This window comes from Capra hircus (genome assembly GCF_001704415.2).
Source record: "Capra hircus breed San Clemente chromosome X unlocalized genomic scaffold, ASM170441v1, whole genome shotgun sequence".
Classification (NCBI taxonomy): domain Eukaryota; kingdom Metazoa; phylum Chordata; class Mammalia; order Artiodactyla; family Bovidae; genus Capra; species Capra hircus.
The window spans coordinates 31,459,639-31,531,727 of NW_017189516.1; the positions used below are offsets into that span (position 1 = coordinate 31,459,639).

General features: G+C 40.8%; 1 protein-coding gene and 1 pseudogene across 2 annotated transcripts; one reads left to right on the forward strand and one right to left on the reverse strand.

The window, feature by feature from the left end:
* Positions 1–2,286: 2,286 nt before the first annotated feature.
* LOC102175938 (cytochrome b-245 heavy chain) lies at positions 2,287–35,834 on the forward strand. Its single transcript, XM_005700924.3, has 13 exons — positions 2,287–2,515; positions 4,558–4,653; positions 6,057–6,167; positions 12,704–12,788; positions 13,577–13,722; positions 16,147–16,337; positions 20,229–20,358; positions 22,742–22,834; positions 25,510–25,763; positions 27,049–27,211; positions 29,111–29,257; positions 31,729–31,853; positions 33,291–35,834. Exons 1-13 carry the CDS (start codon positions 2,471–2,473, stop codon positions 33,415–33,417), a joined length of 1,713 nt encoding a protein of 570 aa, XP_005700981.1. The 5' UTR covers positions 2,287–2,470; the 3' UTR covers positions 33,418–35,834.
* Positions 35,835–38,309: 2,475 nt separating this feature from the next.
* On the reverse strand, positions 38,310–38,696 carry LOC102175662 (annotated as a pseudogene). Its single transcript, XR_001297532.2, has one exon. The product of XR_001297532.2 is annotated as an ATP synthase subunit epsilon, mitochondrial pseudogene (transcript).
* Between the last annotated feature and the right edge of the window lie 33,393 nt (positions 38,697–72,089).

Here is a 72,089-nt window from a genome sequence, read left to right on the forward strand (position 1 = left end):
CTGGTGGGCTACAGTCCATAGGGTCACAAAGAGTCGGACACAACTGAGCAACTAAGCACAGCACAATATTCCATTGTATTTATGTAGCACATCTTCTTCATCCTTTCATCTGTCGATGGACTACTTTGGTAAGTTTCAAAGACCCTGATGGAGCAGGAATCATCCCTGTGGAAGAGTTTGAGAGTGGCAGGAAGAGAGAGCTCAGATTTTAAGGTATTTTATTCCTCTTTAGGCATACATGCCTCACTTCTTTAATTCCATGAGAAAATGAGTACAGGTCTGAATTACTTTCTGTATCAGGCAAAGTCCAGTCAGAAAAACAGAAACCACCCTGTTTCAACAGAGGGAATTTCACACCAGGGATTTGTTACATGGATGACGTGAAAGTGGAGAATCCCAATGTGGGTGCAGAGGCAACAAAAAGATTAACAGCTACAGGAAGTGGTGACTGCCCTCCGGGTTGGAGGGAACCTGGGAGGAGTTGGTGTAACTCAAGCCCAGAAGCAAGGGCCATCTGGTAGGAGCTGGACCTATAGTGATGATGGCCGGCAGGAGCTCAGGCCACAGGGAGAAAGGCTGACTGGTGGGAGCTGTAGTTTCTGGTTAAAGGCAAGCACTTGTGAGACCCCTCTTGAAGCTGAAAGCCAGGGGAAGAAGCACTCTGACTCCTCGCCTGCTCCTCATCCTCCAGTTTGACTGAACATCCCAGAAGCCAGTGGGCCAAGGAGCCTGGCCAATACAACTCTCTCTAAAACAGAACAGAACAAGGAAAGGGTGAGGAATAGATCCCAGAGCAGAGAAGCAAATTACTGACACATAACTTGATTGTCTGTGTTTCTTTGAATTCATCTCTGTGTGTAACTGAACCATGAAGCTGACTGTCCTTGATGTGGGTTACGCATGATTCAAGAGCCACACAGAAAGTCACAGTTGAGTACCTTTCCTTAAATATTAAAAGATGAAAAATAATTACTTTACTCATGGTCACAATTCTGCAGGTTGATTCAAGTGCTTCAGTAGACACCAACCCAAATAGTTCAGGCCTCAGTCTTTTTTCTTCTCTTTTTCCCTTTTGCTCCTCCAGTTTCTTCTTTTACCTCTCTACTCTAGCTGTTCTACAACCACCTTGTTGCAATTAGTCAACTTTGAACTCATAGTGGCGTTACCACCCTACCCTTGTCTCTTTCATGTCCTGAAGACTGGGTGGGAGTCGGGCGGGGGTGGGGGGGATGCTAAATCTGACTTTTGACATCCACCACCTAGAACATACCCTTGTTCTGACCCTGTTTATCTACCCTGCCTAGAAAAATGACCTGTGAACCTGGGACTACTACAGCCATCCAAACATTTTGGCCTGTTTGTTGTTTTCTTTTCCCATAGTTGTATTGTAAGTGATTTGGGATGGGGTTGCCACTGTCAGGCTTTCTTATTTTGGTATCATGGTCAAAGTATGGCCAAATTACTTGGCTTTCAAATCCCAACTCCACAGTTTCCTAATTGTATGACCTTGGCCAAGTAACTTAACTGCTCTGGGTCTCAGTTTCCTCATCTGTAAATGTAATCATAATAATAGAAACTGCTTTATAAGGTAGAACATTAGATCAAATTAATTTATTTACATACTGCTTCCCTGGTGGCTCAGAGGTTAAAGCGTCTGCCTGCAATGTGGGAGACCTGGGTTTGATCCCTGGGTCAGGAAGATTCCCCTGGAGAAGGAAATGGCAACCCACTCCAGTATTCTTGCCTGGAGAATCCCATGGACGGAGGAGCCTGGAGGGCTACAGTCCACGGGGTCGCAAAAAGTCGGACACGACTGAGCGACTTCACTTTCACTTTCACTGAATTTATATGTGTGTATATGGGTGTCTTTGTGTGTAGACACACACATAGATGTGTATCGACTTATATATATATGTGTGTGTGTGTATATATGTACATACACATACACACATATGTATCTTAGAAAATTGGCATAATGTAAGCATGGTATAAATATCAGCCATCACTATTGTTATTATTTTTCTCAGTAAGATTATAAATGCTTCTCCAGCCTATCAAAAAAGATCACATCTATCTAATTTTTTTTTTTTACCTAACACGAAGTCATGGCTAGTTGGGTGACTTTTTAAAAATTGCCATTTGCTAACCAGTCAGTCCAAAAATTAATTCACTGTGTAATTCACTATGAATTACACTGTTATTTGCCTCTCAGTTGTAGAAATTAGTTTCATTTCTCACTATGTTTAATTGTGATTGGATCATTGTAGACTTTTTTTCTGTCTTTTTTTTTTGTGGTTTAAAAATTTAAATTTGTTATGAAAATAAGCTTTTCAGTTGACCAATGATTAGCTAATTTCTGATAATAGAAAAGGAAACATATTGCCCCAAGGCTGCTATTTTCATTTCCTCATGGGAAGAAGAAGTATAGCAGAGAAGAAAGGCAAACTCAAGGCATTGAACCTCTGCTACCATGGGGAACTGGGCTGTGAATGAGGGCATCTCCATCTTTGTCATTGTAAGTACCAATAAGAAAGAAATTACAAATTCCTTAACTTGTCTAAGTCTCTAGAAAATGAAAATAGAGCAAAGCTTTATTTCATTCGTTTGAGAAATTGTGTTGAAACTTATTTATGTGAACATGCATCCATCTGATGGATACAGAATGAGTCCATTCTTCCAAATTTACTAATGGAAGGAATGCATCTAGTGGCTCACTTCACCTAGTTTGTTTCTGGAATTTTTTAGAAGTATTAAATTAGCCAGCATTTCACAGTGGGAGTAGAAGACATTTCATGATAACAATCCCTGAATATGAAGTGGTTACAATGTTTACTTAGAAGCAAATTTTTCTATTTTTTATGTACTTATACCACCTAAAAATGGGCAATTGAAGCTTTATACAGTTTTCCAAATAACAAATACAAGATTGGCTGATGTACGGGAAATTGGCCTGTATTTTCAGTAATTATACCAAAAATAATTGAATTTCTCAATTTTCTCTTTTTAAGAAGTATCTTCTTTCTTCTGAGGTAAATTGTAGTTATTTATGAAGTTTTTTTTTAAGTCAAGGAAAAGGAATTGAAGTAAACTATCTAGAAATATGTGTATAATATATGTATGAGATATATTACACATAGCTATATATAAATTAATATAATCTATCATGAGAAACAAGTTTTAAATAAAGATATGGTGATTTTCTAATAGACATGTTGATTTCTTTAGTTTTTAGCATAACAAATATTAACTATTATTTTAAGGTGGTGATCTCAGCAAAGCAATCACAGATGGTTGGGAAGATAGAAATATGATTTAGAAGTAGCTTTTCCAGTAGCCAATGAAAGTGTTATCCTGATTTTTTAAAAGGACACCTATGAATGAAATTTTTGAAAGAATTTGTCATGTAGTAAATATGACTTCTCATTTCTGTTTTAAGAACAGATCACTCCTATAGAAACTAAGTTCAAATTATACTTTTAGCCCTTACCACAGTTTAATGACCTCTATCTAAATTATGCATTCATATACTTGAAAGTGAAGACACAGCTTGGAAATCAAGAGTAAACATGACAAAGTTAGGAAATGGAGAAGTGGCTTTAGCACCTTCTTCTTTGTAAAGAGAGACTATTTTCCAGCATTGAAGGACATTAAATAAACTGAAAGCTCAATTAAGAAAAGATAGCCACTGGGGACCTGAAGGTGGAGCACTGGGCAGAGTCATTGTTGGATACAGTCAGTGCTTGAGATGAAATCAACATGCAGTCTAGAAGAATCTCCTTTTAATAATAATAATAATAATAAATCCCATGCTTCTCATCCCCTTGGGCTTCCCAAGTGGCTCTATTGGAAAAGAACCTGCATTGCATGCCAATGAAGGAGACACAAGAGATGCAGGTTCATTCCCTGGGCTGGGAAGATCTCCTGAACGAGGACATAGCAACCCACTCCATTATTCTTGCCTGGAGAATCCCATGGACAGAAGAGCCTGGCAGGCTACAGTCCATAGGGTCACAAAGAGTCAGCTACGACTGAAGCAACTTAGCATGCAGTCATCCCCTCATCGATGCTCACTTGAAGCAAAATTCATCAAGTAGAATTAAAGACTTGCCATTTTAGCTGAGGAGACTCCCACTAACTAGGGCAAGATGCTGTGTGATGGAGGGAGATCTTCCACCTGTGAGAACTGAGAATCGAACAGAGTCTTCCTGGTGTGAGAGACAGCATAGTAACAGATTCCTTTCCCTTCAAGTCACTTGCTATCATCTATCAACTTAAGAGAAGGAGAAAGAAACAAGAAGAGATAGACAGATAATAACGGCATAGTGGCCAAGTAGTAGAACAATCACAGGGGACAAGACAGAGTGGAAAGGTTACTACCAAAGTGCAGAGACACCTTTGCAGGAAAGAGCTGGTTCGAAGCTGGTTCCACCCAGCTTTGTAACCAGCTTTATTGAGGGCTGTCCATGGGGAAGTCTTGACCCTGGTCTGACTCCAACCTGGTGTGAAATTTGCCTGTTGAAACTTGAAAACTTCATGCAACCATTTCTATTTGTGCAGCTGGTATGGCTGGGGATGAACGTCTTCCTCTTTGTCTGGTACTACCGGGTTTATGATATCCCAGATAAGTTCTTTTATACTCGAAAACTTCTTGGGGTAAGTATAAGTTCCATATCCCATGGTATTGACTGGCTCCCGTGTTTAATCAGAGATTCTTGTTCCTATTCCTCTTAACATTTTAAAGAAATACTCTGACCAACCCAACGGTACTATCGGCCTCAGTCCCTCCATTGCAGCCCCCTGATCAAGAGTCTTTAGGTCTTCCAGTGTGGGACAAACAGAAGGGTGGCAGAAGGTCCCAGCAGCAACCTTCCCCTCCCAAGAACTACTGTGCACCTGTTCAGCTTAAAGGAGAAATCTAATACTGACTCTGGAATAGATGGCCAGGTTGAAGAGATCCATCCAGGGTGACACAGGTAGCACAAGTGAGACTTTCTATATTCTCTAAATCATCTGATTCCTACTACATTTTTGCATGAAAAGCCCTAGTGACATGTTATGAAATAATCTACAGGAAATAAGCCTCTCCCTGCATATGGAGCCTTTGAGGAACTTGCCCAAAGGTCACATCCGTTAACTAGACTGGCGGAGCAAAGGCCCCTGCCTTTCCTTGGGTCCATAAGCATTCTCAGTTTCCTTGAACTGCCAGAGTTCTTCTTCATCATAAATGAAATAATTACAATTAGGGCTGCCTCAGAGGATGTCATTTGTTACATCATGCTGAAACCACAAATTGATTACTTAATGATACTAATTATAATATGTATTATGCATCATATGCATACATATTATAGCATATAATTATACTCTGTTATTATAATTGTTAATTTATTCAGGTTGATGCTGAAAAGGATGATTTCCTTTTGCATTTTCCTTCCCCCATATTTAATTACATATATGCAATTTCTTTAGGCATTACAAGGAACAGTTTTAATGCCAAAGCATTACACCATACCAACTTAGTTACTGTTGAGATTAGTCTAAGTGCTAAGAAAATCTTCTTTACAAACTCCCAGTTTCTATATTGGACTCTAATTAATGATATGCATACTGAGCTATTTAGGAGGAAGTGAACTGATGTCTGCAACTTGGAAATGCATCAAAAATAAGATGCATTGATGGATACAGAGGTAGGCAGATGCATTGATGGATACAGAGGTAGGCAGATGAATGGATAGATTAATAGACATGTGCTAAAGCAAGCTTCATAAAATGTAAAAGGTAGAATCTGGGAGATGAATAAGCAGGTATTCATTGTGAAATTATTTCAGATTCTCTTTGTGTTTGAAAATGTTCATAAAAAAATGTTGGGGTGGGGAGCAAAGCCTTAAAAATAAATCTTTGGTTCTGAAGAACCTTTGTTCCCAGATTAACTTGATGTCTCTGGAGTGTGGTCCTCATGCTTGCTGGGAAGCCTGGGGGTTGGGGGGCCGGAATGAGATGGGGGAGGGTGTTCTGGGCTCACAGGAGTCACCTGCTTTTCATCCTGCCCTTTCCAGTCAGCGCTGGCCCTGGCCAGAGCCCCTGCAGCCTGCCTGAATTTCAACTGCATGCTGATTCTGCTGCCTGTCTGTCGAAATCTGCTCTCCTTCCTCAGGGGTTCCAGTGCGGTAAGAACCAAATTTACAAAGTTTGAGTTCCTCAAAATTTCGAAGGCCATCAAGCTCAACACCCTTTTATAGGAAAAGCAAACCAAGGGTTTATGAGAATTCCAACCACTGTACAATATTCATTATACAATCAAGCCATGCTTGATTCTCTAGTTTATTTTTGTATTATCTGTCGATGGAGCTCCCTGAGACAACCTTTTAACCTGGAACAGACATTGAAAACAAAACAAAACCCCCCAAAAAACAAAACAACCAATCTACCTATACCTCTACAATAGCAATAAAGTACATGTACACACACACAGATATATATAATATGACATTATATATATATGTATATATATATATACATATAGAAATTTATGAGACTGATGTGAAATTTGGGGATTAATCTCATAGTGTCATGTTTTTCAAAATTTTTAAGTGAGAGAAAATCTCTTTGGTGGATAATATCCCAAGAAGATGGAAACAATGAGCCATGAGTCACTATGCAATGAATGTGACAGGTGTTTGGTCCATGGAATTGAGGAGTTCAAAGCTTTCTAAATGCCCCAGGCTCTTTCACCCTCACTTCAACAGTCTACTGAACCCCTAATATACTATGCTGGAAGAAAAAAAGATTATGTAGGAAGAACTTTTGTAATCTATAAAATGGTATACAAATTTCTTATTATTATACAAAGATGAGAAGCAAGGAACTTGGAATCTACATACATACTCAAATATGATACAAAGCAAAATGTGATGGGTCCCACAAAATGTTACAAAGAAGGAGCTACAGGGAATCAAGCAAAGGCAAAGGAAATTATATCAGGTAGTGTGGGGGATGAAAAAAGAATTCTTAGAGAAGGTGGCATCAGATATGGGCATAAAGGATAAAAATAAGCTTGTAGAAGATATAAAGCACAGGAAATGGTGAAGAAATCATATTGAAAGTCCTGTGTGATCATGACTTGTGGCTTCTTTTTGGCTGTGTTGGCCATTCCTGACCACACCACAGAGGGTAGCTCTTCCAAACTTAGGGACTAATGCCTGGGAGGACCTATTCCATTGCTCATTAGTGACTAGTTGCCTCTGTTTGGGGGCTTCCCTGCCAGCTCAGTGGTAAAGAACCTGCCTGCAATGCAGGAGACCCAGGTTTGACCCCTGAGTCAGGAAGATTCCCTGGATTAGGAAATGGCAACCCACTGCAGTATTCTTGCCTGGAAAATCCCACCGACGGAGGAGCCTGGTGAGCTACTGTTCATGGGGTTGCAAAGAGTTGGACATGACTTAGCATGCATGCAGCCTCTGTTTTTCCTTTTAATAAAATGTTTCTTTTATATTAACTAGCTTTTTTAAGAATGACCTATTGAATAGAAGTCATTTATAGTGGAGAGAAGCAAGCAATCTACTTTGATGAGAGTGTAAGGATTTTAAATGGTAGATACCTGAGGTCAAGTTGGAGCTTTGCTAGTAAACTTGGATCTGAAATGTATAGCTTAGGTGTTAATCTTAATTGGTAATCAGTGACTCTGTGGGGGAAGGAAAGTGATCTAAACTATCAATAACAATTAGAACTTGCCTTGAACTCTATCTCGCTTTTCCCTAGTCTTACTAAATTCACATTGATCCTAAGGAGATTTTTTTTTTCTTTAAGAATGATACAACACTTGATTTACAAATATAGGGTTAACAAGCCATAACTAACACATTAATCACAAGGATTTCCAAAATAATCTTCTCAACCTAAGAAACCACGGAGGTAGAACTCCATTTGATGGAAAAGTTTTATTTTTTATTGAAGTATAATTGATTTACAGTGTTGTGTTAATCTACACTATATACCAAAGTGACTAAGTTATACATATACATACATTCTCCTTTATATTCTCTTCCATTATAGTTTGTCACAGGACATTGACTATAGTTCCCACTTGCTACCTAGGTCCTATACAGTAGGACCTTGTTGTTCATCCATTCTAAATGTAATGGTTTACATCTGCTAGTACCGAACTCCATTCCTCCCCAACACTCCCCTCTTTTGGCAACTGCATGTCTGTTCTCTATTTCTATGATTCCATTTCTGTTTTGTAGATAGGTTCATTTGTGTCATATTTTAGATTCCACATATATGGGATTTTCTTTTTCTTTCTGACTTTTTTCACTTAGTATGATGGTCTCTAGGTGCATCTATGTTGCTGTAAAGGGCAATATTTCATTCTTTTTTATGACTGAATAATATTTCATTGTATATGTGTACCACATCTTCTTTATGCATTCATCTGCTGATGAACACTTACTTAGGTTGTTTCCATGTCTCAGCTACTATAAACAGTGCTGCTATGAACATAGGTGTGCATATCTTTTTTAATCATAGTTTTGTCTGGATATATGCCAAGGAGTGGAATTGCTGGATCATATGGCAATTGAAAAGTTTTCTTGAAGGGCGACTTGTAAAGTACATCTGGACATTTTCTAAATGAAGTTCAGGGACTGTAACTGTTTTATTCTCCCCCAATACCTCCTGTTCAAATAGTTTCTATTTAGAGGAAGTAAACCCTGATAAACAGGCAGTGTTTTCACCAGGACAGCCTGTTAAGAAATCCTTGTTACTCCACAGGCTCAAATTGCGCTGCCGTTTTGTGGCTATGATCAGCACATGTTGTAATGGCCACTTTTAGGGTTCCTGTGACCTTAAGGGAGTAAAGATTCTAATGAGGGTTTCTAGAGACAAGGGTGAAATGAGGCTTTTCTTCAAATTGCAGAGAAGTTCAGCTCTCTAAGTAGAGAGACCTGTACATCAAAGAATGCATTTTTCAAAAATGAGGAGCAAGTAACATTCTTTTATAGATGGTGTGTGTCCTTCCTTCCAGATTTCCCAACCTGAAATGGGAACTTGGCAAAGAATCTTCTTTTCTGATTGGGATTAAAATGAGTAGACATACTGTGACTCATTGGACACGGTAACAGCTGCCGCTTACTGAGTCTTCATAAACCTAACCTCCATGAAATCTGCATGGCAGACCAGTGAGATGGGGATGAAATTCAGTGAGAGTGTTGAGGTTCCAACCCAGGTGTTTGTGCCTCCAGAGCCTGTTCACTTTCCCACTTGCTACCTAAACTCAAACTCTTGTGGTGCCGTTATAGTCTTAGGAAGTCCATCAAATATATGCATGTTTGGGCAGGCTGAATAACGTAACCTAGAAGTGGCAAGGATGTTGTAGACTCAAGGATTTATTAGTTGGCCTTTATGAAAACTAAACAGTCACAGAACTTCAGTGTCTAATGGTCTTAATCCTTTAGAGCTGGTTTTATAATCCTTCTGGTTAGCTGGAGAAAGAAAACCCCAGGGTTGGCCTTTCCCAGGGAAGATAGGGGTAAACACTCAGAGCCTGCTCTGTTGAGGGAAATGGGGAATGGTGGGATTCAGCAGACAGACGTCCCTAAAGAAACATTAACAACCTCAGCTTGGATGGAAGTTCTAGTCTGAAGATCAGAAAGAAACAGAAACATGAGAGAGTGAGCTCTTTTCTGTAACCTTATATCACCTGAGAGCCAGAGGCTCTCAACATAGCCCTGTATCTAACACGTCCAGGGCAAGGCTCTTAGACTTCCTGTCTTGTAGTTTTTTTTTTTTCTCTGTTGTTTTTAGCTAAACAGCAAATGAAATAATGCAAATGTAAGAACAGATATGAATGATATTTTAAAATTGTATTAATTGACTAAGTCTGCCAACTAGTGAGTTGTCAGTGAACAAATATTTGTTGAGTGCTAACTATGTGCTAGGCACGGGGACACATAGTGAGTAGAGGGTAAGACATCGATGAGCCATGAGCTCAGAGAGCTTAGAGTTTTATGAAAGAGATAGAAGATAAATATGGATTTTAAAATTATAGACAGTGCTATACGAATCCAGTGGTGATCTTCATATTTATCGCATATTCTAATGCTTCCAGGTTTCTGTCAGCTTCTTTGCCTGAGTTCTGTAGAGTCAAGGCTGGCTTTGCAATTTCTCTCAAATTGCATATAGATATCTAATTGAGATTCATTTATGGCATTTGTGGTGAAACCAGGTGTACATAAAATAGAACTTTAAAGTTTCCGTAACACTCATGTTACAGAAGCTAATGGTATGCTCCATTAAATATGCACTTCTTTGTAGTTCTGTTTCTCAACTTTTTATAATTTTTTTACTCTTGCAGTTTGAATCAAGCGTAGAAATCTGGCAAGGTGACTCAGTAATCTCCCTAGCACTTGAATGTTAGCTTATTGAGATTGAGCAAGGCTTTAGCTGACAGTAATAGAGGACCTCTCCATTATAAGTCAATGGAGTGGAAGTTCCCTGATGGTCCTGTGGCTAAGGCTCCATGCTCCCAATATAGGGGCCCAGGGTTCAATCCCTGTTAGGGAACAAGATCCTGCGTGTCTCTACTGAGGATCCCTCATGCCACAACTAAGACCTAGCACAGCCAAATAGATAAATATTTTTCTAAAAAAAAAAAGAAGTCACTGGTTATTCAGTGAAGAAGCTATGGTGCATGATGGCAGCTTGGGTCATTAGTAGGTGGCTGGTGGTAATTCACAAGTGACTCAAAAGCATAAAAATGGTATCTGCATGGTAGCAAGGAAGAATAAAGCCCTGGTCAGTCACAGGCAGCAAAGCCCTCCCTTCCCAACCAACCGTCTCACCACCACCCCTCCTTGTCAGGAAACAATGAGGAAATTGTATCTGGAAGCCTGGTATAATCATGATATATGGCTTCTCTTTGGATGTGTTTACCATTCCTGACCACATTATAGAGGGTGGCTGGGAAAAAAATGAGGGATTGGTGCCCTAGTAGGACCTTATTTTACTAACTCATTAGTGACTACAATCTCTGTTTTTCCTTTAATGAAATGTGTATGGTGGTGGTTTAGTTACTAAGTCATGTCTGACTCTTACAACCCCATGTCTCCTCTGTCCATGGGGATTCTCCAGGCAAGAATACTGGAGTGGGTTCCCATTCCCTTCTCCAGGGGATCTTCCCTACCCAGAGGTCAAACCTGGGTCTCCTGCTTGGCAGGCAGATTTTTTACCACTGAGCCATCTGGGAAGCTTCAGTTTTGTTATCTGTAAAATGAAAATAGTAGTATTTATCTGGTTATATTAAATGGTGTAGTGATTATGGATAAGCTGCTTGGCTCATAGAAGGCACTCAACAAAGCCTAATTGTCTTTTTTCCCCCCTTTTTCTGGAATCATGCGTCTTCCTTACTAGTATTTCTGCAGTTTCAGGAATCTGCTTTCATGATCCAAACAGCCTGCCCTTCCTAAATGTAACTAACTCCAAGATAGTGGAGTAAGCACAATTTTCCATGTAATTTTATTTTTTCTATAAAACCAGAATATTTGATTAAAAATAAGTAAGTCAAATATTTAATACCCCTGTATTGAAATTAAACATGTTTAGAACCAGTTATTTATAATACCTAAGTTTTTTGTTTTGTTTTGGGGTTTTTTCACTTTGGTCTCCTTAAAAGATTTCTGAATCTATATGCCAGTACATCTACCCTTGGAAACAAAGCAGCCAGAGTGAGCACTTGACCCCTTTTCAGGAAAACAAAGTTCTGATTCAAACAAAAAGCAGGGCTTTTTCTCTATTTCGGGCGATGACCTGAATCCAGATTGAAACATTGAAACCCACCACCTCTAACATATGTTCGTAAGAAAATTACACTAATCAATTGGCCATAATTCCATTGTAATGCCAAAGTAATCATAAAAGGTATGAAATATCAGATTGTTGATATCTCTAGCATCAGGGAACTGGAGTTTAGACCCCAGCCAACTCTGTCACTTATTAACTATGAAACCTAGGGGAAGGTAACCTCTCTATGCCTGTCATGTGGTGAAAATAATGGTACCTCCCACATAGAATTAATGTAAGAATGAAATGAGTCAATGCATGTAAAACACTTCTGTACAAGCTCTTTGTAAATACCCTTGGCTATTATTATTTTTGCTGTGATTGTTTTAATGATTTCCCTTGCTTTGTTGTCTATCAACATGTGCAGGTGAACACTTTTCTACCTCTCATAGTGTGTATTTCCTGGAAGGGTGCTATTCTAAAACTGTTCACTTGTTGTAGAACTGTTCGTTTGTCTGTGCCCCCACTGGACCTTCAGATCTTTGAGGGCATCCCTGTCCTTATAAAATTTCTATATCCTCTCTTTATTGAATAAATTAATCTGAACTAGAAGCTACATAGATGCTTTCTGTCCAAATTCATGTTTTATACAATTAAGCAATGAATTCCATGAGAGGCTTTTTATGTTAATAGTATGAGAACCTAAAACATTACTTAAGCCAACCATACTACTCATTGGCTGTTTGACCTATATGAGCCTCAGTTTTCTTATCTGTCAAATGGGTAGTATGATATAGGTTTTTTGTTTGTTTGTTTGTTTGTTTTTAGAGAATTGGTTGTAACAACTAACTGAGAAAAGATGTGTCTAATATCTGACACAGAGAAAACTTTCTTGTTAACAATTATTATTTTTCCCTTTAATCCAAAGTGCTGCTCAACAAGAATTCGGAGACAACTGGACAGGAACCTCACCTTTCATAAAATGGTGGCATGGATGATTGCACTTCACACTGGTAAGTTCATTCAGATATTTGAGACTGCAAAGAAAACTTGGAACCAGAGAATTCCCTCTAAGATACTTTTAAAATAAGATATCAGCCTTTGCAGGTAGATTGAGATTTTTTTTGATTGAGTTCTGTTAGAAAAATATTCAACACTCTTTCTGCCATCCCAACATTAGGATTTATTCCTTCAGGTCTTAAAACGTTATTCCCTAAGGCTCTTCTGATAAAATCCCAGTGCACTCCCCCTTTTGCACACTTTTTAATGTGAAAATTGTTTGTTAGTTCACATGTAAGAGCTTTTGTTCATTCATTTTTTTAAAAAAATACTTGGTTGAACATATAGATTCATGGATTTCTTGCAGTAACTCTACAAGGACCATAGCCCATAAATTGAGAATCTAAGATAGACATTATGAGCTAAACATTTTATTTTTAGTATTTTTATATATGTATATATAATAGTATTCATGTATTTATATGTGTTAAATATTTTGTTTTATTATTATAATTATTAAGAAAGTGGTGTTGGTGTAAGAAGGGATCCTTATCAAATCTCCACTACTTTATCATAGAGTCAGGAAATGGCAACCCACTCCAGTATTCTTCCTGGAAAATTCCATGGACAGAGAAGCCTGGCAGGCTACAGTCCATGGGATCACAATGAGTCAGACATGACTGAGTGACTGAGCACCACACACACACACACACACACACAGGGACTCTAGCCAGAAACTCAGCTCCAAATAAAATTATGTACACCACTCACCCTCTTTATTTCTCTTCTCTGCCCTCTTTAGCAATTCACACCATTGCACATCTATTTAATGTGGAGTGGTGTGTGAATGCCCGAGTCAACAATTCTGATCCTTATTCAATAGCACTCTCTGACATTGGAGATAAGCCCGGTGAAACTTACCTCAATTTTGTTCGACAAAGAATCAAGGTAAGCCTCTAATTTCCTAATTCAGATGTTCTCTAGACTATTAAAAATGAGGATTAGATTTCAGTGAGTGAACAATTTCACTTGATCAGAACAGCAACAATGACAAAAGTAGACTAACTATATCAGAGGGCCAGGTCTGGAGGTTCTAAGAATGTGGGCACAGAAAAAAATGCCTCCCATACTCCTGAGCTAAATGTGGAAGGTCACGATATGTTTTCCAGTTTCTTAAACTCACCTGTAAGAACGAGTATACATGAAGCCTGGAGCAACTCAGGCTTATCCTTGACAAGGCCCAGCAGTCAAAGAAAGCCAGGAACATCGTCTAGTCAAACGAACTTGGGTTTATTACTTACTGCAGCAAAGAAACCTCACACTCTGAGGAAATCTGGGGTTTCTCAGGAGGATGTTGAGAAAGGCTTGTTGTGGGATTTGTGTCAGATGATTTGGGAGGGGTTTCAGAAAACAAGCATTTGCTCTGGGTCAGATTCAGTCCAAAATTGGGGATAGTTCCAGCATTAGGTATCTTAATTTTTTTTTTTTTCTAGGAGGCAGAAGAATGGGGCTAAGTCTGTAATAGTCTAAGAAGCAGCAGTCACGCATGTGTTTGTCTTGACTGGTCTTGAATGACAAGGTCACAGAATGACCTTGTCTGATGTTGGTGTTCTATGAAACTGTTTATGTGAAATAGGGAAGCTTCTGGCTGAGGTGTTAATACCAGCTCAGCCACCAGCTGACACCCATCAGCAATGCTTTTCCTCTTCCTTGCTTACAACATCTGAGAGGTGGCCTCTGTCTGCTAATTGCTCTAGCAGCAGCCATATGGGCAATCCATAGGCAAGGACTTCTTCCCTTCCAGTAGTTGCTAGAGCCTTCTACACTCAGAGGGAGAAGGTCAAAATCATTTTCATGTGCCCAGTGATTGGGTAGGATATCTGAATCAAATCACTCACTATACACTGAATTCTAAACACATTTTGTTGTCTGTTTAGATTACAAAAAAGTCCTTTAATTTTGCAGAAATCGTTATCCTCAGGCCGATATTAAAAAATGTGATCTATTTAGGGACAGAATTAAACAGCATCAAATAAAATAGGAATTCTCTTTGCATGGTGTCTTGGATGACTTTTCTTTTATTTATACCATGATACATAGAGATGGCACTGCAAACATATCAAGTGAGCTGACACTGCAGTGCTGGGCCCAGATCACGCTTCTGTTGTCTGTGCTCCCCTGCCCTTCTGTGTGCTTCCATTTTCAATTGCCTGTATTTGTGTTTCTTCCTCAGAGGATTGCCCTGGGGCTACTGGAGGCCCTTTCCCCACAAGCTCCAAGACCTGAAAGGGCCTAGATAGCTATCTCGCTGAGCTGGTCTTAACCAATAACTGATGGGTTTGGGCCATAAAAACCCAGCTTCTTTGCCTCTAGTCAGGATAAACACTGAGCTGTGTTTGACCCTCTGCAGTTTCCCTGCAGCATCAGGCTGAAGATTTGGCCCAAAATCACCCTCTCGGAAAGGACCCTGATGCAGGGAAAGATTGAAGGCAAAGGAAAAGGGGGCAGCAGAGGATGAGATGGTTAGATAGCATCACTGACTCAATGGATATGAATTTGAGCAAACTCCAGTACATAGTGGAGGACAGGGGAGCCTGGTGGTCTGCAGTCCATGGGATACAACTAAGCCACTGAACAACACCCTCTTATTTGACTTGACATGTTCCTCTTTCCTGTCCTGTTAACCATTCTCTTACCAGTTTCTTCAGGAGCACATTCTTTCAAAATCACTTACCCATGAATCCTCATCTCAGGATCTGCTTTGGAGGAACATAGCCTAAGATGTGGCATGCCCAGAATACTTTTACAAGCTAAGCATTATGACACTTTCCAAATCAAAGCAGGAAAAGAGCTTCTGACCCTTTTAGGACATAGCATTGACAAATGTCCTTTTTTCTGATACTGAGAACTACTTCTGTATATCAGTTGATATTTCCTATGACACCTCAACCATGTAAGACTTTTAGTTTGGAACTATCCATTCTAAGTCTATATGGGCTTCCCTGATGGCTCAGTGGTAAAGAATCCTCCTGACAGTGTAGGAGACATGGGTTTGATCCCTGGGTCACACAGATCCCCTGGAGAAGGAAATGGCAACCCACTCCAGTATTCTCGTCTGGAGAATTCCATGGACAGAGGAGCCTAGTGGGCTACAGTCAATGGAGTCGCAAGAGAGTCAGCCATAGCTGAGAAACTAGACAACAACAATTCAAAGTCTATACCACCCTATTGAGGGATGGTTAGGATTACCTAAAGAAGGAAAGAACATACCTATTTCCCTGTTCATTGGACACTCTATAGATAGGGAGTCCTGTATCTGAGAGCATACAAATAATGTGTGTGTATTTGTGTCTGTGTCTGTGTATTTTACAGAATCCTGAAGGAGGCCTGTATGTGGCTGTGACTCGGGTGGCAGGCATCACCGGAGTAGTCATTACACTGTGCCTGATATTAATTATCACGTCCTCCACCAAAACCATCAGGAGGTCTTATTTTGAAGTGTTTTGGTACACACACCATCTCTTTGTGATCTTCTTCATTGGTCTCGCCATCCATGGAGTTCAGTGAGTATTTAAACTCCAAGCCAAGTACTTTATGCCCCTCAGTTCCCAGACATGATGTTCTGTTAGAGGCACAGTGACCTTGTCTTGGTGTGATCAGCCTGTCTGTTGAGAGAATAAGAGGTGAAAACAGAAGTCACTTTGATAAAAACCACTCAGTACCACTTTGGTTTCTGGTATGCGACTCATAACTATTCATAGTGCAGTTATTTATAGCAAACTTGAAAAATACACCAAAGTTTTGAACATCTTTGCAAGCATATACAAAGCATGCTGAGAATGCTGGTAGTCTTGGATGTCCGCAATGATGTTTCCCATGGCTTAAGCCCTCGTAAATTAGACAAACTCCCAAACCAGGGAGGGTAATGATTCATCAGGTGAAAGGGTCTGCTGTAGTTCAATGAGTTTTGATTCAAGCCAATCATTCACTGATTACCTACTGTATATGAGGGCCAATCTCAGACACAGTGGGGAATACTAGAATGAGAAACACATGGTTATTGCCTTCAAGCATCCTAACATAAGAAAGGGAAGACCTAGCTTCTATTGAGCATCTGTGACAGGCATGTTTCTTTTAACCTGTAAAAGGAAGACATGCTCTTACTGTCCTCATTTACTGGGGAAATGATAGACAAGGAAACAGACTAAAAACGTTTAAGTACAGGGTTGGCCAGAAAGTTAATTTGGCTTTTTCTGTACCATCCTATGGACAAACCCAAATGAACTTTTTGGCCAACCCAGTATGTAGCCAAGCCATCACCAGTTTATCAGTGGTTTAGATGGGATTGGAACTCAGAGGGGCTAAGGCAGGCAGCGATGAATCTGTCCTAGAGACACTCAGTGCGTGGATGTGCGGTTGAGAGAGTTTGCCTTATTGGGACCCCTGTTTCATACCAGGCTTCCTTTTTCTACTCTTTCACACTAGCTGATTCTCCCACCTGCATGCAAAAGCAGGCCTGGGAAGTTCCCCAGTGGGTACGGGGCTGCATATAACTAAGAGTAGAGGAAGTAGGTGCTCAAGGCTCAGTGACTCTGCTCTGAGTCAAGTCAGCCTAGAAGTGGCTGAGACTTGAGTATGAAAAGGGGAAGGGTGGGGAGAAGCAGCCTGTGGCAACCCCTCATGTGCATTCTTTTTTAAAAATGTTTTATTGAAATATAGTTGAGGTACCATGTCATGTTAGTTTCAGGTATATGGCAAAATAACTCACTTATACATTCTTTTTCATCTTCTTTTCCATTATGGTTTATTACCAAATATTGAATATAGTTCCCTCTCCTCATGTGCATTCTTGATCAACTTGCAGACCCTGACCCCTGGTCATCCCTTTCTAAGCACTGAAAAATCAGTATAGACAAAGACTCTTTCAATTCAGTTCAGTCGCTCTGTCATGTCCTACTCTTTGTGATCCCGTGGACTGCAGCATGCCAGGCTTCTCTATCCATCACCAACTCCCTGAGCTTACTCACACTCATGTCCATAGAGTTGATGATGCCATCCAACCATCTCATCCTCTGTCGTCCCCTTCTCCTCCCGCCTTTCTTTATAGTGCAACTCTCACATCCATCCATGACTACTGGAAAACCCTCTTAAACCAATGAGTATCTTTAAACGGAACTCGGTCATCATCCAGTTGTTTCAGAGAATCCTAGAGAAAAAAAATTAATCTCTTCCCCTCTCTAGCTGAGTAATTCCACCACTTTACATTTGTATAGATTCATAGATTTGTATCTTTTTTTTTTTTTTTTAGCCATGGATCATGTGGTATATTAGTTCCCAACCAGGGATTGAAACTGTGCCCCCTACATTTGTAGTGCAGAGACTTAATCACTGGACTGCCAAGGAAGTCCCTCACAGATAATTATCTTACTGTGGAGCAGGCAGAGGACAGATATGTTCCCTGTTCTCCACCTGAGGAAAATCTGCCACTTACACTGGTTGACTGATTCTTAGTCTCATAGCTAGGTAGCAGCTGAACTGGGATTAAAATGCAGGTTTTCTGACTTCCAGTCTTGGCACTGAGAAGAGAAGAAAGTCAGTTTTTTTTTTTTTCCTATCACTCCCCATGTGATCTTGAGCATTAAGAACTCTAATAGTTATCATTTGTTGGATCATTACTTTGTGCGGGAGTCTTATATGCATCATGCCAGTGATTCCTAAAATAAACTTTTAATGAGGTACTTATGCCTATCTTATGGGCTTCCCAGGTGGCATTAGGGGTGAAGAACCTACCTTTCAATGCAGGCAACATAAGAGATGCAGGTTCAATCCCTGGTCGGGAAGATCCCCTGGAGGCGGGCATGGAACCCACTCCAGTATTCTTGCCTGGAGAATCCCATGGACAGAGGAGCCTGGCGGGCTACAGTCCACAGGCTCACAAAGAGTCGGGCATGACTGACGAGACTTAGCACGCACACACATGCCTATCCTACAGCTGAAGAAACTGAGGCTCAAAACAAGTAAAATAACTTGCCCAATTTGCCACTAAATTAGCAAGGGGTGGATGTGGGATGTGAAATCAAGGCTGTCTGGCTTGGATCCAGAATTGCTTTCACCAAATCATTCTGCTTCTAGTTACCTGGTCTCTCTAAGCCTCAGGGTCCACATACGTAAAATGAAGGTGCTTACATTCCAGGCCTGTTATGAAAACCAACTGAAATAATTTGTGTACAGTGCCTTTCCCATACCTGGCACATGACAGATGCTCAACACATGGTAATTCTCTTCCCTAGGACCTAGGGATAGAAAGTGATGGTTAATGACCTTGAAGTAAAACATCCTCTGAATATACCAAGTGGCCCAAACTTTTACAAAGGGCCTTCTATGTGTCATCTTATATATTTTGAAGTGTTAGTGTTAGTCACTCAGTCATGCCCGACTCTTTGTGACCCCATGGACTACAGCCCGCTGGGCTCCTCTGTCTATAGGATTTTCCAGGCAAGGATTCTGAAGACCTTGCCATTTATGTTTCTAGAGACCAGAGACCTGACTCTTTCAACTTTGTGCCTCCCTCCACCAGTTCCTACTCAACCTGCATTGTCTTATGTTATAGTAGTTGCTCAGTTAATACTTATTGAAGTGAATGGGCTCTGAGCATTTCAGGGAACATACTATCAGTGTTGATGTCTGTGAGAATGGCATATCTCCACAAAGTCATCTCAAGTGAATTTCAGCCTTTTGATTTAATTTAGACAATTTTGAAAAAACAAATAAAGGATCTATACCAAGCCTCAGGGCTACTGTAGATGGTTGTATGGGTTGTCAACTACACAAGCGTACCTGGCCAGTGGGAATGAAATTAGTCCATGCTCTGCTGGCCAAACTCTTTGCCTCTAGGGCTGTCCTCAAAGAGGCGGGGCATCTTGTTCTAATTTTCAGAAAGACCCTGTACCCCTCAGCAGTTGCTCTCATAGATTTGCAGTTTTTCTGTTTTTGTTTCTAAATGAGAATATTTGAAACAGAAGCACAAATGTTGCACTTCAGAAAACATGTATGGATGATCCAAAACTAATGTTACATATAAATATCCTTTGTGCCATCATACATGTTTTTCCTTTTTATTCTTTTTCTCTTTTTTTTTGGCTATGCTGTGCAGCATGTGGGATGTGGGATCTTAGTTCCCAGACCAGGGATCAAACCCACATCCCCTGCAGTAGAAGCTTGGACTCTCAGCCACTGGCCTGGCAGGGAAGTCCCCATATAATTTTTTTCTTCTATTGCTAAAGATCATGCATTTTTTCCTTCCTCTAATCTATTTGGAGGAGGCAATAAGATATTGCTTGTAAATCAGAAGTATAAGACCCATATTAGAATACTAAAAACATGTCCAGAATCTCAAAAAATTAAGAACTTAATGTCTCATTTCTAAATGGTCAACACTTACATTTCCTCCTCAGGCAGATTGTACGTGGGCAGACTGCAGAGAGTTTGTTGAAACACCAACCAAGAAACTGTTATCAAAACATCTCAGAGTGGGGAAAAATAAAGAACTGTCCAATCCCAGAGTTCTCTGGGAACCCTCCTATGGTACGTACAACCCATTGTTGCTATTATAGTTTCATTACCAATAATCTTCAAACTATATCTAAGAAATACATACAAATGTCATAGAGTTGTCCATTATGAATGTCATGGAACTGCTAGGATAAGTATCCAGTGTTTTTCTGCTATGCTAATTGTCTAGAATTAGTTCTTGAAAAGTAACCTTTACATTAGTCTGATATGAGCATCCTCATATAAAACTTGGAAAAGTATTGTTTTTTTAAAGTGCATTTGGATTCAAGAACTTCTATCTCTTCTGGATATGATGGCCATGATAATATCAGTTAATGATTTTCAGAGGGATTCCATCCTGAGCTGAATTGGAAAGCTCAGATAATGATTTATAATATAAGGAGCCAGGAACCTCCTCAGATACCAGGAAATAAGATTTTCTATCCAGCTTTCAGAGCTGAGTGGAAATTTGTGAGATGGTACATAGGGCTGCCATTAGGTATCAGGAGGTCCTGTCTGTGAATAACGGAGATTGGAGAGCTAGGTTCATGCCAACACCCAATGGCACTTCGTGGTAGAGCAGGAGTGTGGCAAGGGTGACCAAGGGAAAGGATGCTAAAATATTTCCCTTTTGTTGGGAACTCTCAAGAACTCCATTTTGTTTATTCTCAATATCTCTGTTCCATAGAGTGAGAATTGAACCCTATGATTTTCATACCTTTTCCCCCACTGGCAAGCAATACACATTATTGGTTATTATGTCAGCTATTGGTATAAAACTAAGCAAAAATCAACATTTGTATAAGTCTTCTGAAAAGGATCATTAATTGTGTCCTTAAACACAGTATAATATAAATGCAAATTTACCATCCCATTTCTCCTTCCTTTTTCCCTACTCTGCTAATATAGGAGTACTCTTCCTCTAGAAACAGCATCTAGAGGACTTAACATCTTTCAGCATCCTTACTTATTAATGAAAGTAACCAGACACATCACTGAACTACCCCCACTACATAGAGACATCAGTTGTTGTTTTAGTCACTCAGTCTCATCCGACTCTTTGCAACCCTATGGACTGTAGCCCACCAGGCTCCTCTGTCCATGGGATTCTCCAGGCAAGAATACAGGAGTGGGTTGCCATTTCCTTCTCCCAGGGATCTTCCCAACCCAGGGACTGAACCCACATGTCCTGCATGGCAGGTGGATTCTTTACTGCTGAGCCACCAGGGAAGCCCAGAGATATCAATAGAAAGGATTAAAAGGGAACTGTATTGCAGATCCTCTTCTGAGTTGGGAAAGGCACATTTCCTTGAAGACACCTGGAGTCAGAATGCTACTACCTTAGCAGACACCTACCTCAGAAATGCTCCTGGGTTTTTGGGAAGATTAGAGGTGATGTCCAACACCTGGTTCCATTCAATGTGGCCCCAGGTGGCCCCCAGGAAATAGATGGATAATGCTAGATGGTTTGAAAAACCTGTCCCATGAAAATGAAGGCCAGTAGCAGAGAATTTATGACCTCCAGGCAGATATTTTTCAAGTTTGATTGGAGATAGGGCTATTTGGGTGCTCTCAACTTCTAACAATAAGTTTCTTAAAAATTTTCATAGGAAGATCATTAGTGAGAGTACGGAAAGTCCTCTGGGATTTCTTCCCCTCTTGGAATCCCTTCTGGAATGTCGTATTTAAGATGATATCACCTTCTAAAATTCTTTGCTACTTCAGATATTCAACTAGGAACCTAATTGACTGAATCCCAGGATGGATCTGTTTGGTCTAAATATTTCTGGACAGCCAACAATGCCACAGAGTAATTCCAGTGGTCTGAAACATTGCAGATTCTGACAAGAGGGGACTCTAGAAAAAGCTAAAAATCTCTGGATCTGTCCTTATTCAGCAAGTGCATTGCTCTGAGAACTTGCCAGAATATTGGAGAAACAGCTAAATTCTTACATGAAATTTCTCATCTTGTGACGAATCAAGCTTTGACTACGTGACTGAGAGAAAGTAATTGCAATGTTACATTAAAAATATGATGTTTTTGAAATGCTATCCTTTAGAGAAACGTTAATTCCAAAACCAACTTTACTCTGCTGTAGGATTCTCACAACTCCTATTGCAACAATAGGAGGAAATCCCATTCTTGTGGGCAGTTCCTCTTGGGAGAGTTTCATACTGTAGATATAGTTCCCCAATGTGACCAAAGAGAATGTTCATTTTTACTGGCTCAGAAATTTATTTTAACTTTAGGTATTTTCATGCATTCTTTTATAGAAGAAATTTACTAATATAATATCAAATAATTAAACAAGCCCACAAATGTTAATTGCATTTCTAAAATGTTTTGTCCCCATGAATCTTTTATTAACTACCACCCCTTAACACATGCTTTTTTCATTGTTTGTTCTGATTACAGACTTGGAAATGGATAGTGGGTCCCATGTTCCTGTATCTCTGTGAGAGGTTGGTACGGTTTTGGCGATCTCAACAGAAGGTGGTCATCACCAAGGTAGGCACTGGCTTAGGAATGACTATCTAACTATATCATGGACAAGTCTACCCAAGTTCTTTACAACACTGTCAGAGCTGTCTTTTACTTGGTTTCTTTTGATTCAACTTAGGGCAGAACAATGACCTATGGTTTGTTTCAATGCCCCTAGCCTGATAATCAAATGATTGGACCTTTTCATTGGGGAAACTAGAATTTAACATTTTCTGTTGAAAAATTAATGCAAATATTTTATGTAAATGAATTTGTGTTGTGTGTGTGTGTGTGTGTGTGTGTGTGTGTGTGTTAAGGGAAGAGGCATGAGGGATGATGTGATTAGTTAAGAGTAAAGAAGCAAAGAGATGAGTTCAAAAGGTCACAAAGGTCATTTATTGAGCCTTAAAATATTCAGATGCCAAAAGAATCAGGGAACCAGGGCAGGTCTTACTGAGATAGAGATCATTCCCCATGTCCTCTTTGCCTCCTCCTCTGTGCTTTGTATGTAGTAACAGAATATCAGAGGTAACGTCCTCAAAGTCTTGAGTAAGCTAACTAAACTTCATTGAGAGTTGAGTCTGGTAACTTCAAATATATAGTGGTTTATTCCCCTCATGTCGATGCCACTTCTTATCACTAAATAAATAAATATCTAACTAAATAAATAAAAATAGAATTACCTTATAGTTTCAGGAAACATCAGACAAGACTATTTTTATCAAATAAAATTGAATTCAATTCAGTTCAAAAAGTATTTACCAAAGTTTACCATGGGTTGCTTTTGCAAAACACACAAAACCTTCCTGTCCACCTACCTCTTCTTTCTGGACCCCTATGGAAGGTCATAGGAACGTAGTCCAGCTGGCAATGGAGATCTTGAAATATAGGAAGCCACAACAGTTCTCCTTTTATGATATTTATATTGTATGAGAAAAAGCCCACAGATCAGCAAAAAGAGCAACCACAAAATTTCCCTTACTAGACTAAAATGAACTAACCAGACAAGTATTTCTGCTAGGCCTATTTCTAAGGCAAACTTGTTTTCCTGTGAATAAAATGAATATCCATTTTCTTCTCATGTCAACACATGTAAGAAACGAAGTACTATCCAAAAGTATTTTTTGTCACTGTGTTTTCCACTAGGACATTTTACTCCCTCCTATCCCAGTGTTGCCTGTGGTGGCAACATTGCAATATGGTAAAAATCATGTTCACCACACAAAATTGCAATGTGAGCAGCGTAATTTTCAAAGTCATTTTCATCAATCTTTGTTTTCAAAATGAAGCTTTACACCTCCTTAATTCAGTGATGAAGGTCCATGGGTTGCAGCCTTGTCATTTAAGTTATATTTGAATCACAAATTTTGGAAACATTTGACAATTTTTCTTAAGGAAAAGGATTTCCCATTCTCCTACTCCTCAGTCATGAAAAGTAAAGCTCAGCAGTATCAGTCAACATTGTGCTCAGTCCCTTCAGTCGTGTCCAACTCTTTGCAATCCATGGACTGTAGCCTGTCAGGCTCTTCTGTCCATGGGATTTTCCAAGCAAGAATACTGGAGTGGGTTGCCATGCCTTCCTCCAGGGGATCTTCCCAACCAAGAGATTGAACCAGTGTCTCCTGTGTCTCTTGCGTCACACGTGGATTCCTTACCACTGAGCTACCAGAGAAGCCCCTTACTCAACATTAGGAGACTGCTCTTTTGTTTCTATTGATTGTCCTTTCCTTTGATGTCCCTTGGTTTGTTTTCTGTTGTAAATATAAAGACCTTCTAAGATCTCAGGAATCATCACAGAAACAGCATATTACAATGAAAGCATTTTGTTGTGTTCTATTTTTATTTACCAACTCACCAGTTGATGGGCATTTGGACTGTTTCCAAATTATTTTGCTATTGCAAACAAAGCTAGTATGAACATTCAGGTACATGGAGAACGAACAATGGGTGGGTGGGGCCTGGCTTTGGGGGAGATGGACGGTGTACTCCCCAAGTAGAGAGAAACAGAAATAATGCATGAAATCAAGCAGGCTCAAGGTGGGACTTGGGACAAAGACAGGCCAGTACCTTAGGCTTGGTTTGGGGGACATTGTTATATAACTGTCAATGGGGTCGCCTTCTGCCTCTGTCTGGCTGCTAAGGCTCTTGATCATCCCTCTGGGGAAACAGGAAGGCTGAGTAGGAAACCATCTCTTCTTCCTGTTTCTAGCCACTGCCTTGATTTCTTAGAGGAAAAAAAAAATCACAGTAAGCCAGAGTCTTAGGTTGAATTCCCTAGCCAAGGCTCAGAGATAGAGAACTGCATGCAGAAGGCTTATGGGGCATGTTCTCAGGAGAGGAACTTGTAAAAGAAAAAAAGGCAGGACTAGGGGAAGAAAATGGGTGGCTGTCAAAGTGGTTGCAACTGCAGCCTCAGCTGATCCTACAGGAAGTGCTGGAGCTGGGATGGCCCCTGGGAGTTGTCCGAAAGTGAGGACAAGGGCCAGGCCTTTGGGTCCCTGCATCAGAGCTCATTGTGGGCCACTGGCTACAGCCAAGGGCTATTCCCAGTAAGAGATTCATTTGCTGGAAGAACTACTCTGTTGGCCCTGAAGAAGGGACCTGGGTGGGGCCTCTTAGCTGAGCCTCTTATCCATACAGACACTGACAAGACAAGTACTGGGAGAAAGGGGCATTTCCAGAGACATGTTTTATTTCCATAGGTGGTCACTCACCCTTTCAAAACCATCGAGCTCCAGATGAAGAAGAAGGGATTCAAGATGGAGGTGGGCCAATACATTTTCGTCAAGTGTCCTGTGGTGTCTAAGCTGGAGTGGCACCCTTTCACCCTGACCTCTGCCCCCGAAGAAGACTTTTTTAGCATCCATATCCGCATTGTGGGGGACTGGACAGAGGGACTCTTCAAAGCTTGTGGCTGTGATAAGCAGGAGTTTCAAGATGCCTGGAAACTACCAAAGTGAGTAGAGTGCCTGTTACAAAGGTGCATGTGTTCAGGGAAATATGTCACTAAATAGCTTTGCTACTCCCATCTCTTACTCCAGTAGCCCCTGAGTCTTGACAAAACACACGGATTCTACAAACAGAGGTAACGATCTCTGTGTTCCCCATATTACATGTGGTGAAGTGTTAGTCTGTCGTGTCCGACTCTTTGAGACCCCGTGCACTGTAGCCCACCAGGCTCCTCTGTCCATGGAATTCTCCAGGCAAGAATACTGGAGTGGGTTGCCATTCAGTTCTCTAGGGGATCTTCCCGACCCAGGGATCGAACCCTGGTCTCCTGTGTCTTCTGCATTGCAGGCAGATTCTTTACCATCTGAGCCACCAGGGAAGCTGTTTATGCACATCTGTATAAATCTTATGTAAAATATAAAATATTTGAATCATATGTTAATCCTGACTATTCCCCAATGCCTTTACATTTGTAAGGGTCAAGGTCAAGGTATATTAACTTTCAATCAAAGCTATACTTAAATTTTAATTGCTGTACATTATTTGAGGGGAAATGCCAGGTGGCGCTAGTGGTAAAGAACCTGCCTGCCAATGCAGGAGACATAAGACACTCTGGTTCGATCCCTGGGTCGGGAAGATCCCCTGGAGGAGGGCACACCAACCCACTCCAGTATTCTTGCCTGGAGAATCCCATGGACAGATGAGCCTGGCAGGCCACAGTCCATAGGGTCGCAAAGAGTCAGACATGACTGAAGTGACTAAGCATGCATGCATGCCAGATCTTACTCAGTTGGCCTCCTTCTTCCCACATGCCTAACATGGCGTCAGGTACTTAGTAGATGCTGAAGAAAAGTTGGTCAAATAACTCAATAACTAAACAAATGAAAAGTGGAGATAATAAATTCATAAGATATTATAGCATGGAAAATTCTCACTTTAATGTGCAAGAATTTCAAGTGCGGGCTGCCCTGGCAAAACACAGACATGTGTGTGTGAGTGTGTATGTGAGTGTGTGTACGTGTTTGATGTGTGAAGGGAGGTACAGGAAAAAATACCCCTGAGAGTTACCGCATATTTTCAGTTAGCTAAAAATTTCTCTTCTTACTTCCAACCCCAATGTTCACACCGAGTTGGTTACTTGAAAGCCGTCTCACAGAAGAAAGTGCCACATCATCAATACATTGTCCCGGTTTGAAGTGATGTATTGCACACCCCCAGTGACAATGTGTGCCCCCTCCGCCTCTGAAGAGCAAGACATCTGTGTAACCATCTCCCCCCATACTTCCCTCCAGGGTAGCTGTTGACGGGCCCTTTGGCACTGCCAGTGAGGACGTGTTCAGTTACGAGGTGGTGATGTTAGTGGGAGCAGGGATCGGGGTTACGCCCTTTGCATCCATCCTCAAGTCGGTCTGGTACAAATATTGCAACAAAGCCCCAAATCTGAGGCTCAAAAAGGTAGGTTCTTTCTTTTTTTCAGAGAACTTGGACTGGTCATCACACTCTGCCAAGTGAAGCTTCAAAGAGCTGTCAGGGCAGTGGCTGGCAGAGATCAGGTGAAGTGAAGACAAGTTCTGGGTGGTTTCAGAGAGGCAGGCTTCTCACAAAAGGGCTATTTGATAAATTAAAGGTGTCTCTGGGACTTACCTGGTGTTCCAGTGGTTAGGACTCAGCACTTTCACTGCCAAGGGTTTCAGGTTCAATGCCTGGTCAGGGAACTAAGATCCCACAAGCCTCGCAGCACCACCAAACAAACAAATAAATGTGGTTCTATAGAACCAGGCCTATTATTGAAAGTAATATACCATATTTGCATGGTATTACTAGAAATTCAGAAGAGAGAGAGCTAAAGTATTCACAATCCCAATCCAGTAATTCTCCTTTTGGTAAATTCTCTTCCAACATTTTTCCACTTGTTTATATATTTTTAGAAAGTTGCATATATTGAGTATGTACAATTTCATGTCCCCCTCTTTTGAAAACATATAGTGTTTTTCAGTGTTGTCACAAGCTTGCTAATAATCATTTTTGATGAGTCCTTCATGTTCCATTGAGAGGATATAGAATAATTTTTCTATCATCTTATGTTAGATATTGAGGTAGATTCCATTTCCAGTCACCTCTCCCCCACATTTATTTGCAGGGGGAGGACAGGAGACATGTCCTTTCATGACACTTTTACTTTTTTACTTTCTATGGCTGTCTCCTCAGAGTAAAGTCCCAGGGGAATTTTTGGTCCCATGTAAGTTGGGTTTCATTGCCTGAGAAACAACATCTTTAATAAAGCTTGAGTCACTCTAATGACTGTTGTTGTTTAGTCACTAAGTTGTGTCCAAGTCTTTGCGACCCCATAGTCTGTAGCCCAGCAGGCTCCTTTGTCCATGGGATTTCCCAGGCAAGAATACTGGAGTGGGTTGCCATTTCTTTATCCAGGGGATCTTCCTGAGAGAGAACCTCTAATAGGCACATGGAGCTTACTTTGACTTTCATTCTCCCTTGAGGTGTGGGTAGAACTACTTTTTCCCCTAGAACTCCGAGGTGTCTGGCGTAGCAGGCAGGGAAGTTGCATGGTGGCAACCATGGCTCATCAACATCCTACTGATCTTTCTGAAAGGAGAGTCCAAGGAAGTGAGGAATTCTGAGAGGGCAAGAGCAGCCCCAGAGGGCACGTGGTGGGCTCATGTTTTCTTCTTAAGCTACAGATTTCTGAGAACAAGCTGTTTATTTACTATCCTGCCGTGTAAAGGCCAGAGCAGGTTCACGTGAGCTAGTTTGTCAAATATCTTGAGTTTTCTGAAAACCTATGTTTCTAGGCATCCTGAGCAACAGGGAAAAGTGGAAGGTGGGAGGGTAGAAATCCATATGTCAATGCTGATAGGTCTCTATTTAAATATGATCTACTCAATTCACAGATAAAGAGAACTAACTGGTGGTTACCAGTGGGGAGAAGAGACAGGCAAGGGCAACATAGGGGGAGAGGATAAAAAGATACAAACTATTAGAAATAAAATAAGCTACAAGGATACAGAGCATGGGGAATATAGCCAATGATTTATAATAATTATAAATGGGGTATAACCTTTGGAATTGTTGATCACTCTACTATACACTTGTGATTTATATAATACTATACATCAACGATACAATGATACTTCAATTTAAAAATAATATATATATATATATATATAATGGTTGGATGGCATCATCAACTCAATGCACATGAGTCTGAGCAAAATCCGGAAGATGGTGAAGGACTGTGAAGCCTGGCATGCTGCAGTCCATGGGGTTGCAAAGAGTTGGACATGACTGAATGACTGAACAGCAAATAACCTGCTTCACGGTCTGTCCCCCTCTCAGATCTACTTCTACTGGCTGTGCCGGGACACACATGCCTTTGAGTGGTTTGCGGACTTGCTGCAGCTGCTGGAAACACAGATGCAGGAGAAGAACAACACGGGCTTCCTCAGCTACAACATCTACCTCACTGGCTGGGATGAGTCTCAGGTAAGGACAAGATCCCCAATCTCAGGTCTCTCCCATAGCACCCAGGGCTTACCGACTTCCCCTTGGCTATTGGAGTGGCTTGTATACAGGTTTTAAGAATAGTCAATGGGTTCAGGTGATCCACTACATTCACTCTGACTCAGTATGCCCATATGTTCAGACTGTTGAGACTAAATTCAAAGCTGGTATCTGTGGGACAGGTCAAAGCTAGGGAGCCTACAAAGAAGTCAGAGCCACGACCGTGACCTTGTTAGAGCAATGCCCCCACCAGGAGTATTGAACCAGGTGGATAAGATGATCCACTGGGTTACGGGAAGAAAAGATAATATTAGCTATCTCTCACTCTCTTTCTGTGTGTGTGTGTGTGTGTGTGTGTGTGTGTGTGTATGTATATATATATGCATATGTATGTTGCTATTGTTTAGTCACTAAGTCGTGTCCGACTGTTTTGTGACCCCACGGACTGTAACCCGCCAGGTTCCTCTGTCCCTCGGATTTCCCATGCAAGAATACTGGAGTGGGGTTGCTACTTCCTACTCCAGGGGATCTTCCACACCCAGGGGTCTCCTTCATTGGCAGGCAGATTCTTTACCGCCGAGCCCCCTGGGAAGCCCATAAATACACATGCATAAATATACATGCATATATATGGGTATATATTCCTTTAATGTGTATTATGTATGTTTTATAATATACATAATACATTTAATAAGGAGTCATAATAACTGGTAACAATTCTTAAGCATATGCTTGTGCCAAGTATTCTTCTTAGTGTTTACATAGATTGTCTAATTAAATCCTCACAACCACCTTATAAGTAGCTATTATTCTTATCCATATTTTACAGATAGGGAAGCCAAGGCCCAGAACAGCTTAGGTCATTTGTCCAAGGGCATCCAAGTAATAAATGCTCCAGGACCTGCACTCTTAGCCACTTCCAGTAGTTCATGATAATCGTTTGTAAATAAATCAGTATACATCTAGTGAAGGTGATATATGTATTTATATATGTATACATGTGTGTAGTACACATATGTATATATACTCCCTCCTGAGACATTTAGCAATGAAATTGTGAATTTTCAATGGATAAAACAATTACAGCTACAAGTATTGATAAGATAACAATTCACGAGACAACCCGCCACAACAAAGAACTATCTGGCCTCAAATGTCTAAAGTGATAAGACTGAGAAACTTAGAAACAAGTTAATGATTCCTAGCGGGTAATGTGTTTCTAAATAAACAAACATTAATGACTTGGCCCAGAAACAGCATAACCGTCCTCCTGAGTGAGGAGCTAAGGCAAGAGTTTCTGGTCATTGGCTCACTGGCCACACCCATACACTGGCTCCTCATCAGAGACATTTTTCACATGTACCTTGTACCTGTGAAAAGTGACTTCTTCTCATTCAGGTTTTGGCATATTGCCTATTATAAATCCTCCAAGTCTTCAGAAAGTTTTGTAGGTCCCATAGGTCCCACAAACATAGGTCCTGGGCCACATGACCAAGAAAATTGCTGCTCTAGAAAAAGTGGTTTTAAGATGTCACTTCTGCAATTTAAAGACAAAACAACAGAATTTGATAAAAATGAAACCCAGGGGGAAAAATGTATAATATATAAATTGCTCTGCAGTTCTGTTCTTTTCAAAAGCCAGTTTTTTTTTTCCCCAGTGGAAAATTTTTTGCATTGAAAAATAGTTACTTTTCTTTCCAAAACTTTGTGTCTACAGGATTATTAAACCAGGGAAACCACCCTTCTTAACCTCTTCCATCCCCATTATCCATCCCCTGTCCAGTAAATTTAAAATCTGATTTAATTGTTAAATTTAATTAACCATTTTTACTAAAAAATACCTGTGGTTCAAACTGAGGCTCCCTAGAATGGTAACAGAAAGCAACCCCCCCACCCCACCCCCACACACAGACTATTAATAGCTTTAGGCTTGGTTTGATGTCTTATTACATTAGCAAAATATGAGTGTATTTTAATCTATGATTGTGTTAATTCTTAGTGATTCTCTCAAAACAGTGGGAGTATATTCAGGACAGACTGCTAGATGTACTGCAGAGAGAAAAACAGTGAAACAGCATTTAAATCATACCCACACTTTAAAGTCCGGCTCAAATGCTGCCACCCTGAGACCTTCTCATATCCTCCACTTGTCCTCCCTTCTTTGTTCTCACGGAGATGTTTGTGCCTCCTCTATGACATTCATGGTTCCTTAGTCTACAAACAGGATTGCCCACCTCTTTATTTCAAGGTCTCCCTTTCTAGACTATAAATGGCTTGAAATCAGTGTGTTCAGTGTTGTTGACCTTCTAGCTTCTGGCATAATGCCTTGCTTCATATATGTACATTTAGAATGGGTAGTTAGAGCTTGGTTTGTGGGATATGTTAGTCTATCTGTGTGCGTTTATAGAGCATGACTCTTTTTTCTGAATTCAAATTCATGTCCTTTCCTGCAGGCCAGTCACTTTGCTGTGCATCATGACGAGGAGAAAGATGTAATCACAGGCCTGAAACAAAAGACCTTGTATGGACGACCCAACTGGGATAACGAGTTCAAGACCATTGGAAGTCAACACCCCAAGTAAGGAGTTCCCCCAACAGAGTGTTCTTGAGGCTTACAGTCTACGTAAAGCAGCAGCGCCCAAACACAGCTAAATTTATATATTCTGGAAACTAAAATATCTAGATAACTATATTCACACTCATAAAAGGTTCTAAGTATCTCTCACTTTAAGAAGTCTTTAAATCACACCCAACATTGACTGGTGAGTTCCAAACAGAGTCCCAGGCCCCACCTCAGACTTTCTGAACCCTGCTGCCCCCAAGTAGGCCTGTAACTCAATTCTTTGCTTTTATCTCCTAAATTTCACTCATGTATCTGCTTCTATTAATTCAACAAGATTTATATTGTTTACTAAGGAGACACTGGCCCCATTTTCATGTATAGCTTTTGGGTCCTAGATCATAAGTTGACAGATACCCCAGGTCCTTCCTGCCCTCACTAAAGTTTTAGTCATTATGAAGCTTTGAAGAAATCTTTTATCTTGTTAGAACACATGGCAAACTCAAGAAATCACCATAAATACACTCTTTATGTCATTGCTTCTTACACTTTAATGAACATGTAAATCACTTGGAGGAGCTTTTTAAAATGCTGATTTAGTATATGTGGGGTGGGGCCCAAAAATCTACATTCTTGGCTTTGAATGGCCTTTTGAGTTTTCTTGAAATCTTAACATGAACAAGGAATTGGAAATACAGTCACATCAAAGAACAAATCATCACAGCTTTGACATTTAAGCCAAACAGATATTTTAGGGCAGATTTGAAAAAAGTGTGAAGTCATAACAATTTAAAAACACAGCTGACCTACTTCAATAATATGTATTCTTGAAACGCTGACACCAGGGCTCTGGTCTGAAACCACAGCTAGAGGAATAAGGCTTTAGAGTCTAAAAAGTTGAAGGACGAAGCCACACCAAGTTGTTAGCAGAGTTGCCGTTCCTAAGGTGGGTTTGTTCCTGATTTTAAAACACTGGAGTGACTTCCCTGGTGGTCCAATGGTTAAAAGCCCGTGCTTCAAGTACAGGAGGGTGTGGTTCGATCCCGGGTCAGGGAACTAAGCTCTCACATGTCCCATGTTGTGGTCAAAAATAATTTTTTTAAAAAACATGCTGGAGTGTTTGAGAACACAGAGCCCCGAAAGGAAGTAGACCACAGACTCACAAATTCACCACCATTTTCTCTGTGGTAGAAGTTTCCATAAATCTTGCTTGAATGTCATTTTTTTTTTTCAATAAAGTCATCTGCCTTTTGAAGTAGCCAGCTGCCTCTATAAACAGGACCAAGCCACCCTTCCAAGGGTCACCTGAACTCTGTCATTTGTGGAAAGATAAAGGAGCTGAGGAGACTCTGCTCTGAGGCCTAAAATCAGTAGGAAATCTCCCCATGTGCTTTGTAATTGATCCCATCCCAAAGCCTAAAACTGTCTTTTTCTTTCTCTGTTTCTTCCCAAAAGTACCAGAATAGGAGTCTTCCTCTGTGGACCGGAAGCCTTGGCTGACACCCTTAATAAGCAGTGCATCTCCAACTCCGACTCTGGCCCCAGGGGAGTGCATTTCATTTTCAACAAGGAAAACTTCTAACTGGTCTCTTCCATGAGGAATAAATGTGGGTTGTACCACTGAATAACCAAGTAATGTTAGTGGATAATATAAGTTCCTCCCTTTAAAAAAGAAAAAGGAACTATGATGTGATGATTTTCCCTGAAAGGAATGTCAAAGATTTTTAATGGTGATAAATTTGCATTTGTATGGAGCTTTATGGTTTTCAGAGCAATTATATAAACTTTTTTTTTCATTTTGTTTTTTCCCTTTACAGTAATGCCAGGAAAGGTAGGGCAAAGATTCTCAGACTCAGTTTTCAGGATAAAAAAAAAAAAAAGGTTCAAAATGGTGAAGTAACCTCCCTAAGATTAAAGCTGAGACTGGCTCTAGGCCATCTGACTCTAGGTTTGGTGATCTTTCAGCAATAGCAGGTTGCCTGGAAATTGGTTTGCATACTCCCCCAAAGAAGAAGCGAACCAGGGAATAGGTATTCATATTCCCTTTTGTGTCATCTTTGTTATCAATATTGCTCTATTGAAGGAAATGTTCCAAGTAGGAGATAATTTATCCTGTGAATGATTCACCACTTAATAGTGACGACATCCTCCAGTTTACCAATACAGCAGCCTAACTGGGTCAGAGATTTCTCCTAAAAAAGAATATTAGACTGACTGGATGTATATATGACCCACCATTTACACTGATACTTGGCAGAGAGTGGATACTCATTGAAAGGTAGCTGAATGAATGAATGAAAAGACATTTAGAACCATACAGTGCCAAGGTAGAATCAACTGAAAGCCTTAAACAGTATTATCTGAGGAAATCACTTCTGATACTCTAGTTGACCAAATGAGCCTCATTCCCTTAAGGGTACAGAACAGGCTAAGGTTAGTAACCAATAGGTTGTCCTGTCCAAACACTCTTATTTGAAGCATTGCACCAAAGGGAGATGGAGGCAGAGAAATGAACTCCTCTCATAACTCTGGCTGGCTCCTTTAGTCCTGCTCCTGATGCTATGAAAGAAATGCAAACTAATTTATTGGCCAAAACGGTCCTCTCCAGCCAGCACTTGTGAATTTGAAATTAAGAATTGTGACAAGTATGTATCTGACAGCTGCTTTAAATAGCATCCACCCTTTGTTTTACTTAAATACACATGGAAAATTGATCTTACTGGTGTAACTAATGATTTATCCTTCTATCATCATGATCATAATAAAATTTACATCCCAGAAACTAAATCCCTAGCTTACTATATAGCTTTTGAATTCATATCCAATAGAATATTCTAGATATTCATGAGTTCAAGAATCTCTAAATCACTCTTAATGTAACTGCTCCTACTTCTGCAAACTAAAAACAAATTTATTTGTTATATTCTCTGTGGCCACAGATATTTAGAAGTAATCAACTTTAATAATGAGAAAGAAGGAGAAAGGAGCAGAGGGGAAGGGCAGAAGACCAGGTTAGGAGGAAAGGGGAGGGAAGGAGGAAGACAATAGAAGGAAAGTGAGAGAAAGCCAAAAACAAAAAAAAAAGCAAAAGGGAAGGGTAGGGGAAGGGGGTCACTTTCTACCCCAGATTTCTTAAAGTCTTGTATGTATTGAATGTAATTGCAGGAGCCATACACATATTCATTTTATTTTGATCACATAAGGTATTGAATCTGAAATTCTGGCCACAAATTTGATGCTGAGTGGACCTATTCAGGGGACCAAGCTGAACTAGAAAGAACTCAGTTGTTCCATTGGGTCCCCAGGATGCCCAGGGCACTGAGGGCATCAAGTCAGGCTTGCTTTGGGAAGGTCATTTCCCCATGATGTCCAGGACTGTTTTTTCAAAGAGAAACTTAGGTCTACCCCATTCATACTGCACCTGAGGTATCAGTTCATTCATTCAACAAAGCTGTATTGTGTTATTGCTATGACTCAGGCTCCTTGTTTGTGGTTTCATTTCTTTATGCCAAAGTGCGAGCCAGAAGGGGGACCAGGGTTACAGGGAGTCTGAGAATCTGGGCCCTTGCTCCCTATGTGGCATAAGTAAAACCAACTTTATTTGTTGCTCTGAAAATATCTCTCCAGGGTTTTCTATTTTTGACACCCAGAGAGTTACGCCCTGTGTTATCCTGGTTATAAGATGAAAAATGAGTGTAAACGCGCTTGTCATTATAAGAGCTTCCTTCCTGCTCCCCAGCCACCGGCTGCCCGTGCAGCCTTTTTAGCATTTAGTATTTAGTATTTAGTAACAGTTACTGAGAGAACGATTGAGCATTATTTTTAATCTCAAGGCTATGAAGGAGTTTCTTATTTCTTTTGCTTTTGCAACATTGTGTTTATTAATTTGAATACTTGTAGATGTTGTGTGTGAATAATTTGGGAGAGGGGGGCCCTGGGAGATAATTCTTGGGAAGAACTATCAAAATTGCATTCAATTATTAAAATGAATGAGCTCTCTCTGTGTCTGTGTTATTGATCTTCGTATTCAAGGATGGACTTAAAGGGCATAGATTTTCTCTGCCCCAGTGGGATTGAGATTCTCTGTGTTTTCATAGATGACATGTCAAACACAGCACAATTTCTGGATTGAGTAGGGAAAACGAAGTACTGAGTTCTGTACTGATATCCGGTGACACTCACAACACTGGTACAAGGAAATGGACAAGAGAGTATCACCTGATATTGTAGATAGCATTTCAAAGGCAAAGAAGCCATAGTATAGCAACTTTTTTTTTTTTTCATTTCCACTCATCTTTTAGGTTCTAACTTTGCAGTTCAGTTCAGTTCAGTTCAGTCGCTCAGTCGTGTCCAACTCTGCAACCCCATGAATCGCAGCACGCCAGGCCTCCCTGTCCATCACCAGCTCCTGGAGTTCACTTAGACTCACATCCATCGAGTCAGTGATGCCATCCAGCCATCTCATCCTCTGTCGTCCCCCTCTCCTCCTGCCCCCAATCCCTCCCAGCATCAGAGTCTTCCAATGAGTCAACTCTTCACAGGAGGTGGACAAAGTACTGGAGTTTCAACTTCAGCTCATTCCCTCCAAAGAAATCCCAGGGCTGATCTCCTTTAGGATGCACTAGTTGGATCTCCTTGCAGTCCAAGGGACTCTCAAGAGTCTTCTCCAACAACACAGTTCAAAAACATCAATTCTTCGGTGCTCAGCTTTCTTCACAGTCCAACTCTCACATCCATACATGACCACTGGAAAAACCATAGCCTTGACTAGATGGACCTTTGTTGGCAAAGTAATGTCTCTGCTTTTGAATATGCTATCTAGGTTGGTCATAACTTTCCTTCCAAGGAGTAAGCGTCTTTTAATTTCATGGCTGCAGTCACCATCTGCAGTGATTTTGGAGCCCCCCAAAATAAAGTCTGACACTGTTTCCACTATTTCCCCATCTATTTCCCATGAAGTGATGGGACCAGATGCCATGATCTTCGTTTTCTGAATGTTGAGCTTTAGGCCAACTTTTTCACTCTCCTCTTTCACTTTCATCAAGAGGCTTTTTAGTTCCTCTTCACTTTCTGCCATAAGGGTGGTGTCATCTGCATATCTGAGGTTATTGATATTTCTCCTGGCAATCTTGATTCCAGCTTGTGCTTCTTCCAGCCTAACTTTGCAGTTAGGTGCCATCAAATCAGGTTGTAAATAGATATACACTCATGGTTCTGTGTTGGTCATTGTTCTATGAGTCAACCAATTATGATCCCCCCATCTAGGAAAGGTATAGAGGTGTGGGCATATGTTCCTGTGGGGGTCAGCAAATGCTGCCATGGAGGGAAAGGTCATTAACTGAAACAAACATCAGCAACATCAACAGCTAATCTTTAATAAACACCTTCTACTATGTCAAATGTTTTAATCCCTCAAGATTTTGCAAGGTAGTTGTGTGCGTGCATGCTAAGTTGCTTCAGTCGTGTCTGACTCTTTGCAACCCTATGGACTGTAGCCTGCCAGTCTCCTCTGTCCATGGGATTCTCCAGGCAAAAATACTGGAGTGGGTTACCATGCCCTCCTCCAGCAGATCTTCCCAACCCAGGAGTTGAACCCCCATCTTTAGCAAGGTAGCTATAGCTATTTTATCTCAGTTCTGTTGATTAAAAAAAACTGAAGCTGAGCGAGAATAACGGATAGGCTCAAACTATCCCACAACTACTGGGAAACTGGATCAAAACTAAGTCCATATATTTCTAGCTAAAGATTTCATGTTCTTTATGCCACGCTAGCAGATTAGACAAGGTATAAGTACCAAAGATTTTTTTTAAAGCTATTGTGCTGCTGCTGCTGCTAAGTCGCTTCAGTCGTGTCCAACTCTGTGCGACCCCATAGACGGCAGCCCACCAGGCTCCCCCGTCTCTGTGCTATTGTGCTAGGTACAGATAATGCACTAAGAAGAGCTGCGTAGCTGTAGTGTATAAACCTTTGGTTTTTACTATCTAAGTATCTTGGTAACTTAATTTAGAAATATTGATTCACCAGATTCATGCTAATTTTTACTTTATTTTAATGTTTTAGGCTTTGTTGAGGTATAGTTGACAAATAAAATTGTAAGATATTTAAAGTGAGCAACATGATGATTCACTGAATGTTTTTCCAAAGAACAACTTTCAGTTATATAACCACAGTGCAATGAATCAATCCAAGAAATTTAACACCAATACAAAACTATCATTTACTATATAGTCTACGTATAGGTGACATTGTATCTTTAGTGCATTGCATTGGGAGGTAGGTATTATCAGTTTGTCCTGTTAGTGGTATTAAGTTTGATCACCAGATTTTTCTGTTATAAATGTAAAGGTATTACTTTACTTTTGTAATCAGTAATTAACATTTGGGGAATACTTCTGATGATATGAATATCATTTTCTCCCATCGTCTTTCACCCAGTCATTTTAAGATACATTGATGAAATCACATTGAATTGATTTTTTTTTTTTTAGAGGGAACTGTACTTTAATTTACTGGCATTGCCAATCTATGAACAAGACAGGTATTGTTTTTTTTCCATGAAGGGAGATGGTTTCCAATCTGCTATAGTATGTGCCCACAGCTTCACCTTGAACATGCAGCATTCAGGCTGTACTCAGGGTAGATTATTCCTTTTTCACTTTCACAATTTTTATGCTGCTGCCAGAAGTCTTCATGGCGTTTGCTTTGAATTCGGTCTTCAGTGCATCTCTGACTGCTTTTGCACAGATCTGGGAGTATCGGATGTAGCTGTGTCCAGCCTGTCGCCAGTACGCCACCATGATGTCGCGAGAGGGGCCGCGTCAGGCCGAATCGCGAAGACCTATCAATGTCGGCTCAGCGCGCAGCCCAACTTGAATTGATTTTTATAATGATGGTTACCAAATATCTAGATCCTTAATAAAACTAGATATTTTATAAATATCTTAAACCTCAATAACCTACCAATTTCTTTCCCCTTCTCAGATTTATTGAGATATAATTGATATGGAACATTGTGTAAGTTTAAGATGTACAACGTGTTGATTCAATACATTTATATATTGCAAAATGATTACCACTATAGCCTTAGCTAACACTTCCATCCTGTCACATAATTACAATTGCTTTACTGTGGTAAGAATAATTAAGATATATTCTTTGCAGTATCCCAGACATTTTGACATGTTGCACTTCCATTTTCATTTGTTTTGAGATATTTCTTGATTTACTCTGATTTCTTCTTTGACCCATTCATTGTTCAGGAACATGTTTAATTTCCACATATTTGTGAATTTTCCAGTTTCTTCCTGTTACTGGTTTCTGGCTTCATACCATTGTGGTCAGAAAAGATACTCATGATTTCAATCTTCTTAAATTTACTAAAACTTGTGTGAGACCTATCATTTACTCTGTCCTAGAGTATGTTCTGTGTGTGCTTGAGAAGAATGTCTATTCTTTGTTGTTTGATGAAATGTTCTATATATGTCTGTTAGTTCTATTGGTCTGAAGTATGTTTCAGATTCATTTCCTCATTGATTTCCTGTCTGAATAACCTATCCATTGTTGAAAGTGGAGTATTGAAGTCCTCTACGATTATTGGATAGTTGTCTATTTCTCCCTTCAGATCTGTATTTGCTTAATGCATTTAGGTGCTCTGATGTTGGGTGTATATATATTTATGATTATTATAGCTTCTTGACTAATTGCCTCCCTTATCATTATATAATGACTGTCTTTGTCTTCTTAACATTTTTGCCTAGGAGTCTATTTTGTCTGATCTAAGTATAGCTACTCTTGCTCTCTTGGTTTCCACTTGCATGGAATATCTTTTGCCATCCCTTCACTTTGAGTCTATGTGTGTCCTTAAAGCTGAAGTGAGTCTCTTACGGGCAACATACTCTCTGCGACCCTATGGACTGTAGCCCACCAGGCTCCTCTCTCTGTCCATAGGATTTTCCAGGCAAGAATACTGAAGTGGGTTGTCATTTCCTTCTCCAGGGGATCTTCCCAACCCAGGGATCAAACCCAGGTCTCCCACATTTCAGGCAGACTCTTTACCGTCTGAGCCACCAGGGAATCCCATATAACATTTATATATATATATATATAAAACAGTCTACCTTACAGTGATAATTTCAGTTTAATTACATACAAAACCTCTTTTTACTACCCCCTTTTATATTCTTTATGTCACCATTTACATCTTTTTATATTGTATAACTAAACAAATTGTAATACTTTTGTCCTTTAACCCTTATACTAGAGTTAAGTAGTGAACACATCACTATATTACAGTGTTAAGGTATTCTGAATCTAACCTTATGCTTACTTTACCAATGTGTTGTCTTATTTTCACATCTAATTAGCATACATTTGTTTCAAGCTTGAAGAGCTCTTTTCAGCATTTCTCTTAGGGAAGATTTACTGGTGAGAAATTCCCAGTTTTTGTTTGCTAAGGAAAGTTTTTATTTTGCCTTCGATTTTTTTTAAGATTTATTTATTTTATTTATGGCTGTGCTGGGTCTTTGTTGCTGGACATGGGCTTTCTCTGGTTAACAGTGAGCAGAGGCTACTCTTTGCTCCAGTGTGCAGGCTTCTTCTCATTGCAGTGGCTTCTTTTGTTGCAGACTATAGGCTCTAGACCCAAGGGCTTCAGGACTTATGGTTTGTAGGTTCAGTAGTTGTGGCACACGGCTTAGTTGCTCTGTGGCATGTGGGATCTTGCTGGACCAGGGATCAAACCCGTGTCCCCTACATTAGCAGACAGATTCTTAACCAATGGACCACCAGGGAAGCCCTTGCTTTCAAGTCTGAAATACAACTTTGCTGGCTAAAGTTTTCTTGGCTGGTGGTTTCTTTCAGCATCTTGAATTTTCAGCATCTTTTTAGCATCCCATTCTCTCCTGGCCTGCAAGGTCTCTGCTGAGAAGTCCACTGATAGCCTTATGGAAGTTCCCTTGCATGAGAGATTTTTTTTCTTTTGCTGGTTTTAAAATTCTTTGTCTTCGGTTTTGGACAGTTTTGTTATTACGTGTCTTGGAAAAGATTGTTTTGGATTGAAATTTTTAGGTGACATTAGCCTCATGAACTTGGATGTCTAAATCTCTTCCCATGTTTGGGAAGTTCTCAGTCATTATTCTTTAAATAAGCTTTCTACTCCTTTCCGACTCTCTTCTAAAACTCTAATGGTGTATACATGATTTTTTATCATGTCCCATAATCCCCCAGGCTTTCTTCATCCTTTTCCATTTTTTTTTTCTTACTCCTTTATTGGATAATTTCACTTGGTCTCTCTTCTTGCTCAAAGATTCTCTCTTCTGTTTGCTAAATTCTGCTGTTCTATACTGACTTCTTCAATTATTGTATTCTTCAGCCCCCAAAATTCTGTTTGTTTTTTTTCTTTTTTTTTCTATCTTTTTGTTGAACTTCTCATGTTGTTCTTATATTTTTTCCTGATATCATTAAGTTGTTTATCTATGTTCTCTTGTAGCACTCTGAGCATCTGTAATTATTTTGAACTCTTTATTGGACAATTACTGAAATTTTACTATATCCCTTTGGTGGAAGCATGTTTCCTGATTCTTCATCATTCCCGTAGCCTCAAATAGATGTCAGCATATTTGAAGAAGCAGTCACTTCTTCCAGACTTCATGAACTGAGTTTAGGGAAGGAAGCCATTTACCTGCAAGAGGGGCATACTGGATTATATGGTGACTCTGTGTCATCTGGTCCAGGGTCCCGAGCTTGGGGGTATGTTGCAGCACCCAGTCTGGGGAAACGCAATGTCTCTTCGGCTCGGGCCACTGGACTCCACAGTACAGAAAACTGTGTGGTCCTTGGTGAGTACTGAATGGGGGAGAGGGATTCTGTAGTGGCTGCTAAACAGTACCTCCAGTTCTGCTAGCTAGTGTAGGCAGTGGGGATGGCCAGAGCTGGTGGCATACACACACTTGGTTGTGGCAGCCAGCTGCAGTTCCCATGCAGTGGAGGAGGCTCCTTGCAGACACACTCGTAGTGGTAGGAACCAGGGCTGGTAGCGAGGGCCAGTCTAACCATGTGCCCTCTAGTAGCTGCTGGGGATCTGGCTGTTGACACGTTCTCCTGCAGCTGCAGACACTCCCCCGCAGGGTGTACACTGTGGTGTAGGCTGCTGATGGGTTCAGGCTGGGGGCATGGAGCAAAGCTGGAGGTGCTAGGTACAGGTGAGCAGGGTAGTGCTGGCCAGTGACAGAACATGGCCGGATCCCAGCTCACAAGCTGCTGTGGGGGCCCTGGTTGTTGGTGCACTCACGCATGGCTGAGCACTCACCCAGGGATGCACACTCCAGCTTGCAGGCTGCAGTCAGAGGCCAATGACTGGCGTCAGGCCAGTGGTATGCAGGTGCACAGCTGCAGGGGCTCACTTCCAGGGCAGGCCTGGCAGTGGGGTCACCGAGGGGTGGGCACTAGGCTGGCTGTGAGCCTGACTCCAGGGCGCTGGTAGAGGTGGGGAGGGACTCGGACGGCTGGTATCTTACACTTGCCCAGCCACCCAGACCTCAGTGCCTGCAGGTGTGACCAGCTTCCGGTGGGGGCGGGGTGGCAGTGCTAGGGTAGGGGGTGGGGCAAGACTCAGGTGTTAAACATCACTGAACAGACTACCTGTGGGCAAAGGCTGGAGACATCAGCAGGGGGTCCACGCATGTGTGCTGGCCATTGCCTTCATCAATGGAGAAACCTGCAGAGTTTTTCTGCAGAGCGGGTCTCCGTGAACCACACTCTCTCCCACTGCGTGTCTGCTAATAGCAGCTAGCCTCTGCGTTTCCTCCTGATTCGTAGCCGGCTATATTGACCTCTCAATTTGGCCAGTGGGGTGGGGGTGAAACTGAAGCAGAACCTTCCTGCAGTGTCCTAAGAACCCAAAGAAGCTGTCATTCACGCCACTGTTAGGGAAGGGGTGAGTTACTGGTGAGGGCAACTCTTTCTAACTGGGAGGTTCCTTCTTGGCCCTGAACAATGCCTGCTTGGGAAGCGGGGTGGTGGCAGGGAATGATGTGGGCAAAATGAATTTGTTTTGTCTTCTCTTTTTATGTGATGATTCACAGGAGTTTTTGTTGTTGTTGTTCCACAGTGTCGCTAACAGTTCCTAAGTGGACTCCAGATGTCTCCCAGAGCTGTTTTTGTTCAGGAAGTGTCCAGTCATTAATCTTTGTAAGGAGATTAGAAAGCTGGGTTCTCCTATGCCACTATGTATTAATTTTTGGTTGTGTTGGATTTTCCTTGCATTGTGTGGACTTTCTCTAGTTGTGGCAAGCAGGGGTTACTTTTTATTTCCAGTTTGAGGGCTTCTTATTGTGGTGGCTTCTCTTGTTGTGGAGAAGGGCCCTAGGGTGCTAGGGCTTCAGTAGTTGTGGCAAACGGGCTTAGTTGCTCTGCAGTATGTAGGATCTTCCCTGACCAGGGATCAAACCCACATCTCCTGCATGGATAAACAGATTCTTTACCACCGAGGAGACACAAGAGAGGCCGGTTTGATCCTTGGATTGGGAAGATCCTGAGGAGAAGGAAATGGCAACCTAGTCCAGTATTCTGGCCTGGGAAAGCCTGTGGACAAACGAGCCCGGTGGACTACAATCCACGGGGTAGCAAAGATTGGAACATGATTTAGCAACTAAAACAACAAACAAACAATACCAGGGAAGCCTCCTACATCACTATTTATCCCATAACCTAATTTTCACTTTAGAATGGACCTATTAAGAAATGGAATTATTTTTCTTGGAGAAAAGGCTTCAAAGTGATTCAATAATATTTATGAAATCCATGTTTTTGATATTTATTTTATTCATAAAGGATTTCTGTTAGAAAAAGCCAGTTATTGTAAATATTGTTGTGTGTGTGTTATGAAATAAAATTGCATGAGGAAGAAGCCAGTTTTGAGTTTTAAGCCAGCTTATCTACTTTCCTCTTTCACCATCAAGAGGCTCTTTAGTTCCTCTTTGCTTTCTGCCATAAGGGTGGTATCTGCATATCTGGGGTTATTGATATTTCTCCCGGCAATCTTGATTCCAGCTTGTGCTTTATCCAGCCTGGCATTTTGCATTAAATACTCTGAATATAAGTTAAATAAGCAGGGTGAGAGCTTTGACATTCTCCTTTCCCAATTTGGAAACAGTCCATTGTTACACGCCAGGTTCTAACTGTTGCTTCTTGACCTGCATACAGGTTTCTCAGGAGGCAGGTCGGGTGGTCTATTATTCCCATCTATTTAAGACTTTTCCAGTTTGTTATGATCCACACAAAGGGTTTAGCATAGTCAATGAAGCAGAAGTAGATGTTTCTCGGGAATGCTCTTGCTTTTTCTATAATCCAACAGATGCTGGCAATTTGATCTCTGGTTCCTCAGCCTTTTCTAAGTCCAGCTTGTACATCTGAAAGTTCTCAGTTCACATACTATTGAAGCCTAGCTTGAAGAATTTTGAGCATGACCTTGCTAGCATGTGAAATGAGTGCAATTGTGAAGTAGTTTGAACATCCTTTGGCATTGCATGTCTTTGGGATTGGAGTGAAAACTGACCTTTTCCAGTCCTGTGGCCACTGCTGAGTTTTCCAAATTTGCTGGCATATTGAGTGCAGCACCTTCACAGCATCATCTTTCAGGATTTGAAATAGCTCAGCTGGAATTCCATCACCTCCACTAGCTTTGTTCGTAGTGATTCTTCCTAAGGGCCACTTGACTTCACACTCCAGGATGTCTGGCTCTAGGTGAGCGATCACACCATGGTGTTTATCCAGGTCATTAAGCTCTTTTTTGTATAGTTCTTCTGTATATTCTTGCTGCCTCTTCTTTTTTTAGTATCAGTGCAATATTTTTTAAATAATAATCATGCAAAAGAATCCTGAATATCAAAACTCTAAAGGACAAGATCAGTATGTTACAGTTTCTCCTGGTCTGTTTATCTTAATAGCAGCTCTATTGAGTTGTAACTCACAGACCATACAATTAACCCATTTAAAGTGTAGACTGTAGCGGTTTTTAGTCTATTCACTGAGTGTGGAACTGTCACCATAATCAATTTTAAAACATTTCATCACCCTTTAAAGAAGCCCTGTACCATTAACAGTCACTCCCCATTTCCCTCTAATCTCCCCAGTCTTAGACAAACATCCATTTACTTTCTGTCTCTATGGATTGAATTTGCTTATTCTGGGCTTTTCTTATAAATGGAATCATTCAATATGTAGTCATTGATGATTAACTTCTTTCACTTGGCATAATGTTTCCACCTCTTCCTAATGTCTTCTGCTTCTGTTAGGTCCATACCATTTCTGTCCTTTATTGAGCCCATCCATGCATGAAATGTTCCCTTGGTATCTCTAATTTTCTTGAAGAGATCTCTAGTCTTTCCCATTCTATTCTTTTCCTATATTTCTTTGCATTGATCACTGAGGAAGGCTTTCTTATCTCTCCTTGCTATTCTTTGGAACTCTGCATTCAAACTGGTATATCTTTCCTTTTCTCCTTTGCCTTTCGCTTCTCTTCTTTTCTCCGCTATTTGTAAGGCCTCCTCAGACAACCATTTTGCCTTTTTGCATTTCTTTTTCTTGAGGAATGTTTTGATCACTGCCTCCTGTACAGTGTTATGAACCTCCATCCATAGTTCTTCAGGCACTCTATCAGATCTAATCCCTTGAATCTATTTGTCAATTCTACTGTATAATCATAAAGGATTTGATTTAGGTCATACCTGAATGGTCTAGTGGTTTTCCCTACTTTTTTTCGATTTAAGTCTGAATTTGGCAATAAGAAGTTCATGAGCTGAGCCACAGTCAGCTCCCGGTCTTGTTTTTGCTGACTTCTCCATCTTTGGCTGCAAAGAATATAATCAATCTGATTTCAGTATTGACCATCTGGTGATGCCCATGTGTAGAGTCATCTCTTGTGTTGTTGGAAGAGGCTGTTTGCTATGACCAGTGCATTCTCTTGGCAAAAATATGACCCGTAGAGTTTTCTAAATACTAGGCAAAAGATCAACCAGGTAGCCTGAGATTTTTTTAAAACTGTAGTCTTTATTATCCTGTGGTGATGGTTGGGAAATAAAATAGCCTCAGGAATTGGATATTCCAGTTAATAATAATTAATACCAACAGATTTGCAATCTTCAAGGAATTGGGATACTTTATAAAGTAGAAGAGGAAACTCAGTCCTGATATGTACTATTTTGTGAACAAAAGGAGGTACCAAGAAAGATAATACATGAATAGTGGCCTCTCTGAGTTTATTTTCTTGATCTTACTCTGAGAACTATTAGCTGTCTGACTTTGGGAAACAGTCCAAAATATTACATTCTGAAACTTCATCTTTCAGAGAAGACTACTCCAAATACAGTAAAATCTGATTTATACTAAAAAAAAATGAGGCTCAAAAATCTTAAGTTTTAGAATCACATGAGAATATTAAGTAATCACCAAGTTTACCATTATATTAAATCACTTGCTTGCTAAACACTGCTTCCTCTTTCGAGTCATGCAATTCCCAATTAAGTAACAATAAAAATCACTAGCCCTCCCACTCACATAGAAGAAGTGAAACATCCCTCTTTCACATCAGATGGAGGGAAATTCAGGGCAGAAGGAATGAACCACCTTTATCTTTCCTGAGATTCCAGAGGAAATTTCAGATCTCCTTGCATTTGTTGATAAGAAAAAAGAATCATGCTTCTAAACATCTCCCAGGAATAGTTAATGTGCCTGTATTGGCTGAAAATCACCAGAGCATACAATTCACATAGTAATTATTCCATATGTAGCTAATGAAGTTCAGCAGACCTCTCTGATGATCCTGTTTTTCAGTTGGGAGCTCAGCAGCACCCACCCATGGCTAAAATATTCAAGTCAAGTGTCTCTGTTGTCAGCTTCCTGGTGCATTTATCACTTGCCGTTCCATTCTCCTAGGACCACTGTGCTTGTCACTTGACAGCTCGAAGGCAACAGCGGGTTTGACCACATCCAACTCACGACGTAATTTTACTGTCAACCTCCTTTTAAGAATATGAGGTTTTGCACCTTTTTCCTTTGTAGAAACCATTCAGCAAATTTTACTTTCCATGTGCTTGGCAGAAAAATGCATTTTAAGAAGTCTTCCTCTTTAAGATATTATATATCCAAGAATGTGGAGATGGAAATAGGGGAAAAATGATTGAAACATCACTAGATGATACCAGCATTAATTAGAAGGAGTGAAACAAAATAGGGGATATTATAATAAAATGGAGTGATTCTTTTTCCTTGCTTAAAAAAAAAGTAAATGTTTCCAATGATTGCCATCTGGCCCTGAGTTTCCACTACTCTCTGTATCCATGTCCTCTGCAATGTGGCTTCACGGTTTCTTCCAGCAAGAGCAGGAGTCTATTCACTCGCCCCTTAAACCTCGGCTATCCTTATGACCTGACACTGACCAGTGGAATGCAGCGAAACTGATGTGTGAGTTGCAGAGTCTAGGCCTCAAGAAACCTGGCCTGCTTCTCTGTTCTCTTTTGCCCTTCTGCCTTTTCCATGGCGCCATGCCCAGGCTAGCTTGCTCAAAGGTCAAGTGTGGAGAACAGAACAGATCCAGCCTAGTAGTGCCAGCCGAGATGCCAGACATACAAGGGCCCAAGGCTAACAGAACTTCTTAGGCAAAACCCACCACTGACTGTGAATGGTTAAGGGAGCTCAGCTTAAATCAGCAGAATTACCCAAATGACCTCTAGATGCATAGAAAATAGTAAAAAAAAAAGTTCTTGTTTCAAGCCTCTAACTTTAGAATAATTTGTTACATGACAAAGCTGCTGACTAGACAGGTCTAGGATGAGAGTTGAAGGTGATAATATACTTGTTGACACTGCATGAGAAATTTTTTTCTGGGGATTACCATAAAGAACACATTGGCTTTACTTTGAGTAAAAACACAATATCCTCTGAATTATCATGACTGATGTGGAGTTATACTTGCTTGGAAAATCCCTGGGATCATGGATCCCAAAGGTGTTGCCATGTAGAAAATACAGGTAGTTTATTTTAGACAGTTCTAACCCAATAGATAGCACCTTGTCCTGTCTATGCAGCAATAAGCTATCAGACAGTCTATCTGAAACAGAACTAAAAACTGGGGATGAGGGCAGGAGGAAGTGTATGAGCCACCAAAATAGAACTAAAATCCACAAGCAGTACATATAACTCTGCCCAAGCCAATCTGAAATTTACTCAGAGCATTTTCATACTTGCCATAACAAGCTTAGTGATCTTGGTCCCAAATCCATAGCTGATGAGAAGTGGCAAGTTAGAAATAGAAGAGGGCAGCAGAGTATGAGATGGTTAGATAGCATCACTGACTGAGTGGACAAGAATTTGAGTAAACTCTGGGAGATAGTGAAGGACAGAGGAGCCTGGCGTGCTGCAGTTCATGGGGTTGCAAATAGTCGAACACGACTTAATGACAAAAAACCAACAGGACAGAGTGGTATCAAGTGACATTTGAGAACCTAAAGAAAGGGCAAAGAAAGACATTGCTACAGCAGAGTAAAAAACTCAGAAGCATAGCAATCTGGAGTCATTTAGTGTAGGGGAAAGGAGGTCCATATACCTCAACAAAACATAAAGACATCATTGTATTGTATTCCTTTTTTTGTACTGTATTTCTTCATTCATTCATTCATATTCAACACATGCTATATACACCGAGCTTTTTCTCTGGTCATTGTACTTGCCAGAACCTAAAGGGTGGAGAATATTAATTACAGCCTACAATTTGACACAATATCCTGTGTGATGGCAGTGATGTTTTTATTGAAAGTGTTAGTTGCTCAGTCATGTCTGACTCTTTGTGACCCCATGGACTGTAGCCCACCAGGCTGCTCTGTCCATGGGATTCTGCAGGCAAGAATACTGGAGTGGGCTGCCATTCCCTTTGCCAGGGGATCTTCCTAACCCAGGGATCGAACCCAGGTCTCCTGCATTGCAGGCAGATTCTTTACCATCTGAGCCACCAAGGAAGCTCTACTCCATTCAAAAAAAGAAAAAAAAAAAGAGTTAAATCATGTTAGTCAGCACATGCACAATGGTTAAGATTTTTGTCTCTGTTTAAAGGGTAAATTTTCAGTTATCTGGAAAGTTCAGATACTGAAAATGACTCATTTCAGAGTGTTCCTAGATGGCTTAAGTTTTGCACTATTAGTATGTCCAAGTTATATCTAATGTGGGTTTTGTATAGTTAGTGTATCCCTGTCCACTATAGGAATGTCCACATTTCTTGGAGAAAGACAAGGAAAACTTGTGTAGATTTTCCTTTAAAAAGCAAACTTTGTTTATAATTAAAGAAAAAAATACAGAATTAGATTGCTTTCAAAGTGGGGAGGGGAAAACAAAGTTACGTGATATGTAAGACATTAAAAGAAGAAAAATAGTTTTCTTCTTCTGAAAATAATGCCTTAAATCTGCTGAAAATGAAAAAATACAGGATGCAGTAACAATTTTTCTTTTTTACTTTTCGTTTTCTTTTACTGGTATTTAAAAACAAAATTAGTTATTTTCAGAAATGAGGAAGTTTTGACCTGCTGGATAAAGCTCTGCTGCAGGTGGTGTTGATTGCTTTCAGATGGCAGAGAATGGTAAGCTCTTCTCTAAGTGAAGATTAAACTGGGAAAATGAACCCAAAGCATGCCTAGCACTTAGGGAAAAAAACACGAAACCCACAAGTCACATGGAAAAGACAGATTCAACTACATAATAAAAATTTAGACACTTCCAGTTCGAGATGAACTGACCCTAAGTAATTTTCTTCCCCGTTCTCCCAAGACTTATAAAGTACATTTAAAAATAATAATAGCATAACCCATGCTAAAAGAATAAAAGAGGGCCATCAAGGGATAGAAGATTTCAGTATATTCCTAGAAGCTGGGTAATTGGCAAGGAAGTGGTAATTCATGAACTGGGATGAAGAAAACCAAAACCAGAATTATGTGAAGAGGAGGCTAAAGCTCAGGAAGATGCCTACCTGTCTTGAATGATGCCAGAGGGTTTCAATTCTGTTCAGTCACTCAGTCGTGTCCAACTCTTTGCAACCCCATGGACTGCAACACACCAGGCTTCCCTGTCCATCACCAATTCCCGGAGCTTGCTCAAACTCATGTCCGTCGAGTCGGTGATGCCATCCAACCATCTCATCCTCTGTCGTCCCCTTCTCCTCCCACCTTCAATCTTTCCCAGCATCAGAGTCTTTTCAAATGAGTCAGTTCTTCACATCAGGTGGCCAAAGTATTGCACCTTCGGCATCAGTCCTTCCAATGAATATTCAGGACTGCCAGAGGGTTTAGGGACCTGGAAATACCAGGTATAAAGGAAGAGAATAGTGACAACTGTGACTAAAAAGAGTAGAACATCATCCAACTAATGAAAATTCCAGAAAGAGTGCAGGGATAGCAGGTGGGAGAAAATCATCAAAGAGAGAAGATAATTTCTCTGAGCTAAATAACACAAGTTATCATGCGGATAGGATTCCACTGAATAAACCAGTCCATTGTAAGCAAATCTCCACATCTAGACACAGTGTTACAAAATTTCAGAATATCAGGTTAAAGCAAAATGGAAACAGCCTACACAAAGCACAATCAAACAAATCAAATCATAGCTAACCCATAATGTAGAAAGAATCACAGTTTCTACCAACACTGCAGACTTGAAGATCCTGAACTTCCATAGCTCCTCATAATTTTGTTACAAGTTATATTCAACTTTGAGTTCTATTTGGTCTCAGACTAGGTTCCCTTGAAAGCAGAGTTTAACGCAATGATTAAAGTGTAAGAGGTGTGCTCTGCCATCTGAGCCACCAGGGAAGTTGGGTCAAGTTAAAAAAGTATGCTTTTCATCTATTTCAGATGGGACTGAACCTTTAATTTGTGAAATCTGTTGATAACTCCAGATATTAATAGAGGGTGTCAAAACTGAATTGAGTTGTAGAACACCCAGCTGGTGTTAGAGAATTGGTCAGTTGGGGCAAAATCCATCCATACATTTGGCAACCAGAAGTGAAATAGAGAAAGATTTTCCCTTTCATCACCCTCCTCCCATCCCCCCAGCCTCTAACCCATGCTTTTGCACTCTATGGTCCAGTCTCAGTGACATGAGAGAAACAAGATGTCATGCTTTGCATTGGGACGTTTCATTGAAGTCTGGGGAGAAAGGAGCCACCCCACACAGATGGGGCTCTAACATGAGGGAAAAAGAGGAGACATTTGAGAAAATCAAGGAGGAAGCACACAGTTCATGTTCTATAAGCTGGTTGATGTTCAGGTGCCCAGTCATGTCCAACTCTTTGTGACCCCATGGACTGCAGGATGCCAGGCCTCCCTGTCCCTTACCATCTCCCAGAGTTTGCCCAGGTTCCTATCCATTGCATTGGTGATGCCGTCCAGCCATCTCATCCTCTGATGTCCTCTTCTCCTTCTGCCCTCAATCTTTCCCAGCATCAGGGACTTTTCCAATGAGTCGACTGTTTGCATCAGACGACCAAAATACTGGAGCTTCAGCTTCAGCATCAGTCCTTCCAGTGAGTATTCAGGGTTGATTTCCTTTAAGATTGACTGGTTTGAAGAATTGAAAGAGACATATGTACCCCAATGTTTATCGCAGCACTGTTTATAATAGCCAGGACATGGAAGCAACCTAGATGTCCATCAACAGATGAATGGATAAGAAAGCTGTGGTACATATACACAATGGAATATTACTCAGCCATTAAAAAGAATACATTTGAATCAGCTCTAATGAGATGGATGAAACTGGAGCCTATTATACAGAGTGAAGCAAGCCAGAAAGAAAAACACCAATACAGTATACTAACACATATATATGGAATTTAGAAAGATGGTAATGATAACCCTATATGCGAGACAGCAAAAGAGACACAGATGTATAGAACAGTCTTTTGGACTCTGTGGGAGAGGGAGAGGGTGGGAAGATCTGAGAGAATAGCATTGAAGCATGTATATTATCATATTTGAAACAGATCCCCAGTCCAGGTTCGATGCATGAGACAGGGTGCTCAGGGCTGGTTCACTGGAATGATCCAGAGGGAGGTGGGAGGGGGGTTCAGGATGGGGAACACGTGTACAGCCATGGTGGATTCATGTCAATGTATGGCAAAACCACTACAATATTGTAATCAGCCTCCAACTAAAATACATAACATTTTTTAGAAAAAAAGAAAAAAAAAGATTGACTAGTTTGATCTCTCTATAACCCAGCTAAATACTCAATTATAAGGCAGAATAAAGATATTTTATGACTTCCATTTTTTTTCTTTTTCAAATCACTTGTTGATTATATAATGTATGTAAAGCTAAGTGTATAATGGACACTAATCTTGGTGTACAACTTGAGCCATTTTTTACGTATGTAGGCACCATGTAACCCCATGCAGATTGAGACCCAGAACATTTCTAGAAACGTGATTTCCCTCTTGCCCCTTGAAAGTCAATACCACAACCCTTAGAGATAATCACTGTTCTGACTGCTAATATATACTCGTTTTTTGCAAGCTCTGAATTTCATATTCATAGAATCCTGTAGTATATGCAGTTTTGTGCCTTCTGTTCAAAAGCCTTCCTGTGGATCATTCATGTTGTGTGCAGCAGAAGTTTGTCCTTTTTTATGGTGGTGTTACCTTCAGTTGTGTGATGCCACTGAAATTCATTTACCCGTTCTTCCATTAATAAACATCTGGTTTGTTTCAGGTTTGTTTCCAATTTTCAGTTATCGTGAGTAAAGCTGCTCTAATTATTTTTGTATATCTTTTGGTAGACATATGCATATATGTAGGAGTCAGATTCCTAGATCATAGAGTAGTATATGGTATCTTATTTTGTTTTGTTTTTACAGATTTTTATTTATTTATTTTTGTTTTTGGCCCTGGCTCATGGCATGTGGGATCTTGTTCCTTGACCAGGGAACCAACCTGAGCCCCCTGCATTGGAAACGAACAGTCTTAACCACTGGACTGCCAGGGAAGTCCCTGAATAGTGTACGTTTAGATTTAATAGACACTTCCAGACTTTTCCAAAGTGGTTGTCCCAATTTATAATTTATAGTTCTGGAATTTCCTAGCAATCCAGTTGGCTAAGACTCCATGCTTCCATGGCAGTGGACACAGATTCAATCCCTGGTCAAGGAACTAAGAGCTCACATGCCATGCTGCTGCTGCTGCTAACTTGCTTCAGTCGTGTCTGACTCTGTGTGACCCCATAGACGACAGCCCACTAGGCTCCTCCATCCCTGGGATTCTCCAGGCAGGAATACTGGAATGGGTTGCCATTTCCTTCTCCAATGTATGAAAGTGAAAAGTGAAAGTGAAGTCACTCAGTCGTGTCCGAATCTTAGCAACACCATGGACTGCAGCCTACCAGGCTCCTCCGTCCATGGGATTTTCCAGGCAAGAGTACTGGAGTGGGGTGCCATTACCTTCTCTGCCATGCCATGAGATGTGGCCAAAAAAAGGAAAATATATAATCCTACTAGCAAGATGACACCACCCTTATGGCAGAAAGTGAAGAGGAACTAAAAAGCCTCTTGATGAAAGTGAAACTGGAGAGTGAAAAAGTTGGCTTAAAGCTCAACATTCAGAAAACTAAGATTATGGCATCTGGTCCCATCACTTCATGGGAAATAGATGGGGAAACAGTGGAAACAGTGTCAGACTTTATTTTGGGGGCTCCAAAATCACTGCAGATGGTGACTGCAGACATGAAATTAAAAGGCGCTTACTCCTTGGAAGAAAAGTTATGACCAACCTAGATAGCATATACAAAAGTAGAGACATTACTTTGCCAACAAATGTCCATTTAGTCAAGGCTATAGTTTTTCCAGTGGTCATGTATGGATGTGAGAGTTGGACTGTGAAGAAAGCTGAGCGCCGAAGAATTGATACTTTTGAACTGTGGTATTGGAGAAGACTCTTGAGAGTCCCTTGGACTGCAAGGAGATCCAACCAGTCCATTCTGAAGATCAGCCCTGGGATTTCTTTGTAAGGAATGATGCTGAAGCTGAAACTCCAGTACTTTGGCCACCTCATGCAAAGAGTTGACTCATTGGAAAAGACTCTGATGCTGGGAGGGATTAGGGACAGGAGGAGAGGGGGACGACAGAGGATGAGATGGCTGGGTGGCATCACTGACTCGATGGACGTGAGTCTGAGTGAACTCCGGGAATTGGTGATGGACAGGGAGGCCTGGCGTGCTGCGGTTCATGGGGTCACAAAGAGCCGGACACAACTGAGTGACTGAACTGACTGACTGACTAGCATGCTATGAATGTATAATAATTAAGACAGTGTGGCATATTATATAAAATAGGCTATATATTTTTCAAGTTTATATAGTCAAGTTAACATAAATATATATAAATCATAAATATATATCAAGTTAATCTATATTCATGTAAACCAAATGTACTATTTCACTTAAGGGAAAGGTTGGTCTTTTCTATGAATGATGCTAAGTGAAGTGAAGTGAAGTCTCTCAGTTGTGTCCAACTCTTTGCAACCCCACAGACTGTAGCCCACCAGGTTCCTCCATCCATGGGATTTTCCAGGCAAGAATACTGGAGTGGGTTGCCATTTCCTTCTCCAGGATAAATGATGCTAAAGCAATTACATATCCATATGAAAAAATATAAACCTTGACTTCTATCTTACCAGAAAATTAGAGATTAGTATAGACTTAAGTGACCTAAATGCAAAATGTTGCTAACAAAACATGTAGAATAAAATGTAGATTATCTTTATGATATGGGGGTAGGCAAAGGTTTTATAAACAGAATATAATGAGCACTAACCATAAAAGAAAAAACTTAAAAATCAGACTTTATAAAATTAGGAAATTTTGTTCGTCAAAAAATATTAAGAAAGTGAAAAGATAAGTCACAGATGAGGAGAAGATAATTGAAATACATATATCCATAAAGGACTCATTTTTCAAGTATATAAAGAACCTGTACAGATCTATAATAGAGACAAAGATATTCAAAATGGGCAAAACACTTCAACAGTCACTTCTCAACAAAATATATCTACATAGCCAATAGCCATGAAAAATTCTCAACTTGGTTAGTCATCAGGAAGACGCAAATTAAGATCACAAGGCAATACTACCTCATATGGACCAATACAGCTAAAATTTTGAACTTTTGATGTTAGTGGGGACGTGGGGCAATTAGGACTGTAAGACATTTTCATATTTTTAGGTACACTAAAATTAGCCTCCCATTACTCTTTCTTGAGAAGTCACCTGAGGCTGTATTTTTTGACAAATTTGGAAGTAATCTAAAACAAACGAGGAAATAGGATCTAGAAAGCAGTGGTTCTAACCCAAGAGAGCAGAGAAAGAATATCCCAGGATTATGACTGTGGAATATTTCGGGCTGAGCAGGTATTTTGATCGAAGCTACAGGAAATAAATGAATGGGATGGAATACATAAAGTGATGGGCATTTGATTTTCTTGAGCATATGGGAAAAACATTTGATGGGAGCTTTGGGGAAAAAAGAATCAATTCAGACATCACTCTAGGAATATCTTCTTTTAGTAGCATAAACATGACATTAGAGCCATAGAGAAGGAAAAATATACTAGCACAACTCAGCTCAAAATTAATAATAATAAATAATGAACCTGGAATGTTAGGTCCATGAATCAAGGCAAATTGGAAGTGGTCAAACAGGAGATGCAAGAGTGAACATCGACATTTGGGAGTCAGTGAACTAAAATGGACTGGAATGGGTGAATTTAACTCAGATGACCATTATATCTACTACTGTGGGCAGGAATCCCTCAGAAGAAATGGAGTAGCCATCATGGTCAACAAAAGAGTCCAAAATACAGTACTTGGATGCAATTTCAAAAGCAACAGAATGATCTCTGTTTGTTTCCAAGGCAAACCATTCAGTATCATGGTAATCCAAGTCTATGCCCCAATCAGTAATGCTGAAGAAGCTGAAGTTGAACAGTTCTATGAAGACTTACAAGACCTTCTAAAACTAACACCCAAAAAAAACCATCCTTTTCATTATAGGGGACTGGAATGCAAAAGTAGAAAGTCAAGAAATAGCTGGAGTAACAGGCAAATTTGGCCTTGGAGTACAGACTGAAGCAGAGCAAAGGCTAATAGAGTTTTGCCAAGAGAATGCACTGGTCATAACAAACACCCTCTTCCAACAACACAAGAGAAGACTCTACACATGGACATCACCAGATGGTCAATACAAAAATCAGATTGATTATACTCTTTGCAGCCAAAGATGGAAAGCTCGATACAGTCAGCAAAAACAAGACTGGGAGCTGACTGTGGCTCAGGTCATGAAGTCCTTATTGCCAAATTCAGACTTAAATTGAAGAAAGTAGGAAAAACCACTAGACCATTCAGGTATGACCTAAATTAAATCCTTTATGATTATACAATGAAGTGAAAAATAGATTCAAGGGATTAGATCTGATAGAGTGCCTGAAGAACTATGGACAGAGGTTCGTGACATTGTACAGGAGACAGTGATCAAGACCATCCTTAAGAAAAAGAAATGCAAAAAGGCAAAATGGTTGTCTGAGGAGGCCTTACAAATAGCAGAGAAAAGAAAAGAAGCAAAAGGCAAAGGAGAAAATGAAAGATATACCCATTTGAATGCACTGTTCCAAAGAATAGCAAGGAGAGATAAGAAAGCCTTCCTCAGTGATCAGTACAAAGAAATAGAGGAAAACAATAGAATGGGAAAGACTAGAGATCTCTTCAGAAAATTAGAGATACCAAGGGAACGTTTCATTCAAAGCTGGGCACAATAAAGGACAGAAATGGTATGGACCTAACAGAAGCAGAAGATATTCAGAAGAGGTGGCAAGAATACACAGAAGTATACAAAAAAGATCTTCATGACCCAGATAACCACGATGGTGTGATCACTCACCTAGAACCAGATGTCCTGGAATGCAAAGTCATCACTATGAACAAAGCTAGTGGAGGTGATGGAATTCTAGTTGAGCTATTTCAGATCCTAAAAGATGATGCTATAAAAGGGCTGCACTCAATATGTCAGTAAATTTGGAAAACTCAGCAGTGGCCACAGGACTGGAAAAGGTCAGTTTTCATTCCAATCCCAAAGAATGCTCAAATTGCACTCATCTCACACACTAGCAAAGTAATGCTCAAAATTGTCCAAACCAGGCTTCAACAGTATGTGAACCATGAATTTCCAGATACTCAAGCTGGATTTAGAAAATGATGAGGAACCAGAGATCAAATTGCCAACATCCATTGGATCATCGAAAAAGCAAGAGAGTTCCAGAAAAACATCTACTTCTGCTTTATTGACTACACCAAAGCCTTTGACTGTGTCGATCAAAACAAACTGTGGAAAATTCTTCAAGAGGTGGGAATACCAGACCACCTGACCTGCCTCCTGAGAAATCTGTATGCAGATCAAGAAGCAACACTTAGAACTGGACATGGAACAGCAGAGTGGTTCCAAACTGGGAAAGGAGTACGTCAAGGCTGTATATTGTCACCCTCCTTATTTAACTTATATGCAGAGTACATCATGAGAAACGCTGGGCTGGAAGAAGCACATGCTGGAATCAAGATTGCCGGGAGAAATATCAATAACCTCAGAGATGCAGATGACACCACACTTATGGCAGAAAGCAAAGAAGAACTAAAGAGCCTCTTGACAAAAGTGAAAGAAGAGAGTGAAAAAGTTGGCTTAAAACTCAACATTGAGCAAACTAAGATCATGGCATCTGATCACATCACTTCATGGCAAATAGATGGGGAAACAATGGAAACAGTGAGAGAGTTTATTTTCTTGGGCTCCAAAATCACTGTAGATGGTGACTGCAGCCATGAAATTAAAAGATGCTTGCTCCTTGGAAGAAAGGCTATGACCAACCTAGACAGCATATTAAAAAGCAGAAACATTACTTTGCCAACAAAGGTCCATCTAATCAAAGCTATGGTTTTTCCAGTAGACATGTATGGATGTGAGAGTAGGACTGTAAAGAAAGCTGTGTGCAGAACTCATGCTTTTGAACTGTGGTGTTGGAGGAGACTCTTGAGAGTCCCTTGGACTGCAAGGATACCCAACCAGTCCATCCTAAAGGAAATTAGTCCTGAATAATCATTGGAAGGACTGATGTTGAAGCTGAAACTCCAGTACTTTGGCTACCTGATGGGAAGAATTGACTCATTTGAAAAGACCGTGATTCTGGGAAAGATTGAAGGTGGGAGGAGAAGGGGACAACAGAGGATAAGATGGTTGGATGGTGTCACCGACTCAATTGACATGAGTTTGAGTAAGCTCCGGGAGTTGGTGATGGACAGGGAGGCCTGGCGTGCTGCAGTCCATGGGGGCACAAAGAGTCGGACATGACTGAGTGAACTTAACTGAATGATCTATATTATCATAATATAATAATGTCATAATAATGTAAATGTTTATTGGTTTTCTGATTTCAGAATTATTACAAGCATACATCATTTTATTGTATTTTCTTTTATTGTGCTTTGCAGATACTGTATTTTTTACATATTGAAGGTTTGTGGCAACCCTGTGTGAAGCAAGCCTATCAGCACCAGTTTTCCAACAGCATTATTTTTAATGAAGATATGTATATTGTTTTCTTAGACATAATGCTATTTGCACGTGTCACATAATGTAGAGAAAACTCTCATATGCTCTAGGAAACCCCAAAATGTGTGTGACTAGCTTTATTGAGATATTCACTTTATTGTGGTGGTCTGGAACTGAAAGATCCCTGAGGTACGCTTGTAGACAAATCACAAAAGAATTAGGCATGTATAACAAGGTTTGAAAAGATGCACGCCAAAATATTGATATGTTAATCTGAGGAAGTAACAGAGGCTTGGGCTTGGCAAAAGGCTGTTCTCACTTTTATTCCATGTTGTGTTATGCTGTGTTGTGTTATTTTTTGGATATTTTGATCAGATTTCACATGATCAGATTCATGCATAGATTTTGTTTATAAAACAGCCTATTCTAAGTTTTGGTGGGAAATGTAATTCTGGTCAGCCCATCTTACATCTTTCCTCTTTTGAAAACTTTTCAAGGCTTTAGAGCCCTGACTTTGTAACATGACTTATCTTTACTTCTTGATTTTGTACCTAATAATATTGATATTATGAGGGCTTCCTTTGTGGCTCAGATGGTAAAGAATCCACCTGCAGTGCAGGAGACCCAGGTTTGATCCCCGGGTCGGGAAGATCGCCTGCAGAAGGGAATGGCAACCCACTCCAGCATTCTTACCTGGACAATTCCATGGACAGAGGAACCTGGGGGGCTATAGTCCACAGGGTCGCAAAGAGCCGGACACCACTGAGTGACTAAACAAGACAACAAACAACAACATTATACCTAATATTGGGTGGGCTGGAAAGTGCCATCCCTCCATATGCCTACAAAGTCATACTGGGTACTTGTGAAGAACACTACTATTTCATGGTCCTTTTTGTGTACAAAATACACTCAACCTTTGCCTAAGGCTGACAACCTCAGGGATCTTCCTTCCTGTCACAGTATTAAGCTCAAAGTCCAGGCATGTTGGTTGATACCCAGGAGTTACTGTCATTTCTACCTGCAAGACAGCCAATTCTCAGTTAACAGCCAGGAGCTCATTGCCAGCATTAAGTTTTCCAACTTTCCCTCCTAGACCTACAGGTTTAATAGATACAGGATTTTCTTCCCAAGGGACTACGAACAACATGTTAACACTTTGTCTGTTGCCTCACAGAGATCTTCACTTTTTTCAGCCTTCAGTATCTGCTGCTTTGCTACCCACCAACAGATTGCTATGTCCAACTCATTTATTTTAGGTTTGCTTATGCTATGCCCTACTTTCTGTCTCAATTCCTATGTCAGTAAGTTAGTATTAGACTCTGCTGCAGTAATAAACAACACCCATATCTGAACAGCTTAAAGCAATGAAAGTTTGCCTCTTGCTACACTATACATGACCACGGCATGTTGGCTGGGGGTGGCAGGAGACTGTTCAACATCATCCTATATGGACCCAGGCTGGGCAGGCTCCATCTTCTTGCTTCTATGTGCTATGGGTGCTATATGCTTCATTTCATTGAATCCTCACAATTACTCCTGCTTTTCAGAGGAGGAAATTAAGACAGGGATATTAAGCAATTTTCCCAGGAAAACTGCTTTCCTAAGAAACAAGGCAGTTAGGATTTGAATCTGATTTGTTTGTCTCCCACCAAACTTAACTACTACCCTTCATGCTATTTCTTCATAGAATAGTGATGAAGGATCAAGGTCAATGGATGAAGATACTGAAGTTCACTGGGATGAAGGGGGGCAGTTTAAACTCAAAAGATGATCTTGGAAGAATTCTTTTTAAAATTTATTTATTTATATATTTTGGCTATGCTGGGTCTTCATTGCTACACACAGGCTTTCTCTGGATGCAGCAAGCAGGGGCTACTCTTGGTTGCCGTGTGCAGGCTTCTATTGTTATGGAGCACACAGGCTTCAGGAGTTGTGGCATGCAGGCTTAGTTGCTCTACAGCATCTAACTTATGTCTCTGCATTGGCTGGTGGGTTCTTAACCACTGGATCCTCAGAGAAGTCCTTGGAAGAGAATTCTGCTTTCAAACCCATAAATTTAATTAGTGACAATATATAAGAGCAAAATTGGGTTATGATGTTAAAAAAACAATTAACAATTGAGTGAGAATAAAGTGCATCTATTTTAGTAATTTCATTTACTTTGACAAGATACTTAAGATATAATCCTAGAATACAGTTTGGTTTTGTATCAGATCTAGGTTTCCAGATTTAGGGCCACTGTGAGTCCTGGAGTACCTGTGATTATCTGGGGAGACTGGATGTGAGAGGTGAATGGCCGTGGAAAGGGTTGGTGTTGCTTGAAGCCCTAGGAGCTCTGTGGATGGTCGACCTAACTGAGGCAGCATTCTAGGTGGAAAAGAGCCACGCTGAATGGAGAAATCTGTGTTCCTCGTACAGACTTGTGATGTGTTTGCTCGTGTCCCACTGCGGGATTGAGAATTCAGCTGTTTACTGTCTAGTAGAACTCATAGAAGTGGGAAACTGAGAACAGACATAGAGAAACAGCCATGTATTGAGGCTGGATATGAAAACTGTCTCTGGACTTCTGTGGCAATCCAGCAGTTAAGACTCCGCACTTCCACTGCAGGGGCACGGGTTCAATCCCTCTTTGGGGAACTAAGATCCTACAAGCTACGTGGCATGAAGTGAAGTGAAAGTCACTCAGTTGTGTCCTAATCTTTGCTACCCCATGAAACATACATGAAATATACCCCATGAAATATACAGTCCATGGAATTATCCAGGCCAGAATACTGGAGTGGGTAGCATTTCCCTTCTCCAGGGGATCTTCCCAACCCAGGGATTGAACCCAGGTTTCCCGCATTGCAGGCAGATTCTTTATCAGCTGACCCACAAGGGAAGCCCAAGAATACTGGAGTGGGTAGCCTATCCCTTCTCCAGCGGATCTTCCCGACCCAGGAATCGAACCAGGGTCTCCTGCATTGCAGGCAGATTCTTTACCAACTGAGCTATCAGGGAAGCCAACCCAAAAATAAATGAATAATTTTTTTTTTTTTAAAAGAAGGAAAATTGTCTCTAGCAGTCCACTGATATCAGTGACACTGTGAGGTAAGCAGTGACTGTCACCATAGCTGCAGCCAAAAGGGTTGCCATCCACCTCCTCAGGGCATGACTGAGTTGATCACAGCCTTCTCCTTGCGAAACTCTCCTCACTGGACTTTCCAGGACCCCACCCTCTTCTGAGTCTGCTGTCATTTTCTTCTGACTCTGCTGTCTGTCCCCCAAGCCTCCCATCTCCAGTGCACAATGACTCCATTTGCTTACCCAGAACCTCCACTTACCCAGTCACCTGCCGCTGACTTTTCTCTCTCACACACAACAGGCAGCTCATTTTCAAGTCCTGTCCAGCCTACCTTCAGAACGTGTCCAGCATCTGACCTCCATGGCTGCTCATCACCTCTGCCTTGACTATCCTAGTCTGGGCTGCCATCATCTGTCACCTGCACTATCACAGTGGCCCTGCTGTTGGGGCTCTTGGCTTCTGTCCCCGCCCGCCTACCATTCACTGTCAACACAGGAGCCACAGGGATCACTCCCTCCTCTGCTCAGAAACACCAGAGCAGCAGCATCTCATGCAGATATGGTCCCATATGACCAAGTCCCCTGGCACATATTTGGTTTTATTTCCCATTACCTCCTTCCTTTTCTCACTCAGCTCCAGCCACACTGGCCCTTTTCTTGTTTTAATATTTATTTATTTATTTGGCATGCAGGATCTTTAGTTGTGGCGTGTAGCATCTATTCCCTGGCCTGGGATCGAACCCAGGCTCCCTACATTGGGAGGGTGGAGTCTTAGCCACTGGACCTCCACGGAAGTCCCTCACACTGGCCACTTTGTCCCTCAAACATACCAAGCCGGGTTTCATCTCAGGATCGTCATGCTTATGATTCCTTCTGCCTGGAAGATACCCTCTGTCACAATTCTGTGTGACTCCTCCCTCATCTCCTTCTGACCTCAGATGGAATGTCACCTTTATGAGAGAGGTCTGCTCTGACTATTGTGTCTAAAACAGCAGCCTTGACACTGTCCCTTCCCTCCCTGAGCCACCCCCTCCCAGTGTTACTGCTTACTTCTTGTGACTTCTCTACAGTACTTTCTACCCTCTGAACACACCTGCTCATTGTCTGCCTCTCCACTACAATGTAAGCTCCAGGAGGGGAGACTTTTGTTCATTTCTTTCCCAAAAGCCCAGAACAGGGTGTCTGGCACATGATGAAAACTTAAGTAACTGCTAACTGGATAAATTACTGACCTTACACTGTTCTGTGTAGGGAAGATACTAGAGAAGGAAAGTAGGTCTTGGGAGTTTGGCAAGAGGTGGCCTGGAAGGGCCACTGAGGGGTACAAATGAGACCCAACTGAGAGGTAGTGAACGAAGCAGATCAGTCACTGCCCTGTCTCTACTGCTTATACTCAGAGGCCTGGGAAATGCAAATTCCAGTGTGTTGGGTTTAGAGGTTGACTTATTCTAACCATCTGAACAAATTACAAATGTTTTGGGAAAAGCTGGAAATCTCTGACTATCCATCTTGGATAAGTGATCAAAGGCAGCAGGGAGCCATGGTTTTTCATCTCTGGGAGAACAGACTTTGGAGCTTAGACTTCAGGACACACTCAATGGCATCCTTCTGTCCCCTGGTGGCAGCACAGCTAAACTGCACAGGGAGACAGATGCCTTGAAGAAAAAGAAAAGGCAAAACAAAGATGTCAAGCAAAGGGTGCCGCTCTCAAAGCCTGTGCCCACCAGAAGTATGTGCACACGGGTGTGTTTGCCTGGGAGAAAGATCTCTAAGTGTTTTTCCTTTCTGAAATCTGATCATGCTTCCTTACTCAGGTGACTCCAGCATCCCAGGGGACTAGTTTTCACAAAATACATTACCTCAAACAGCTAGGTTTGGACATAAAACACACCCCTTAATCCAGGCCCTGGACAACCTCCTCTCATAACCATCTGCCAAACATGTTTGTAGAGAGGATTTCTCTTGTGGCTGGGAGGTTGACAAAGGCAACCTCAAAGTTCCCTCCAGCTCTAGGCTTCAATGACTTCACAGTGAGCCCTTGTCACTCCATTCCTTTGACTGGAGTGGGAGTCTGGCCAGCCCTAAGCTTCCTGCTTCAGACTCTCACTTGCTGGAGGCATCTGCATTCCCCTTGAAATCGTCGCTGCTTGCATCTTACTTCTGCCTAGCAACATGCTCCTTTTTACAATTTTTAAAATTTTTTGGCCACACCATGTGGCATTTGGGATCCTAGTTCCCCGACCAGGAATGGAACCCGCACCCACCTTGCGGTGGAAGCAGAGTCTTAACCACTGGACTGTCAGGGAAGTCCCTAAGCAACACATTTCTTATTCTTGATTTTGTGTAACTAGAGATTGTATCTTTAAACTGTGTTGCGAATGTAGTGGGCTCCCAAAGTTAGTGGTTCTTTCTAACATGCATATGGATCGCCAGAAGAGAATGTTGTAAATGGAGAATTTCAATTCTTCCCCATGTCACTCTCCACCTCTGATTCAGCACATCAAGCCTGGGTATTTTCCTTTTAGCTGTCACTTCATCTTCCCACTGTAGGTGGTCTATGGATGACCTTTGGGAGATACTGGAAAAAATGGTAACAGAAGAGAACAGAGTTCTAAGGCCCCTCCTCTGACACTGCCCTGAACCATTAAAAGGAAAGTGTCAAGCAGTTTGTAAATATCATACGTAGAATTGGATTTTCTCAGAAGATATGTCCTGTAGGCTGACGTGGAGAAGAATATGATCCAGTGTTGCCAAGGCTACTGGCCTCAGCCGCTGATCACTCTCCTGTCTTTCTGGCTTCTGAGTCATGGCCAGCTTTAAGCCAAAATTCCTGCTTGAACCTGCTCCTTTCCTTGGTGCCAGTCTTGGCTGGATTTTCTATTTATCCCATCTTAATTCTGTAAAGTCCTATAACATACTATGAAGGGAAAAATTACCAGAGAAGCTTCTGGACAGACGCAAACAGTTGATTTAGCATCAGATATATATTAGATGAACAGACTGTTGCTTTGGACTTTTTAATCTGTGATACTAAAGGCCCTAACCTTCCCTCTTCACTTTATAGATGAATAAAGTACTGTTTAGAAAGATGAAATGATTACTTCAAGATCATGTAGGCAACCGGAGTTAGAGCCAAAACTAAAATGGAGGCTTGTTACTCCCAGTCAAGTGCCATTGTTGACTCTAGAGAGGCAAAGCTACGGGCCTTAATGAAGCTGATCCCAGTGAGTGGTGCTCTGTGTGACTTTTTTTTTTTAATGTTAATCATAACTCATTTTATTTTATTTTTGGCTGTGCTCAGTCTTCGTGGCTGTACAGTCTTTTTTCTAGTTGCAGCAAGCGAGGGCTCCTCTTCATTGGGGTGCACAGGCTCTCACTGCAGTGGCCTCTCCTGTGAAGCACAGTCTCTAGGCCATGTGGGCTTCAGTAGTTGCGGCTCACAGACTCCAGAGCACAGCCTCAGTAGTTAGGGTGCATGGGCTTAGTTGCCCTGCAGCATCTGGGATCTTCCTGGATCAAGGATCAAACCTGTGTCCCTTGCATCGGCAGGCAGATTCTTAACCACTGAAATACCAGGGAAATCCACTCTATATGATTTTAGATACTTTAACAAACCTAATTCAGCTCAACCAGTGAGAAACCAAATCCCATGGCATCCTTAGATTTTCTCTCTTCTTGGCTCCCTAGATCTACCAGTCATGAGTTCCAGATAATTCAGGCTCCACTATATTTCTTACATTTACACATTTCCTTCCTACTTCCACAGCACTTGCTGTCTTGAACACTTGCTGTTCAGGACGGTCATCCAGAAGAAAACCTACGGCAAGTTCTCTGCAGCACACACGCACACACACACACACAAATACACATAATCATAAATAAAGAGCTGGGCAGGTGTGACACCCTGAGCATGACAAAAAGAGCAGGCCCAGTGTGTATGATTTTTGTGCTTTGTTGGGGGAGCTATACTGTGATTCACAATGAATTCCATTTTAGAATGGATCTTTTTAAGGGTTGGCACAGCATCTCTTTACCTATATGTGTATATGTTGTATATTTACACATGGCAGAGGGAATTCTTTCCCATGTACAGATATATGTGCTTGCTGTTTTCCAGAGTCTTAACTCTGTTCTCTCTTCTGAAGACAAATGACAAAAAATACAATCTATTAAGAATTAAAAGGTACTCATCTTATAACCCCGGAGAAGGCAATGGCACCCCACTCCAGTACTCTTGCCTGGAAAATCCATGGACGGAGGAGCCTAGTAGGTTGCAGTACATGGGGTCGCTAAGAGTTGGACACGACTGAGCGACTTCACTTTCACTTTTCACTTTCATGCATTGGAGAAGGACATGGCATCCCACTCCAGTGTTCTTGCCTGGAGAATCCCAGGGACGGCGGAGCCTGGTGGGCTGCCGTCTATGGGGTCGCACAGAGTTGGACACGACTGAAGCGACTTAGCAGCAGCAGCAGCATCTTATAACCCAATAATTCCACTTTTAAAGTGTTTGAGAAGCATTCACACATGCACACAAGGAGGTTTGAGCAAAGGTATTCATATCAGCATTGTCTGTAAGAGTGGAACACTGGAAACTACCTAAATGTCCACCAATAGGAAATGGAATAAACTATGGCCTGTCCATACTATATGATACAATATAGCAGCTAAACTCAACAAGGTGACTCTGTATATGTTGACATCAAGAAAAAAAAGAAATCCCAAAGGCATTCTGTTGCCTAAAAGGAGCAATCTGCAGAAGAATATGCATTATATACAATAATACATGCATATATGTATAGAAATATGAAAAGAAACAGAATCATATACATCAAAATAGCAATAATTATTAGCTCCTATTACCCTTGGGAGTGGATGGCAGGATAGGAGATCAAAAGAGGACAAGATGGAGAGCAAGGGGCTTTTAAGCTTTTGTTATGTGGAAAAGCTTGGTGTAAAACAGTGCATTTGTGTACTGTATAATTTAAAATAAGTTTTTCAAAGTAATATATGATTGTTTCTAACCACATAATACATAAGGTGACATGTGATACTTCCCTTTTCTTCCCCACAATTTCTCTCTTCCCCTATTGGTGGGCATTTCAGTTATTTTCTTCTTCTTCTTCTTTTTAAATTAGCTTTTACAAACAGTATTTCAAGGAAAATTTTTGGTTTTATCCATTTATGTTATTATTTCTGTGATATAGATCTTAAGAATTGCGATCAGTATTGCAAGGAAAATTTTTGTTTTTATCCATTTATGTTATTATTTCTGTGATATAGATCTTAAGAATTGTGATCATGGAACATAACACTTAAAAAATTGATAGATGCTGCTGAAGTACCCTCCAAAAAGAGCATACCAATAATCCATAAAACAGTAGTTCTGTGGTAACTCTCTAGATCATATTATCATGATTGCAACAGTAATAGCTACTTCCAGACATACTGTGCTGGCCTTAAGGCCAGACAATAGCTGACTTAATTTCCTTCCCCTTGCCTGTTGACTACTGGTGGAACAATCACAGAGCCCACTGCATCAGCCTAATGGGGGAGGAGACTGGGATAGTGTGGGAGGGGAAGGTAGAGGCTGGTAGACCATGAAACTGACACAAATTAATGACCCATGGGCCACATTAACCCACAGACGTGTTTTCTTTGGCCTGTACAATGTTAGGCTATACAGTGCTTAAAAAATACATATTTATATATATATCGAAATCAGTGCCAAGCGTTAAAAGAGCAGTGCTTAATCCCCACTCACGTTCTCTTTCATACGGTTCTCCATGTGGAGAATCATTAATTTCCTTAACTTTCCTGATCTTTCTTTACTCTCTCTCTCATTCCTGACCTGGAAAGTAGAGTGCTTCTTCTTCCTGATTCATCAGACAGCGAGTGTTTATGCTTATGACTGGATGGTAACTCTAATTCTGGGGGTCAGTATACTTTATTTATTTATTAATTTTTGCCTGTGCTGGGTCATCATTGCTGCACACCAGCTTTTCTCTGGTTACAGTGAGCAGGGGCTACTCTTCACTGTGGTGCACAGGCTTCTCATTGCAGTGGCTTTCTTGTTGTAGAGCACAGGCTCTAGGCATGCAGGCTTCAGTAGTTGTGGCTCATGGTTCAGTAGTTGTGGTTCCCAGGCTCTAGAGCACAGGCTCAAAAGTTGTGGTGCATGGGCTTAGTTGCTCTGCATCATGTGGGATCTTCCCAGACCAGAGATCGAACCTGAGTCCCCTGCATTGACCTGTAGATTCTTATCCACCATGCCACCAGAAAGCCCCTGGAAAGTGGGAAAGTGTTAATCACTCAATTGTGTCTGGCTTTTGTGATCCCAAGGACTCTAACCTTCCATGCTTCTCTGTTCATGGGATTCTCCAGGCAAGAATACTGGAGTCAGTAGCCATTCCCTTCTCCAGGGAATCTTTCCCACCCAGGGATTGAACCTGGGTCTCCTGGATTGCAGACATTGCTACCATCTGAGCCACGATGGAAGTGAAAATATTAAAATATTAATAAGACCAGTTCCCCTCAGTCCCATTCTCCAACAAAAAGGTCATTTTTAAAATTTTTATGATTTTTTAACTGAAGTATAGTTGTTTCACAATATTGTGTTAATTTCTGGTGTATTATACAACAAAGTGATTCAGTTATACAGATCCATGTATTATATATTATTCATATTCTTTTCCATTATGGTTTGTTACAAGACATTGAGTTCCCTGTGCTATATAGTAGGACAAGTTGTTATCTATTTTATATATAGTAGTTTATATCTGCTAATCCCAAACTCCTAATTTATCCCTCCCTCACCTTCTTTCCCCTTTGATAAACATAAGTTTGTTTTCTGTGTAAGTTTGTTTCTGTCTTGTAAACAAATTTATTTGTCTATTTTAGATTCCACATGTAATTGATATCATATAATATTTGTATTTCTCAGAAAGGTGATACTTTGGTTTTAATTTTTCTCCCTGTCTCTTAATTTGTTCAGAACTCAGGAATGGAAGAGGTATACTAGTTATGAGACCCACCCCTCCCACTCCCCACCAACCCCGCCACCACTAGGTCCAAATACCAATGTTGAAAAATACTGAGGCTTTGAAATTGAGAGACTTCACACGTATTTCTGAATTTCTTGCAAAGCTGGAAGATTAGGGAACCCCAAAACCTTGTTTCTAGATGTTAATAATGACTGGAGCTGAGGTGTAGCCTCCATCTGAAGGAGCATGTGCTGTCAAACACCTCACAGTCTTTAATATTCCCCATTTCTTTTCTGATACTGAGTCATTTTCTGATATTTTTTTAAATCGCTGAGATGCAGCATCCTGTGATAATGGAGTTGTACTAAATAAAATGATCCCCAAAGGTATCCACTTATCAATCCTCAGAACATGTAAATATGTTACATGGCAAAAGGACTTTGCAGATGTGATTAAAGCTCTTGGGATGAGGAGGTTGTCCTGGGTGGACCCAGTGTAATCACAAGAGTCCTAATAAGGGAAAGATAAGAGGCAGGCACCTCAGAGTCAAAGGAGGAGATGACAGAAGCAGAGATCAGAAAAGAGAAGAGATTTGAAATTGCTACACTTCCAGTTTTGAAGATGGAACCACTAACCAAGAAATGTACATAGCCTCTAGAAGCTAGACAAGGCCAAAAAAAAAAAAAAGGATGCTCACCTGCAGAAGGAATGCAGGCCTGTTTAAACTTTGACATTAACCCAGTAAGGGGCTTCCCTGGTGGCTCAGTGGTTAAAGCATCTGCCTGCAATGCAGGAGACGCCGGTTTGATCCTTGGGTCAGGAAGATCCTCTGGAGGAAGAGATGGCAACTCACTCAATATTCCTGCCAGGAAATCCCATGGACAGAGGAGACTGGTGGGCTACAATCCATGGGGTCACAAAGAGTTGGACACTACTGAGCGACTATGCATGCATGCACACAGCCCAGTAAGACCACTGTGGACTCCTAACCTCTAAAACTTACTGTAACAGAGTCAGTTCAGGTTGTTTTCAGACCACTGAGTTTAAGCAGCAATAGAAAACTAATAGAAACATTAACAAGAAGTATTTCTTTGTTTAATTGAAGTGCAGTTGATTTACAATGTTGTGTTAATTTCTGGTGTACAGCAAAGTGACCCAGTTATGTATTTATATATATTCTTTTATATTCTTTTCCATTATGACTTATCTCAGGATATTGAATATAGTTCCCTGTGCTGTACAGTAGGGCCTTGTTGTTGATCCAGTCTACATATAATAGTTTGTATCCCCAAACTCCCAATCCAGCCCTCCCCCATCTCCTTTCCCCTTGGCAAAAGGAAGTCTGTTCTCTACGTCTGTGAGCCTGTTTCTGTTTTGCAGACAAGTTCATTTGTGTTGTATTTTAGATTCCACATGATAGTATACGGTATTTGTCTTTTTTTTGACTTGAAAGTATTTCTTTTCACTCACTTTATTCAGATTTCCCCAATTTTACTCGTACTCATTTGTATTTAGTTCTACATAATTTTATAATGTGTACATTTGTGTATCTACCACCACAGCCAAGATACTGAACAGTCCCAATACCACAAGAATCCCTCATGTTGGCCTTTTATAACACACCTACCTCCCTCCTGCACATTTCTTCTTCCCTCTCCACTATGTCTAACCTCTGGCACCCACTAATCTGTATGACATTTTAAATTTTATTTTTATTATTTTTAAAAATTTTGGCTACATTGGGTCTTCATTGTGGCACAGGCTTTTTGTAGTTGTGGAGAATGGGCTCTGGAGTGAGTGTAATCAGTAGTTGGGGTTCTTGGGCTTAGTTGCCCAACCAGGGATTGAACCCGAGTCCCCTGCAATGGGGGGGGGGGGTCTTTCCTGGTGGCTCAGACGGTAAAGAATCTGCCTGCAATGCAGCAGACCAGGGTTTGATCCCTGGGTTAGGAAGATCCCTGGAGAGAGGGCATGGTGACCTATTCCAGTATTCTTGCTTGGAGAATTCCATGGACAGGGGAGCCTGGTGGGCTACAGTCCATGTGGTTGCAGAGTCAGACACGACTGAAGAGACTAACACTTTCACTTTCACTTTTAACCACTGCATTGGAGGGTGGGTTCTTAACCACTGGACCACCAGGGTAGTCACTGTTTGCCATTTTTTAAACTTTTGTTTCAAAATGTTATATAAATCGAATCATAACAGTACTCTTTTTGGATTGGCTTTTTCACTCAGCATAGTTCCCAGGAGATTCATACAAGTTCTTGTGTGTGTTTTCTGAGTAACAGCCCATGTATGTACCAGTTTGTTAAACTATTCACTGGTTGACAAAGTGGTTTCTAGGTTTTTGCTGTTACTGACAATGCTGCTATGAACATTTATGTACAGGTTTTGTTCTGTTTTTAATCTCCCTATGCTGGTGATTCTAAACTGACCACCAGACCACTGCCATCAACCTGCTCCCTGCCTATTCACCACCCCCTCTGCCACATTTGCTGCTGACACCATTCTCAACACTGCTGCTGGCGTTGCTGGTATTCGAAGTGTGGTATGTCTTCCCTGGGTTGGAGGGTGGTAGAGGAGCGGGCAGCTGTGATATTTCTGCTAATAAGAAAACTTGGATGAGTCCTTGACAAGATTTCTGCTTTCCATCTTCCCTTTTTCTCCTGTTGAATACTCCTCTCATTTTACAAACCAAAATTCAGAGAGAATTACTTTGCCTAACCAAATGTGTCCCAGCCACCTTATGGATTAAAAATAAATTTACGGATAAACTATCATTGGGTCAGGTGCTCATGCCTCGTGTAACACGTAGCCATTCCTGGGTAAAGAACATCTACTTCCCCTAAATTTTTATGGGGCAGTCATTTTATCTCTGGCCTGTGCAATTTTGTGTTTATGTGTGTGTGTGGTATGATTTCTAGCAGGAGGCACTGAATGGGTGACTACCATGTTCAGTGTGCATGGATGACTCTCTTGGTAGAGGAGATGTCCACCTTAGCTATTAAAAAAAAACCAAAAATCAGTAAATAAAACATTAACCTTTTTTATAACATTCTTTCAAATAAGGTTGTAAAATGAACTCCAAGACATTATAAAATTACCTGTACACCAGTAAAAAGTGAGGTGATATACATCAAAAAATACTTTGGAACTTCCCTGGCAGTCCAAAGATTAAGACTCTGCCCTTCCAATGCAGGGGCCATGGGTTTGATCCCTGATTGGGGAACTAAGATCCCACATGTTAGAAAAAAAATGAATACTTCAGTTTTGGAAAAGTTGACTTCATTCTTTTAATAAGCAGAGTACAGGTTTGGTTTATTGGTAAGGTCTCTGAGTCCAAGATAATTACAACATAATATATGAAAGTACCCTGTATTCCACTGTTTATAACTGAGAACAATAAAAAGAAAAAAATCCTCAAATTAAGGTATAATTTTTTAAGTGGCTAGGAAACACCTCTTACTCTAAACAGGGGTTGGTAAACTCTGGCCAGCCTGTCACCTATTTTTGTAAATAAAGTTCTATTGGAACATGGTCATGTGCATTCATTTACATACTATCTTGGGCTGTTTCACACTACA

Excerpts from the sequence above, each read along its gene's own strand:
- LOC102175938 (XM_005700924.3), top strand. The coding sequence starts at position 2,471 with ATGGGGAACTGGGCTGTGAATGAGGGCATCTCCATCTTTGTCATT. Across the intron at positions 22,835-25,509 it reads AGAAGGTGGTCATCACCAAG|GTGGTCACTCACCCTTTCAA; the intron begins GTAGGCACTGGC and ends TTATTTCCATAG. Across the intron at positions 25,764-27,048 it reads GATGCCTGGAAACTACCAAA|GGTAGCTGTTGACGGGCCCT; the intron begins GTGAGTAGAGTG and ends ACTTCCCTCCAG.